The 71,024-nt window shown below is 43.5% G+C and overlaps 2 protein-coding genes, 1 long non-coding RNA gene and 1 other non-coding gene across 7 annotated transcripts; 2 read left to right on the top strand and 2 right to left on the bottom strand.

The window, feature by feature from the left end:
* The first annotated feature begins 1,046 nt into the window (after window positions 1-1,046).
* Window positions 1,047-1,133, top strand: trnastop-uca. The gene has a single exon. It is a non-coding gene; the product is annotated as a tRNA-Sec (tRNA).
* Window positions 1,134-15,016: 13,883 nt separating this feature from the next.
* On the bottom strand, window positions 15,017-27,998 carry cul5a (cullin 5a). 2 transcript variants are annotated; one of them, XM_017723965.2, is made up of 19 exons: window positions 27,717-27,929; window positions 25,913-26,022; window positions 25,685-25,784; window positions 25,336-25,512; window positions 25,088-25,229; window positions 24,719-24,864; window positions 24,085-24,165; window positions 23,799-23,892; window positions 23,569-23,699; window positions 22,952-23,059; window positions 22,650-22,714; window positions 21,008-21,140; window positions 20,793-20,924; window positions 20,552-20,675; window positions 20,295-20,470; window positions 20,024-20,185; window positions 19,332-19,450; window positions 19,080-19,203; window positions 15,017-18,981 (listed from the first exon to the last, which is right to left on the bottom strand). In XM_017723965.2, the coding sequence occupies exons 2-19, from the start codon at window positions 25,981-25,983 to the stop codon at window positions 18,787-18,789; spliced, it is 2,280 nt and encodes a 759-aa protein (XP_017579454.1). In that variant the 5' UTR covers window positions 25,984-26,022; window positions 27,717-27,929; the 3' UTR covers window positions 15,017-18,786. The 2 variants fall into 2 exon arrangements, with proteins under 2 accessions (XP_017579454.1, XP_017579453.1); XM_017723964.2 differs by lacking the exon at window positions 27,717-27,929 and adding an exon at window positions 27,975-27,998 and having other exon boundaries at window positions 18,787-18,981.
* A 1,272-nt stretch (window positions 27,999-29,270) lies between these two features.
* Window positions 29,271-60,377, bottom strand: itgae.2 (integrin, alpha E, tandem duplicate 2). 3 transcript variants are annotated; one of them, XM_017723961.1, is made up of 32 exons: window positions 60,297-60,377; window positions 60,029-60,131; window positions 59,577-59,668; window positions 59,286-59,371; window positions 58,492-58,603; window positions 58,352-58,396; window positions 58,190-58,258; window positions 57,480-57,601; window positions 56,346-56,497; window positions 56,091-56,244; window positions 50,954-51,101; window positions 50,683-50,753; window positions 50,468-50,594; window positions 50,254-50,381; window positions 42,871-43,008; window positions 42,557-42,778; window positions 40,201-40,340; window positions 39,884-40,026; window positions 39,661-39,806; window positions 38,214-38,333; window positions 34,352-34,422; window positions 31,826-31,949; window positions 31,649-31,738; window positions 31,453-31,532; window positions 31,271-31,351; window positions 31,113-31,188; window positions 30,858-30,953; window positions 30,760-30,783; window positions 30,577-30,654; window positions 30,119-30,208; window positions 29,909-30,019; window positions 29,271-29,807 (listed from the first exon to the last, which is right to left on the bottom strand). In XM_017723961.1, the coding sequence occupies exons 1-32, from the start codon at window positions 60,340-60,342 to the stop codon at window positions 29,754-29,756; spliced, it is 3,339 nt and encodes a 1,112-aa protein (XP_017579450.1). In that variant the 5' UTR covers window positions 60,343-60,377; the 3' UTR covers window positions 29,271-29,753. The 3 variants fall into 3 exon arrangements, with proteins under 3 accessions (XP_017579450.1, XP_017579451.1, XP_017579452.1); XM_017723962.1 differs by having other exon boundaries at window positions 30,119-30,205; XM_017723963.2 differs by having other exon boundaries at window positions 59,573-59,668; window positions 60,297-60,315.
* LOC119265737 lies at window positions 29,662-31,244 on the top strand. Its single transcript, XR_005131693.1, has 2 exons — window positions 29,662-29,813; window positions 30,951-31,244. It is a non-coding gene; the product is annotated as an uncharacterized LOC119265737 (long non-coding RNA).
* Window positions 60,378-71,024: the final 10,647 nt, after the last annotated feature.

Here is a 71,024-nt window from a genome sequence, read left to right as displayed (position 1 = left end):
CCTCACACCACCCATCATTCAAGTCTTACACAGGGCTTTTAAAGGGTGCCACAGTCAGGACTGAGTCATGGTTTCTAAAAACTTCACAAGACCGACTGACTTTAGTGATGCAGTGGGTGTAAAATACTGAATAAAATCTTGTTCTGCACGACCGGCTTCATTTTCACTCTTACATTTAACTTTATGACACGCAAAGTTTCAAGTGGATCACCGATATTTGGATCGCCGATAAGCGAAGCTTGTAAGCCCCGCTGTTGCGGGCATGTGTATGTTGTAAAACGATGTTATGATGAGCTTTATTAAATAATAAAGGGTATAAATGGCCCGGTCATTTGCCCCGGCCCCGGCCCGGCTCTGATTTGTTCCACTAGTGCTGCTGATCTGTCAGAAACGAAGCTACCAGATCATTATAGTATCACTCCATCCTCTGGAACTGCTGCTCAAACCAGTGTTTATTCTAGCATCTTTTCTCCTGCCGTATTACCCCACCTGTCTGACTGTCACCTCACTGACCCCTTTGTGTGTGTGTGTGTGTGTGTGTGTGTGTGTGTGTGTGTGTGTGTGTGTGTGTGTGTGTGTGTGAGAGTGAGTATGAATGCAGGTTGTTATTTTACTTTATTTGATCTTATTCCCTGTGTGTGAGTGTCTGTCTGGTGCTGTGCTCTGTGAGCTCCTGTAACCAAAACCAAATTCCTCGTATGCGCAGCAGACCTGGCCAATAAAGCTTGATTCTGGTTCTGGTTCTGGTTCTGATTCTGATCAAACCTTCCCCTCACTGCCCAAACTCACTGCGCCACAGCGAGCCGACCCAGAGCTCATTTGTATTCAATGCCCTATAATGCCTTGCGGCGCTGCTTTCTTATTCCTGTTTGTCACCACGCCTGTTGTTCTCTTTGTAAAAATAGCTAAATGTACCATAACGCGAGCTTTACATTGCGTCATATAATATATGGTGAAGAAAAACAAAGAGTTTATCTGCCAACCATGAACATAAACTCTATTAGAATGACCAGGTTTATATGTTTTCTGCTGGAGAAGCTTCAATTGCCCGGATGAACCTCGGTGGTCCGGGGTGCAGGCTTCAAACCTGTAGCTGCTTAGCGGCAGAGTGGTTCAATTCCACCTTTCGGGCGGACGGGAAAGGCCTGAAGCGCGTGATCCGCTCAGGTGACGCTCTCCACGCTTTAATAGGGCGCTTTTACCGCGACTCCTACCGTTAAGGACTCGAAGTACTTCAGCCTGTGAGATTAGCGCTGGGGTTGTTGGCTCTCTTTTAGCCTGTCCACTCGCTGACCAGCCTAGTTCTAGGTAAGACTGTAAAAGCCGCCAGACCCTCCAGTTTCAACAAGGAACGCGAACCTGAAACACTAAAGCAGTCAGTTTACATTTCAGCTGAATATGATTATTGTATTAAAGTGGAGCAGATTTGCTGTTTTTACCGAGATTTCAGGCACTTACATACATTCATATTCATTCATTCTCTTCTCCCTCTCTCTCTGTCTCTCTCTCTGTCTCTCTCTCTGTCTCTCTCCCTCTGTCTCTCTCTCTGTCTCTCTCTGTCTCTCTCTCTCAGTCTCTCTGTCTCTCTCTCTATATCTATCTCTCTCAGTCTCTCTCTCTGTCTATCTCTCTGTCTGTCTCTCTCTGTCTCTCTCTCTGTCTCTCTCTCACTCTCTCTGTCTCTCTCTGTCTCTGTCTCTCTCTATCTCTCTCTCTCTGTCTCTCTCTATCTCTCTCTCTGTCTCTCTCTCGGTCTCTCTCTGTCTCTCTCTATCTCTCTCTGACTCTCTCTATCTCTGTCTCTCTCTGTCTCTCTCTATCTCTCTCTCTGACTCTCTCTCTGTCTCTCTCTCTCTGACTCTCTCTATCTCTGTCTCTCTCTCGGTCTCTCTCTCTCTGACTCTCTCTATCTCTGTCTCTCTCTATCTCTCTCTATCTCTCTCAGTCTCTCTCTGTCTCTCTCTCTGTCTCTCTCTATCTCTCTCTCTATCTATCTCTCTCAGTCTCTCTGTCTCTCTCTCTCTATCTATCTCTCTCAGTCTCTCTCTCTGTCTCTCTCTCTCTCTGGCATTAGATTCTACGAATTTCAGAAGAAAAAAAATTGATTTTAAAAAATCGCTGAATTGTAGAGCTGACAATTTAAAAAGACACTATATAATCAAAATAAAAACAATGAATACATATGTGTGTATCTGTGTGTATATATATTTGTGTGTGTGTGTGTGTGTGTGTGTGTTTGTGTGAACTGTCCCTCCTTCGGTGGCAGGTCAGGGTGTATTGAGCAGCGAGAGCAATGTGGGATGTTTGTGTTGATTTTTATAGGAAGTGCAGCTCTTTCTCTGTTTTGTTCAGTTCACACTGCTGGCATGTTTTCTCCTGAGGCAGCCAGGATCTCCTGTGCCTGCCGGTCTCCACAGCCAGACTGTGCTGACTGAGTCTGTACTTCGTCAGGGTGGTCCTCAGTCTCAGATCAGTCACTGTACTCAGGTGCTCTGCCACAGTGTTCTCGTCAGGGTGGTCGTCAGTCTCAGATCAGTCACTGTACTCAGGTGCTGTGCCACAGTGTACTCGTCAGGGTGGTCCTCAGTCTCAGATCAGTCACTGTACTCAGGTGCTCTGCCACAGTGTACTTGTCAGGGTGGTCCTCAGTCTCAGATCAGTCACTGTACTCAGGTGCTCTGCCACAGTGTTCTCGTCAGGGTGGTCCTCAGTCTCAGATCAGTCACTGTGCTCAGGTGCTCTGCCACAGTGTTCTCGTCAGGGTGGTCCTCAGTCTCAGATCAGTCACTGTACTCAGGTGCTCTGCCACAGTGTACTCGTCAGGGTGGTCGTCAGTCTCAGATCAGTCACTGTGCTCAGGTGCTCTGCCACAGTGTTCTCGTCAGGGTGGTCCTCAGTCTCAGATCAGTCACTGTGCTCAGGTGCTCTGCCACAGTGTTCTCGTCAGGGTGGTCCTCAGTCTCAGATCAGTCACTGTACTCAGGTGCTCTGCCAGTGTTCTCGTCAGGGTGGTCGTCAGTCTCAGATCAGTCACTGTGCTCAGGTGCTCTGCCACAGTGTTCTCATCAGGGTGGTCCTCAGTCTCAGATCAGTCACTGTACTCAGGTGCTCTGCCAGTGTTCTCGTCAGGGTGGTCCTCAGTCTCAGATCAGTCACTGTGCTCAGGTGCTCTGCCACAGTGTTCTCGTCAGGGTGGTCCTCAGTCTCAGATCAGTCACTGTGCTCAGGTGCTCTGCCACAGTGTACTCGTCAGGGTGGTCCTCAGTCTCAGATCAGTCACTGTACTCAGGTGCTCTGCCACAGTGTACTCGTCAGGGTGGTCGTCAGTCTCAGATCAGTCACTGTACTCAGGTGCTCTGCCACAGTGTACTCGTCAGGGTGGTCGTCAGTCTCAGATCAGTCACTGTACTCAGGTGCTCTGCCACAGTGTACTCGTCAGAGTGGTCGTCAGTCTCAGATCAGTCACTGTACTCAGGTGCTCTGCCACAGTGTACTCGTCAGAGTGGTCGTCAGTCTCAGATCAGTCACTGTACTCAGGTGCTCTGCCACAGTGTTCTCGTCAGGGTGGTTGTCAGTCTCAGATCAGTCACTGTACTCAGGTGCTCTGCCACAGTGTACTCGTCAGGGTGGTCCTCAGTCTCAGATCAGTCACTGTGCTCAGGTGCTCTGCCACAGTGTACTCGTCAGGGTGGTCGTCAGTCTCAGATCAGTCACTGTGCTCAGGTGCTCTGCCACAGTGTACTCGTCAGGGTGGTCGTCAGTCTCAGATCAGTCACTGTGCTCAGGTGCTCTGCCACAGTGTACTCGTCAGGGTGGTCGTCAGTCTCAGATCAGTCACTGTGCTCAGGTGCTCTGCCACAGTGTACTCGTCAGGGTGGTCGTCAGTCTCAGATCAGTCACTGTGCTCAGGTGCTGTGCCACAGTGTTCTCGTCAGGGTGGTCGTCAGTCTCAGATCAGTCACTGTGCTCAGGTGCTGTGCCACAGTGTTCTCGTCAGGGTGGTCCTCAGTCTCAGATCAGTCACTGTGCTCAGGTGCTCTGCCACAGTGTACTCGTCAGGGTGGTCATCAGTCTCAGATCAGTCACTGTGCTCAGGTGCTGTGCCACAGTGTTCTCGTCAGGGTGGTCGTCAGTCTCAGATCAGTCACTGTGCTCAGGTGCTGTGCCACAGTGTTCTCGTCAGGGTGGTCCTCAGTCTCAGATCAGTCACTGTGCTCAGGTGCTCTGCCACAGTGTTCTCGTCAGGGTGGTCCTCAGTCTCAGATCAGTCACTGTGCTCAGGTGCTCTGCCACAGTGTTCTCGTCAGGGTGGTCGTCAGTCTCAGATCAGTCACTGTACTCAGGTGCTCTGCCACAGTGTACTCGTCAGGGTGGTCCTCAGTCTCAGATCAGTCACTGTGCTCAGGTGCTCTGCCACAGTGTTCTCGTCAGGGTGGTCCTCAGTCTCAGATCAGTCACTGTACTCAGGTGCTCTGCCACAGTGTTCTCGTCAGGGTGGTCGTCAGTCTCAGATCAGTCACTGTACTCAGGTGCTCTGCCACAGTGTACTCGTCAGGGTGGTCCTCAGTCTCAGATCAGTCACTGTGCTCAGGTGCTCTGCCACAGTGTTCTCGTCAGGGTGGTCCTCAGTCTCAGATCAGTCACTGTGCTCAGGTGCTCTGCCACAGTGTTCTCGTCAGGGTGGTCCTCAGTCTCAGATCGGTTACTGTACTCAGGTGCTCTGCCACAGTGTACTCGTCAGGGTGGTCGTCAGTCTCAGATCAGTCACTGTACTCAGGTGCTCTGCCACAGTGTACTCGTCAGAGTGGTCGTCAGTCTCAGATCAGTCACTGTACTCAGGTGCTCTGCCACAGTGTACTCGTCAGGGTGGTCGTCAGTCTCAGATCAGTCACTGTGCTCAGGTGCTCTGCCACAGTGTACTCGTCAGGGTGGTCGTCAGTCTCAGATCAGTCACTGTGCTCAGGTGCTCTGCCACAGTGTACTCGTCAGGGTGGTCGTCAGTCTCAGATCAGTCACTGTGCTCAGGTGCTCTGCCACAGTGTACTCGTCAGGGTGGTCGTCAGTCTCAGATCAGTCACTGTGCTCAGGTGCTCTGCCACAGTGTACTCGTCAGGGTGGTCGTCAGTCTCAGATCAGTCACTGTGCTCAGGTGCTCTGCCACAGTGTACTCGTCAGGGTGGTCGTCAGTCTCAGATCAGTCACTGTGCTCAGGTGCTCTGCCACAGTGTACTCGTCAGGGTGGTCGTCAGTCTCAGATCAGTCACTGTGCTCAGGTGCTCTGCCACAGTGTACTCGTCAGGGTGGTCGTCAGTCTCAGATCAGTCACTGTGCTCAGGTGCTCTGCCACAGTGTACTCGTCAGGGTGGTCGTCAGTCTCAGATCAGTCACTGTGCTCAGGTGCTCTGCCACAGTGTACTCGTCAGGGTGGTCGTCAGTCTCAGATCAGTCACTGTGCTCAGGTGCTCTGCCACAGTGTACTCGTCAGGGTGGTCGTCAGTCTCAGATCGGTCACTGTGCTCAGGTGCTCTGCCACAATGTACTCGTCAGGGTGGTCGTCAGTCTCAGATCAGTCACTGTGCTCAGGTGCTCTGCCACAGTGTACTCGTCAGGGTGGTCGTCAGTCTCAGATCAGTCACTGTGCTCAGGTGCTCTGCCACAGTGTACTCGTCAGGGTGGTCGTCAGTCTCAGATCAGTCACTGTGCTCAGGTGCTCTGCCACAGTGTTCTCGTCAGGGTGGTCCTCAGTCTCAGATCAGTCACTGTACTCAGGTGCTCTGCCAGTGTTCTCGTCAGGGTGGTCGTCAGTCTCAGATCAGTCACTGTGCTCAGGTGCTCTGCCACAGTGTTCTCGTCAGGGTGGTCCTCAGTCTCAGATCAGTCACTGTACTCAGGTGCTCTGCCAGTGTTCTCGTCAGGGTGGTCCTCAGTCTCAGATCAGTCACTGTGCTCAGGTGCTCTGCCACAGTGTTCTCGTCAGGGTGGTCCTCAGTCTCAGATCAGTCACTGTGCTCAGGTGCTCTGCCACAGTGTACTCGTCAGGGTGGTCCTCAGTCTCAGATCAGTCACTGTGCTCAGGTGCTCTGCCACAGTGTTCTCGTCAGGGTGGTCCTCAGTCTCAGATCAGTTACTGTACTCAGGTGCTCTGCCACAGTGTACTCGTCAGGGTGGTCGTCAGTCTCAGATCGGTCACTGTACTCAGGTGCTCTGCCACAGTGTACTCGTCAGGGTGGTCGTCAGTCTCAGATCAGTCACTGTGCTCAGGTGCTCTGCCACAGTGTACTCGTCAGAGTGGTCGTCAGTCTCAGATCAGTCACTGTACTCAGGTGCTCTGCCACAGTGTACTCGTCAGGGTGGTCGTCAGTCTCAGATCAGTCACTGTGCTCAGGTGCTCTGCCACAGTGTTCTCGTCAGGGTGGTCCTCAGTCTCAGATCAGTCACTGTACTCAGGTGCTCTGCCAGTGTTCTCGTCAGGGTGGTCGTCAGTCTCAGATCAGTCACTGTGCTCAGGTGCTCTGCCACAGTGTTCTCGTCAGGGTGGTCCTCAGTCTCAGATCAGTCACTGTACTCAGGTGCTCTGCCAGTGTTCTCGTCAGGGTGGTCCTCAGTCTCAGATCAGTCACTGTGCTCAGGTGCTCTGCCACAGTGTTCTCGTCAGGGTGGTCCTCAGTCTCAGATCAGTCACTGTGCTCAGGTGCTCTGCCACAGTGTACTCGTCAGGGTGGTCCTCAGTCTCAGATCAGTCACTGTACTCAGGTGCTCTGCCACAGTGTACTCGTCAGGGTGGTCGTCAGTCTCAGATCAGTCACTGTACTCAGGTGCTCTGCCACAGTGTACTCGTCAGGGTGGTCGTCAGTCTCAGATCAGTCACTGTACTCAGGTGCTCTGCCACAGTGTACTCGTCAGAGTGGTCGTCAGTCTCAGATCAGTCACTGTACTCAGGTGCTCTGCCACAGTGTTCTCGTCAGGGTGGTTGTCAGTCTCAGATCAGTCACTGTACTCAGGTGCTCTGCCACAGTGTACTCGTCAGGGTGGTCCTCAGTCTCAGATCAGTCACTGTGCTCAGGTGCTCTGCCACAGTGTACTCGTCAGGGTGGTCGTCAGTCTCAGATCAGTCACTGTGCTCAGGTGCTCTGCCACAGTGTACTCGTCAGGGTGGTCGTCAGTCTCAGATCAGTCACTGTGCTCAGGTGCTCTGCCACAGTGTACTCGTCAGGGTGGTCGTCAGTCTCAGATCAGTCACTGTGCTCAGGTGCTCTGCCACAGTGTACTCGTCAGGGTGGTCGTCAGTCTCAGATCAGTCACTGTGCTCAGGTGCTGTGCCACAGTGTTCTCGTCAGGGTGGTCGTCAGTCTCAGATCAGTCACTGTGCTCAGGTGCTGTGCCACAGTGTTCTCGTCAGGGTGGTCCTCAGTCTCAGATCAGTCACTGTGCTCAGGTGCTCTGCCACAGTGTACTCGTCAGGGTGGTCATCAGTCTCAGATCAGTCACTGTGCTCAGGTGCTGTGCCACAGTGTTCTCGTCAGGGTGGTCGTCAGTCTCAGATCAGTCACTGTGCTCAGGTGCTGTGCCACAGTGTTCTCGTCAGGGTGGTCCTCAGTCTCAGATCAGTCACTGTGCTCAGGTGCTCTGCCACAGTGTTCTCGTCAGGGTGGTCCTCAGTCTCAGATCAGTCACTGTGCTCAGGTGCTCTGCCACAGTGTTCTCGTCAGGGTGGTCCTCAGTCTCAGATCAGTCACTGTACTCAGGTGCTCTGCCACAGTGTACTCGTCAGGGTGGTCGTCAGTCTCAGATCAGTCACTGTACTCAGGTGCTCTGCCACAGTGTACTCGTCAGGGTGGTCCTCAGTCTCAGATCAGTCACTGTGCTCAGGTGCTCTGCCACAGTGTTCTCGTCAGGGTGGTCCTCAGTCTCAGATCAGTCACTGTGCTCAGGTGCTCTGCCACAGTGTTCTCGTCAGGGTGGTCCTCAGTCTCAGATCAGTTACTGTACTCAGGTGCTCTGCCACAGTGTACTCGTCAGGGTGGTCGTCAGTCTCAGATCAGTCACTGTACTCAGGTGCTCTGCCACAGTGTACTCGTCAGGGTGGTCGTCAGTCTCAGATCAGTCACTGTGCTCAGGTGCTCTGCCACAGTGTACTCGTCAGAGTGGTCGTCAGTCTCAGATCAGTCACTGTACTCAGGTGCTCTGCCACAGTGTACTCGTCAGGGTGGTCGTCAGTCTCAGATCAGTCACTGTGCTCAGGTGCTCTGCCACAGTGTACTCGTCAGGGTGGTCGTCAGTCTCAGATCAGTCACTGTGCTCAGGTGCTCTGCCACAGTGTACTCGTCAGGGTGGTCGTCAGTCTCAGATCAGTCACTGTGCTCAGGTGCTCTGCCACAGTGTACTCGTCAGGGTGGTCGTCAGTCTCAGATCAGTCACTGTGCTCAGGTGCTCTGCCACAGTGTACTCGTCAGGGTGGTCGTCAGTCTCAGATCAGTCACTGTGCTCAGGTGCTCTGCCACAGTGTACTCGTCAGGGTGGTCGTCAGTCTCAGATCAGTCACTGTGCTCAGGTGCTCTGCCACAGTGTACTCGTCAGGGTGGTCGTCAGTCTCAGATCAGTCACTGTGCTCAGGTGCTCTGCCACAGTGTACTCGTCAGGGTGGTCGTCAGTCTCAGATCAGTCACTGTGCTCAGGTGCTCTGCCACAGTGTACTCGTCAGGGTGGTCGTCAGTCTCAGATCAGTCACTGTGCTCAGGTGCTCTGCCACAATGTACTCGTCAGGGTGGTCGTCAGTCTCAGATCAGTCACTGTGCTCAGGTGCTCTGCCACAGTGTACTGTCTTTAGGGCCAGATAACTCTGCATTGTGATTTAGTTTGAGTTTCCCAGTAGTCTCTGTGTTTTTCTCTCAGATGTTCTGTAATTTGATTCTGATCAGATTGGTTTTGTTTTTCTGATCCTGAGTCTGTTGAGTGTTAGTGTGTGTTAGTGTGTGTTAGTGCAGGTTAGTGTGTAGTTCAGGACCAGCTGAGTGAGGGGACTGTGGTCTTTGCTCAACTCCTGGTACTGCAGAGCTTTATGATGATATGAGTGGGGGTCGCTATTTTTAGGTGGATCCAAAATTTGATTGCCCTTTTTTGTATTTTAATAATTAGTGGGTACTGACCTAATTCTGCTCTGCGTGCATTGTTGCTGGTGTTTCTGTGTACTTTTAAAATGTTTTTGCAAAACTCTGCATGCAGAGTCTCAATCGGATGTTTGTCCCATTTGTGAAATTCCTGGTTGGTTAGCGGACCCCACACTTCACTGCCATAAAGGCCAATTGGTTCAATTACTGACTCAAATATTTTTATCCCAATTCTGATTAAAATTTCTACAAAAATATCACGTTTTATGGTAAAGAAAGCCCTGCGAGCTTTTTCTCTCAGTTCACTCGCTGCCTGATGGAAATGACCTGAAGAACTGATTTTGATGCCTAAATAATTATAGCTTGAGGAGTGATTAATCTGGTCTAAGCTAAATGTGTGTTGTTTTCCCTGAGATCTGGATCCTTTCTGAAATATCATTATATCAGTCTTTTTCAGGTTTACTGCCAGGGCTCAATTCATTAATGTAGATATTAAATAGAGTTGGGCTTAAACAGCAGCCCTGTCTCACTCCACGCTCCTGGGAGATGGGATTTGTTTGTTTATTGCCAATTTTTATGCCGCATTTATTGCCTGTATACATTGATTTAATTAGATCATGTTTTTTTTTATTAGATCATATGTCACTGTCTCTCTCTCTGTCTCTCTCTCTCTCTCTCTCACGCATAAAACCAAAACCAGGCTGTATCCCAATCGGCTCCGTACTCCCTAAATAGTGTACTAGCTATGAACCTTCAGAAATTCTGGCCTCTCCAGCCAAACTGCGCATCATTTATCGAGTGTGGTTGTGGCTGAATCCCTGATGACTGTTTTTAGCCATATTATGCTGTTGTTTATTCTCAGTTGTGCAGGTGGGGAGACGAAAGCTCTGGATTTAAACATGAACAACTTTATTTCAAATAAATGAGATAGTGTTAAAGCCCTGTGAGAGTCCCGAAGGCCGAAACGGGAGCTCCAACTTTTTCAAACTGCCTCTGCTCTTATATGGTGAATGTACGCACATACATAACACACACACACACACACACACACACACATCCATACATTCCCATAAGGAAACATCTGGAGAAGCTTATTCTAACGCAATCAGGTACCCCCAGCAAACACTGTTCTCATAACATTGGCATGCTTACTCTATACATTAGCTCCCTCTCTTGAAGGAAGGGGCGAAAGAGGCCCTCAACAGAACACACACACACACACACACACACACACAGCCGGATATGACCCGCGGTGGTAATCTGGTGACCAGAACAGCGAATGTTTTTACATTAAATAGTGCTGGGTTATCATACATTCACTGTTACAGACAAAAAGTTAATGAAAGGACCGCAGTTTCCACTGATGGGTGACTAAACGCGATCGTCTCTTCCTTCAGCATGTCCATGGTTGCTTGGAAACGATACTAAAGGAACTACATTTCTCGGCGGAATACTCGCTCACGTAGATTCCGTTTAGCGTCGTGCCTAAGAACACCCTTCCCCATAATAATCTTTATCCAGAGCGACTTACAATTTGATCATTTTACACAGGGAGGCCAAGGTGGTGTTAGGAGTCTTGCCCAAGGACTCGTATTGGTGTAGAGTAGGGGGCTTGTACTGGTGGGGGATTGAACCCCAGAATACAGCAGAGAAGGCAGAGGTGTTAACCACTACAGTATCCAACCACCATCGTAAGGTACGGCTTCTCTTGGCTTATTGCATAATGGTTTCCATATGTGGATGATATGGCCCTGGTAGTGAACGGTATGTTCTGAAACTTTGACAATATATATTGTCATTTAACTTCATCCATCCATCAATCCATCCATCCATCCATCCTCCGTCGCTTATCCGAGTCCGGGTCGTGGGGGCAGCAGCCTAAGCAAAGAGGCCCAGACCTCCCTCTCCTCCGCCACCTCCTCCAGCTCTTCCGGAGGGATGCAGAGGGACGCCCAAGACAGTCGAGAGATATAATCTCTCCAACGTGTCCTGGGTCTTCCCCGGGTCTCCTCCCCGTCGGACATGTCTGGAACACCTGCCTAGGAAGGCGTCCAGAGACCATCCTTACCAGATGCCCCAACCACCTCAACTGGCTTCTCTCAACGTGGAGGAGCAGCGGCTCTACTCCGAGCCTCTCCAGAATCGCCGATCTTCTCACCCTATCTCTCAGGGAGAGCCCGGCGACCCTGCGGAGGAAGCTCATTTCGGCCGCTTGTATCCGCGATCTCGTTCTTTCGGTCACTACCCAAAACTCGTGACCGTGGGTGAGAGTCGGAACGTAGATTGACCGGTATATTGACAGCTTCGCCTTCTGGCTCAGCTCTCTCTTCACCATGACTGACCGGTGTAGGGTCCGCATTACTGCAGACGCCTAACCAATCCGCCTGTCAACCTCTCGCTCCATCCTTCCTTCACTCGTGAACAAAATCCTAAGATATTTAAACTCCTCCACTTGGGGCAAGTATTCACTCCCGACCTGGACGGAGCATTCCACCCTTTTCCGACTGAGGACTGTGCTCAGTCTCTGCAAATGTGGTCAGTACTAGTGAAAACACTATTTACTGCATATTTGCTATCTAGGAGGTAAAAAAGCTAGCTTGAATAAAGAATCTAAACTGCATTCTAGATAATTTGCTAGGTAAACATGTAGGCTTGATATAGGGTCTGATATATGTGTTGTGTCAGAAATAAAGCTCCACATTATAGTGTCTTCTTTCATGTCATTAATATTCATTTCAAACTGAAATAATACACCACAACCCCTGCATACTTTTCCCAGCTAATATACTGCGAGCTCATTTGGAGCAGCAAAAGAGCGAACACTGAAAGAGATGCAGACGCTGTATTGTGTAAGTAAATACACCGGCCTGATACTTCACTGGGATTGTCATTGTTTCTACACTCATTGTCCATTATATCAGCTCCAGTTACCATATGAGTGCACTCTGTTTCTCTGCATCCTGTTTTTCAAACATCCCAGGACTCCCACAGAGCAGGTACTATTCGGATGGCAGGTCATTCTCAGACCTGCAGCGTGGTGGTGGTGTGTTAGTGTGTGTTGCGCTGGTCTGAGTGGATCAGACACAGCGGTGCTGCTGGAGTTTTTAAACTCCTCAGTGTCGCTGCTGGACTGAGAATAGTCCACCAACCACAGATATCCAGCCAACAGCGTCCTGTGACCACTGATGAAGGACTAGAGGATGGCCAACACAAACTGCAGTGGCAGATGAGCTGTCGTCTGACTTTACATCTACAAGGTGTAAAAAAAAAACAAAAAAACAAGGTGGGAGTGTCTAATAGAGTGGATAGTGAGTGGACACAGTGTTTAAAAGCCCCAGCTTTGGTTGGTTAGTGTAGTGGTTAACACCTCTATCTTCTACGCTGTAGACTGGGGTTCAATCCCCACCAGGGTAAGCATCCTACACTATACCAATACGAGTCCTTGGGCAAGACTCCTAACACCACCATGGCCCCCCCTGTGTAAAATGATCAAGTTGTAAGTCGCTCTGGATAAGAGCGTAAGCAAAATGCCATAAAAATGTAAAAAATGTCAGCAAAATGCCCCAGCAGCACTGCTGTGTCTGATCCACTCGCACCAGCACATCACCACCACCACGTCAGCGTTACTGCAGTGCTGAAAACGTCCCGCCACCCAAACGATACTAACAGTGAAGAACCAATAAAGAGGGACTAATAAAGTATGCAGAGACACAGATGGACTACAGTCTGTAACTGCAGAACGACAGAAGTGCACCTATTCGGTAAATGGAGCAGATCAAGTGAACGATGAATGCAGATAGAAAAGTAGACGTATTGAATGACGTGGTCTGTTGGTGTATATGAGATTCCAGTCATGCGTTTCTGCACTCGTTCTGGATAGTTTACTAACTGTGACGCTTTAATGCTGCTCTGGTGCAGAACAGAGGGAAGTGAGACCGCTGATTACCATATTGGAGAGGAACAAGTCAGGAGGATGTCACGTCAGGGTCATTTGATGAGGTAAGCAGGACAGGAGCAAACACTGATAGTAAGGATGACACAGCACCATCACTCTTGTTTCGATTAAACCACTGAATGCTTTCCAAACAGGCGTCATTAAAGACAGCGAGAAAGACGTCAGTTCACCGAAGCCCCCCTGCTTTACATTATACAGTAAGGATCCCTGTACAATCATCCATTCCATCCATTTTCCAAGCCGCATCTCCGTCAGGGTCGCGGGGGGGTGCTGGAACCTATCCCAGCAGTCTTCGGGCGGAAGGCAGAATACACCCTGGACAGGTCGCCAGTCCATCGCAGGGCAGACAGACAGACACAGACACAGTCACTCACACACAGGGGCAGTGTAACATGTCCAATTGGCCTGACTGCATGTCTTTGGACTGTGGGAGGAAACCGGAGAACCCGGAGGAAACCCACACAGACACGAGGAGAACATGCAAACTCCACACAGAGAGGACCACGGTGACCCGGCCGGGGAATCGAACCCAGGCCCTCCTCGCTGTGAGGCGACAGTGCTACCCACCCCTGTACAATCACTGTGGGGGGGAAAGCTGCCTCCCCCACTAAAGTACCACTATGTTTCAGAGTCCTTGCTGTGAAATAAAATCAGTAACAGTTACACATTTCCAGGCTCAGTACTGCAAGCACGCTCTGCCTTTTCAGTGCTAAAGACTCTTTATTTGCTGATCTATCACCATCTACTGGACAAACAGTGTTTTGGACACAGAAGTTTGTCAGCGGGAAACTTAAATCTCTCCCAGTCTACACCACCTGTAGCTGATCAGCCAAGACATATCGACTGTATGTCTTGGCTGAATGCACCCAAATAACAATGGAAGCTTATAGCCAGCCAATTAACACTGCGTGAAAAATACACCATCAACCAGTCGTTTCAAACTGCACTGCTGTTAAACTACCTAAAAACTTGCTTATGTGGCTTCTCACACTGTATGACATACTGTTATCCATTAAGACCAACAAAAGTAGAGAAAAAAAAATTAGGTTTGGGATCAATTTAGACTGTCAAGGACAAAAAAACGGCAGAAAATATCGCCTAATTCGATCAAGATGATTTGGAAGTTAGACCAGCTAATCTACTGCAACAGATAATCCATAATAAAATAATGCGTGTTCTTTCGTATGCAGTCAGAAAATGAAGCCAGCATGAAAATATTTTACTTCTTTCAAATTCGAGCTTCTTCATTTTTTCCTAAACACTTTATTTATACTGTAACTGTTTATTTAATATGTTACCTGGACATTATGCTGCTACTCTCTACCTGCACTGTACACTTTATATACAGACCACTGTTTACACCACTAGTACTTCTGCACTTACTGGACTGCAGTTCACCAGCACATTTCTGTCTATATACCTGATACACTTGAATATCTGACTATGCACTGACTGTCCATACGTCCAGTACACCTATAACACCTGCCTATGCACATCTTGTCTACGGTCGACACCTGTACCTGCTGACCACGCCCACTTTGTCTGTCTTTTACTGTCTTTTGTCTTTGCACTGTTCACTATGCATCTTTTATTACTGCACTGGAAAAGTCGCCCCATAGTGTTTCTTTATACTGTACTAGACTGTATTGTATAATGACCAAGTTTAATTGAATTGAATTGACTTTATCTTTCCTCTGATGTTGATCCCTTTGAAATCTCGCTCACATATATCACATAATATACGGTTCTTTTACTGCCCGTTTGCTGTCTTGTGTGACTTAGTTGCATAATCTAAAGCTGAATTACTGCATTTGAACTTTAATAGAAACGACCGTTCACATCTCTTGCCCGCGCTGCATTACATTCAGATTATGCCAAAAATATTCGTCTCTCTACTCAAACGAGTGACGTCCAAAGACACAGTGCACTGAAAGAGCGACACCTGAAGTCAAAGCCGTATCAGTCTCCTTAAAAGACATCTTTATTTTGCAAGGAAATAAATTATACAACTTAAAAAATAAAAAAAAAAACCTCATTCAAAGAAAAATAAACGAATGGAGTACACCAAAACAGTTCGCCCAGACTGCAAGATAAACGTCCACTCGGGCACTCCGCGGCTCCAAACCCTCACTGCAGCTAGCGGCACACATTCGCTTGATATATTCAGTACGGGATTCGAAAACCCAACTCTTCAAGTTTACAGATCTGCACATCCTAAAAAGTATATTTAGACAATCCTAGGCAGAGTAAATGCACGTTTAATAATTAAATTAATTTTTTTTTTTTTTATTGTCACAGAGGTGGCATCCCACACTAAGCATACTCAATATCTTGCTTTCATTTTCCTAGAGGAAAAAAAAAAATGCTGAGTGCAGAAACTTAGTCACTTAGAAATTAACACTGAAAATCATTCCGACAGCTCTACTCAACCTTTCGCGATGCCTGTCGATACAAAAACAATTAAGATGACGAATACTGATTATATGCCTCACTGCAGCATATAGGCTATGTCAGGATAAAGTAACAGTGGAAAGCAGGTGAAAAGTGGGCAGAAGAATGAACGCACACAAACAGACTCCCTCACTTCTTTACCGATTTTGAAAACCAGCGTCAAGTTCGGATAATGATCTGCATCGCGAGTTAACACGGAGCACTGCGAGGACAGCGGAAGCAGATGAAGGAAAAGAGATGCATGCGCTTTGTAACTCCGTGGGAGATAAAAGTGGGGCAGCCAACGCTGGAAATCTGAGTGCAACTTCACATGCGACACTCCTATTCCACTTCAGCCTAAGCCTCAATGTCACAAACACAACACGACTACTACACATCATGGCAGAACTCCCCATGTCCTACCGCCTTCCACTTAAAGCGATATTAAAAGCACTGAGAGAGGGAAACTCTAGGCAGTCATGATCAGGGCTCAAACGTATCCACAACTAATTCTGCCAGCTTTCTTCAAAGTGTTTAATGCTTGCCTGATTATTGCTCATTCTGGGTCGGTGTGAACGCATTCCTAGTAGGACGGGCAGCGGTTAGGACGCCTGAAATGATTCAATATGCTTAATATACTATTCCTGCATTCAGAAGTTAATACAAATTTCAAACCACCTGTGCCAGAAATAAACCAAAAAAAAAATCCCTACCAAAGTATTTATCTTCACAAGCCATAGAGGCCCAGTCAGTAGAAAGGGAAGAGTAAACCCTCTCCACAAACAGTAAATTAAGCAATGAATCTTGGATAAACAGAACTTCACTGTGTCTCACTGACCAATGGCTCTCAATTACCCAAAGCACACACACACACACCCACCCACTCCCACAACCCAACTCACATTATGATTCTGGATAAATAAAGCGAACATCATCATCATCATCATATTATGGTTTTACTGGCTTTCTGCTGCTCTGAAGGAACTGTATTGTAGGATTAGACGGGCTATAGGGCTTTTGCTTTCATAAAAGCTCAGAATTAAACACTCAAGCTCTCGTCTGGTCTGTAAACCCATTCTTATGAACATGGCATGGCTTTCCAGCTGACTGCAACACATTACAGTGACCACTGTGCTGTGCCGATTAATGAAATTCATCATTCACGTCTGAAGCTAAATTCATAAGGATTTTTCAGAATCTTAATGACCATTAAATAAAATTAGAAAAAAATAAAAGTGTATGTAGCCCACTTAAACCTCAATAAGCTCAGGCTATTTCGCCATCATCAATATGAAGATCTTAAATTTCATCAAGACTTATAACGTGCTAGGGACGGGGAAACCAGAACACTGAATTGCTACTGCATTAGGGAAGAAAAACTACCGTGTAAAACGTAAATATTAGAGACGGGTTGTTGTAGGAAACAAATCCCAAAAAAAATGACCTGCTCCACATCTTTTGTCTCAATTAATGACTGATGTGAAACGTTTTAGATGGGGTGAAGACACACTAGCATTACACTTCTGAACCAATTTAATCAAATAATGCAAGATCATTAAGTTCACAGGTCTGGCAAGTGATTACAGGGGGGGGGGGGGGGGGTTGGGGTGTCAAATGACATAATGAAGCTCAAAGAGTGGTTATTGTCTTTTCTGTTCAAGGGTGTGGCATCAAAAGCAAGCACTAAATAACCTGATATAACAGCAGAGCTGAAAAGGCCCAACTACATGATATGGCTGTTTTGCTGGAAATTCAAAAAGTGACAAGATAATTGAGACACATAGTGAAGTCGGTCAGACAGAACAAATCCAAGACGAGGGGGGTAAATAGGACATACTTCAAAGTATTTTCTATATCATTGGTGTAATATCAACCCCTCCGTGTTTTACGTTGGCAATGTATAATTAGTAAGGGAGTAAGCAAACCGGTACGGTGAGCTGCTTCAAGCACAGAAAACATTCCAACATCATCATCATCTTGAAATAACTTGGCTGCCCCACTGTGCCTGAGGTTTACCGAGCAAAGATAAGACGGACTTAACCTGGACCAAACCTTTTGTTAAACTCAAGCATCCACTCGTGTGCTTCAGAAGCTTGAAGGTCAAAGTTGGAGTGAACAGACTCTCCTGGACAAACCTAAACAGAGAGACACTATTTCCTGTGAGGTTTTTCATCTGCCTCCACTCAAGAATGAAGAAAAAAAAAAAAAAAAAAAAAAAAAAACCACAAATATAAAAGTTCAGTGACCTTACAGGCTTGTAATACCCCAATAACAACAATAACAGGAGGTTGCTGTTGCTAGTTAACACCTACTAAACATCCATATCATCCTCCTCCTAAACGAGGAGTAGAGGCAGATGATGCTCGATGCAGTGTAGGCCAGGGAAAGGATATGAAGGATATGAGGAAAGGAACGTGAAGGTTTTTTTTGTGACATATGGATGGACATCCTGCAGCATAAACACACTGTGTCAATCAGCTATCTTGAGTTCAGAAGCGATTTCGCAGAAAGAAAGAAAGAAAACAAAGAAAAATACACCCACGCGCGCGCACACACACACACACACACACACACACACACACACACACACACACACACACACACACACACACACACACACACACACACACACAATAGATGAAAGAAAGAAAGCCATGCTGACAGTGTGGCAGAGTGTGTAAAGTGCTAACGCTCAAGTCCTCCATCCTGTTGAGGGCTCCTGTGTGGCTGCAGTGGGAGCTGTAGGAACCTGTAAGAATGGCCAATGTCCACTGGAGGATGGTGACAGCAGCAGGTGCATTGAGAGCTGTGGGCCAGGGAAGGAGGAGGAGAGTGGACACAGTCTGGCCCAGACGGATGGCTGGGAGAGAGGGAAGGGGGAAGGGCACACAAACACAGCACACACAAACAGGTCCTTGGATGACTAAGACATTCCCACTGACGGCATGCTGTTGGAGATGTAGACACTCACAAAAAAAGGCAAACCACCCACCATGCATACTGACTACCAGTTGGCAAAAATAGAGTCCGTTTTGTCTTTTTTTTTCCTCTGAAAACTCCCATCCTCAACTCATGTTTCTTTACTGTAAGGTAAGGCAGGGATTTTCTTTAAATGAGCTATTCTGGTGTGTGACTGTCGGTCATTGAAAACAAGCCCGTCGCTCCACAAGAAGATCAGCAGCCAGTGTGGTTTCTCCACGGCTTTAGTACCCCTCTCCCACTGCTGTCCTCCTGCAGGTTTCACCATCTTCACCGTGATCAGAACAATAAGCATCTCCAGCGTAAACCTCAGTGCTACGCCATGTAAATGAAGGTGTTTATGTCCGACTCATCACGCTTTATGTACTTGTGCTCGATAAGCCACTCGATCTGCTCCTTGATCATCTTCTTTTGGGGAAGAAACATGTTCTTCAGGATCTCCACCAGCTCTGTCTGCAGCTGGGCGTTGGTGATCTTCTTCCGCATCTTCATGATCTGAATGATAGCCTCCTACAAGATCAAAAGGAAAGCAGAAAAAAAAAAAGAAAATTGATTTTGCGTCTTATCTTAAAAAAATGGCAATCCCTCTCCCTCCGATAAACACATACCTGTGTTCTTAATATCCTAAGCTGAACAATGCCTTCATTTTCCTCTTCCCTCATTCGTTCTGTAGTCAACTGTAGGCGGCCAATCAAGTTAATCTTTCCCCTCTTCTGCACCTTTGAGTTTTTTCTGGAGAGCAAAAGAAAAAAGTGAAGCACTAAGAGTCTATTGACCCCACTTACTCATATAAATCCAACCAAAAAAAACTCAGAACGAGCTGCAAAATAAGTTTAAACGACCCAAGAATAGATACGTACATCAAGGAGAACTCCTGGTTAACAAAGAACAAAGTACTGTCTGTGAAATCTTTGGGAGAGCTCACTTGAGGTTCATACGACAAGACCTGCCGTTTGAGTTTTGGAAAGGCAACAAGCGACTAAAAGGAGAGAGAAACAGAAAGGCAGAGTGACATACGTAATCAGGTCTGGCATTTTTCAACCGTCAAAGTCAAGTAAACATGCAAGAAAACTTGGATCTCTGAGAACCGGATGAGGGAAACTAAGCCACTCATTTCACCTTTAAGAAATGAGATCTCAGTAGAACTAATGGACATTATAATAAAGGCTAATACTAAGCCAGACTATCATCAACATTTTGTCAACAGGCCTGACCATCAAGACTATATTTTTCATGCTGAGTAACTGGTCACTCAATGAAAAGGTCAGACCCAAATACAACCAACCATTATCAGAGCCTCTGCAAAAAGGACCAAAACAAGACGTGAGAAATTGAGATTAAAACAATCACGACATTCACTGCAAATGAAACCTTTAGTTTTCAGATAGTGGAGAAAGTTTTTGTTTTATTTATTTTTTTCCTTTTTTCAGACAGTGGGAAGTCTACAAAAATATTAATTGCTTTTGTGCACAAAATTCAGATGATTAAACTGATTGTTATGAAAAATTTTAAATGAATCGCTCAGCCCTAACCTACGCTTCAACACTCTTACCCAAAGCGTGCGTCTCAGCTCGGCGTCGGGTAGCTCAGTGGCAAGCTTGAGGTTTTCAAAGCTAATCTTTTCCCTGGGTCTTTGGTTCCAGGCAAAGAGAACGGCCAGCTGAAAAGTAGTGACCTCCAAGTCATACTGGCCCACTTCGTTCTTAAATGTGATCTATGGGAAAGACAGAAAGATTAATCTACAGGTGCTGCTTATTATTGATCACTAGCAGAATTTACCATCAGGTGGCAGGAAAAACAACTGAATCAGAATTCCAACTCACAATGCCGTTGGACATAAGGTGGTGCCAATGGAGTTTTCTGCCGCTGTGATTCTTCTTGTAGAAGTCTTCTACTTCAGGAATAAGGTCCTCCAGCTCAGTGGGTAGCGACACAAAGACCTTCTCCGAGCTGCGAGACCACGCTCCAGCGTTCAAGATCTTTATGTTGACCGAGTCGGCTGCATCAGAGAACAAAAGACGTCATTAGAACCAGTATGCCTTGAATGGGTGCAACCATGAGCATTGTGCAGTGATGTCACCTGGTAAAGCAAGCTTGTTGTGCTTGTGCATCTCCTTGAAGACCTGGTTTAGATCCTCTGAGACTTTAATGTCCTGGAACATTCTAGCCAACTTGTTGACATAATCGGCGGGCATGCCAACTTCCTGCAAAACGTTTTTGGTAAAAAAAAAGCAGTAATAATGAAATTGATGACAAGAGGTTCTCACCCATTCTCCTGCACCTAAATAAAGTTAATCACAACATCCTAGTACAACACTTACCCTCAACCATTCAACCATGTTCTCCTCTATCTCGCTATCTGCTGAAATGTCCAGGATCAGCCTCCTCGTCAGGTGAGCTTTATGGTACCTCATGAACACATCCTTATTCTGGACGTATTTCAGCACCAGTAACTACAACACAATGTAAGTTAGTAAATCAGACATGACCAGGAAAGCAATGTTTTGGTTGCGCTGACTAATTTAGAACTGCATACCACTTCTTTTAATTTCAGCTCAATCTCCTCAGACGTAAGCTTCTTGCTAAGTGGGGTCTTTCTCAGCAGCATGTCACAGTAGTTGGCTAGCAGCTCTGGACACTTGGACTCAGGTTGCGTTTTGAGGCCCACTCTGCAAGCATAAGTCCACAGTTAACTTAGCCAAAAGACATGCACACTAATCAGATCATTATTGGTAAATTCATGATTTAAAAAATGAGCATTTGACAAAAGTGTACATTTGACCAGTAATTGATGGCATATTTATTGTACTGTGGAAGAGAAGAAACCTTTGGCAATGCTTTACTAATAAAATGTCTGCCTTATATTAATTTTACTGTATTTGTAACCAAAGATAGACACTAATATCGAGTGATCCTGGCCACCTTATGTATTTTGAGCAGTTCAAATGAGCAGCCTGGTGGCCCGAGTTACCACTTACTTTGGAGATTTTTTTTGCATATGTTTTTCCAGACAAACCAGTTTTTTCATTAACGTAACTACATCATCAGTCAAAGTGGCAGTGTGGTGACTGTGGTGGTCCCCTTGGCTGGACCAGTTCATCTGGCACCATAGACACTGTTCTACTGTCAAAGGTTCGCTAATGCCACACTATGAAATTAGTTTTAAATGAGATTTTAAAGGCTGTTACTGCAGTAGCTAAACAGTACCTAATGGTATATCCTAAAGTAGATGGCATCAGCATGGACCACCTTGACAGGGGGGCGACCATAGTCATGACAACGGCAATATTCTTATTAATGTAAAGCTTTTAAATAAATATTTCTTCTTTCAAAGCAAAACCCAACAGGCTTTTGCTACTGAAGTAGACTTGTTAACTGTAAATGCAATGTACATAAAATTTTTTATACTATTCTGGCTAATTCATCACTTTGCCCATGAGATAAATGGCCCACACACACACACACACACACACACACACACACACACACACACACACACACACAAAGCCGCTTCTCCCTCAGGATCGTGGGGAATGGGGGTTTGGGGGGGGGGGGGTGCTGGAATCAATCCCAGCGGTCATCAGGCGGAAGGCAGGATACACCCTGGACAGTTCGCCAGTCCATCGTAGGGCAGACAGACAGACATACACAATCACACCTAGGGGGCAATATAGCATGACCAGTTGGCCTGACTGCATGTCTTTGGACTGTGGGAGGAAACCGGAGAACCCGGAGGAAACCCACGCAGACACGGGGAGAACATGCAGACTCCACACAGAGAGGACCACGGTCACCCAGCTGGAGAATGGCCCAAATAGCCAGGGCAAAATATTTTTATTTTATTTACATTTTTTTTTTTTACATCTGACTGTTTGCAACTATACAAAATTAAATGTTATATTTTTCTGTGATTCTATTCAGGGTAGATGTTGACCCAATTTATACATTTTATAAATATAAATATAAACGTCTTTGGCCTACAGCTCCCTTATCTGTGCACTGCTACTAGCAAACAAACATTAACAAACAGGGAATGTCTAACAAGGGCAAAAAGAGAAGCGGATAAAAGTGTGCAGGCTCTAAAAATGGAGAGAATAAGGAACCAACACTAACAATGCATGACGTTCCTGAGTAAAATGGCCTACGAAAACCTGAGCAACACAGCTGCATGTACTCACCCTTTCTGCTTCATTGGCAGCTCCAGCTTAAATATTGTGGCATCATTTACGACTGCTTTGTATGCCTAAGAAACGCAAGCACATTGTAAGCTCATCTGTTCCAAAATATGCTTTAAAAACGCATGTATTCATGTGTCCTTTAGATCTGGATTAAGAGAGATTTTGGTAAGCATTTTGATAAATGATCACCATGATGCTTACTGTAAAGGACTGCAGTCATGAATCTAGCAATGCCCAGTAAATCACAGTGAGCACTAAAGAGCCTTTCCATCAACACAAAACAGATGCTGCAATGTACTCACTTTATCTCTGGCTGTGAGGAATCGAGGATCATCCTGGAATGCTTCCTTCACAAGTTTACTAAAGCGGTTGAACAGGGTAAGAAGCTGCTCCACATACTTCTCCGAGTCCTGAACAGAGGCATATCAGTTGGTAGTTTAAGTCAAGTGATACTTTTTTAATTCCACCTCCGCATTTAACCCATCCGGGAATTGAAACACCACATACACACTAGGGGGCAGTGAGCACTCTTGCCCGGAGCGGTGGGCAGCCCAATCCACGGCGCCCGGGGAGCAATTGGGGGTTAGGTGTCTTGCTCAAGGACACCTCAGTCTTGGACTGTCGGCACTGGGGATCGAACCGGCGACCTTCTGGTTACAGGGCCAGTTTTTGTTTGTATGTTCGATATCCAATTTCAACAGACCTACTCTGGGGGGTATTCAGCCAGATAACCTAAGCCAAAAGCCAAGTCTGTCCAATAGGAGAGGACACTGGGGACGGTCCTCACTGTGGGCTTAAATTATCCTACTTTGCAACAAAAATGTACTTTAAAACATCCCCCCAGAGTGCCATTAAGAACATACAAGTTCCCCGAACATCAAATATACTAACTGTCTTTATAGTTTTGTTCTCCACTCACAGTTGTGATGGTCTCAGCAGCAGCAACCATGTCGGCCAGCCCAGCACTGATTATGTGTTCCTCCAGGTCTTTTAGCATGGGCTCAATTCCACTGGGAACTTTATCCATCAGGGAGAACATCAGGTGCAGCTCTGTACGGACGTGTAGAACAATTTACATAATAGCAAATTACTACCCAATTTAAAAAACATACATAAATGTGTCATAAGCTCAGTTGAACCAGTGCTTACTGTCAGTCTCATTGCGTTTGATCATCCCAGGACATTCTGCCAAGATGGTTTCTTTGAATGACGTCACCAGTGCATTTACACAACATTCCATAAGCTATAACAAAAGTCAACGGTCAGTCAATAATTCTAAATAGAAAAATATGGCACAATATTTTATGTGATACAGGGGGAGAACAATAAGCTTAAGCCAAGGGATAGGAACAGAAAAACATTTTCCAAGACTAAGATTTTTGACATGGGGAGGGGGGATATGAAAAGTGGTAACGGACGCAAGCTAAATACTCACTGCTTGAACAGAATTACATTCACGTCGCGTCTCTAAATACCGTAGTGCACGTTTTTCCTCCTCCCTTAACTTAGCGTCTGCCTGCAGGCAACAAACACGAAACCAAACAAAGAGACAAAATGGTTAAGTCCAGGTATTACGGCACTTGTCCACTTGCAACCTCACCTTGCCGCATCCTATTCGTTTCAACGGAGAGCTCTGCCACATCGTGTGGCGTACGATGTTTGCGAAATCTTACCACAGCAAAGTTTACATGGTTCGAGCGATAAGGCAAAGTTGAAATCATACAGGACTCGCAGGTTACTTGCTAAGGTAGCCATCTACCATGGTAGGGAGACTGAGCAAGCGAACATTATAGTTTGTGTTTTTGATCTATTTCTTCATTATAGTGACATAGAAACTCCCACCAATAGCAAGAAGAGATCTGGTGTTGCAAAATGCAGTGAGAAAAATGCAAGTGGACACATACCGTTACAGTGAGAAGAAAACTGGAGACCAGTTGAAGACCAGTATGTCTGTTTAGCACCACAGGTTTTCTTTACACAAACCAACTTGTTGTGAACTAGATTTGTCATTAACAGTGAAATTCCCCATAACATAGAACTTGACATACTGAGCCAAATGTAAAACATACATATTTCATGTAGTTTTGTACTCCATTCTGCTGCAGGTAGGAGGGTGCCTGTGTCCTGTAGAACCTCTCAGTGGAGTCCAGGTAGGCTTTCTCAAAGTTATCCCTGTAGATTTGCAACTTATCATCAGGGTTGGAACACAGGTTCACTGTGTTTATAAAATAAAAAAAAAAAGGATATTAGGAATCTTCTATTGGACTATACATGTACAGCCACACCCCATACCATGTCTCTGCAGTCAAAGTATACCAACAGTAAGCTGCAAAGAAAGGGTTATATTCTTGTAAAATGCATATTTGCCTATAAACACCCCCACATGTATCTAACAGATAGCATAACAATAATATAACTTTCTAATATTTCTCTCTCACCATAGGACTCGCGCACCCCAATGACCAATTGAGAGTCAAAAGCTTCTCCGAGCCTTTCGGCATGTACCAACTTCATCGCACTGTCCTGCAACCTATTCTTAATGTTGGAAAAGATGGATTCGTTCCAAGTGTCCAACATCAGCTGTGAATAGACAAAAACAGAGAGGAGAGAGGACGGAGGTCAAACAATGTCTTCCTTGCTCAGGCCACACATTCTGCTAAACAAAGAGCCACCAACACCTGCTCACCTTCCGCACTATGCTGTCCTCCACATTGGACTTCTTGTTGCTACCTTGCTTGCCCATCAAGGTGATCTCAAGCTGGCAAAATGGCTTAGGCAGAATGTCACACTGTGTGAAGAACTTCCTCCACTCCACGATGTAAGCCTTGAGGAGAGCAGTGTCATCTTGGTGACTGAGCACCCTCTGAAAACCAGACAGTTGGACAAACAGAAAAACAGGTGCAGGCTGGCGTCAGCGAGAACCAATCAAACTGAAAACTATTTCAAATCACCACCTAAGGGTTTCTTAGCCAACAATTCAGCTTTTAAAAGGAATCCTTGTGCGGAACCTCAGCATAACCCTTAGCATTGCTTACCGCCTGGGCTTGCTTAATAAAATCTAGGATGTCCTCCTTAAGAGCCTGGTGGATCTTTGCAGGGCCTTTGTCATCCCATAAACAGACGGCATGAACATCTCTGCGGCACAGAAGAAAACGACAAACAAAGCAATGACACTGATGACAAGGTAAGGCCATAAGAAAGTACTGAAAAATTAAATGAAGAAGAAGAAAAAAAAAAAAAAAAATCAGAATTCATCATCTTACGAGAACAGATCGAACCACTGCTGCTTAGTTACGGACTCCTGGCGAAGCAACTTAAGGACAATCGGGCGCATCTGATCCCATTTGTCCTCAAACTGGAGGGACCCTTTGTTCTGAGGGAGGGATTGAGAAAGAACAGAGAAGGCTTGATAAGCTACTTAGCCTATATTCCACAGTACAGGAGAAAATCAGGATTGAGAGAGAAAACAGAAAAGCAGACTGTGATTTGTGCAAATATCTGTTCTTATAGGACCCCCCACTTAGAACAGGCAGAACGTTTTGGTTAAAGGAACTGTCTCAAAAAGTAATGGTCGTGCACTGCCGTTACACGGACCTTCTTTAATGTAAATCCCAAAGCGATTAGCGCACAAGATGTACATTTCAAGAAAACTGCAAATGTTTCCTACCCCATTGTAAAACCCATGCAAAACTAGGCACCCTTGGGCAACAAGCTGACAAGCAATAGGGTTAACATCCCTGCTGAGAAAAAAAAAAAAAAAAAAAAAAAAAATCAGAGACCATTAAAAGTTTCTCCTGGTCCCTGCTGGTGTCCAGTAGCCACGAACAACATTTAGGGTTTTTCTGATGGGTTAATTTCACAGTTCATATGATTCTAATGGTTTAACAGGTGTCCTGTGACTGATTCCACATCCATTTGATTGTTTCCTACCTGTTTCTGCAGAGTTTACAGAGCCTTAGAGAGTTAAACCGTGACGGTGATCATTTCTGGTTCTATCATGAGCTCCCCTGCCTCCTCTCTCCTCTCACCTGCTCGGTGAAGAACGTGTTGGGCGACCGCTTAAACGAGCTAGGTTAAGGCACAGTTACCTGTAGGCAGCGGTCACTGAACCCTGCTTTACACGCTCATCAATGGGCAACCGATGCTGAAAAAAGACCATAACATTAGGATTGAAGCCTGATGGTTTTGCCTTTTAATTGGAGTTGGCTTAGTGCTTACTGTTAGAGACCACTAGTTTCCTACAGGACGCCTTTAAATCCCAGTAAGAAACCATCAAATGGATCTGGAAGCTCATATGATTCTAATGGTCCAACAGGTATCCTGTGGCTGATTCCAGATCCATTTGGATTTGGATAGGTCTACTGGGATTTGGGATTGGGATCCTATAGGCGTCCTATAGGAAACTAGTGGTCTCTAACAGTAAGCACTAAGCCAACTCCAATTAAAAGGCAAAACCATCAGGCTTCAATCCTAATGTTATGGTCTTTTTTCAGCATCGGTTGCCCATTGATGAGCGTGTAAAGCAGGGTTCAGTGACCGCTGCCTACAGGTAACTGTGCCTTAACCTAGCTCGTTTAAGCGGTCGCCCAACCTGTTCTTCACCGAGCAGGTGAGAGGAAAGAGGAGGCAGGGGAGCTCATGATAGAACCAGAAATGATCACCGTCATGGTTCAACTCTCTAAGGCTCTGTAAACTCTGCAGAAACGAGCAACGACGTTAGCAGCTGCCTGTTTACTGCCGTCAGCTTACGTTAGCGAACAAGCTAACCGAGCTACCTTAAAATTCACACCGCAAACGCCAATAACTCGACCTTAAAACGTCGACACGGATGGCGAGACCCAGCCTTTCCCGTCTGAGGCAGGAAAATATGATCTAACGTGAGATGTCAGGTAGATGGCTGCTAGCCGGTGACCATCATCAGGTATCTGCTTACTGAGCAGCCTAGCCAGCTCGCTAACTGCCCATCTCAGGTTCACTCAGACTGTTTTCCAAACCGTGCGGCCGCAGAACCGCAGCAGGTTAGAGAACGGACGGGAAAACACGCCCGGACATAAATCGCAATCTTACCGTGTTTGCTACTGAGCTAACTGGCCCCCTACCGTGCTGCCATTAGCCCAGGCTAAGCTAATTAGCTTAGCATTAAGAGCTAGCGAAAACAGCCTGCTAGCAAGTCCCGTAAACTGGCTTTGCGGCAAGGCGCCCGAGCGAGCCGTCACGTATAACGTCCGAGAGACGGTCGTCCGCTGCGTTCAAAGCCTTATTTGCGCGCAGAGTCCCGGTTAAGTGAGCGTAATCTGAATGCAGCGAGCCGCAGGTTTCTCTTACCTTTAACAAATTAGACATCGCCATGTTCCCTTAACTTACTCTCCCGCGTTTGATCTCGCGAGTCTTGGTTTGGCGTGAGAATGGAGTCTGGACAGGGGGGCTAAGGTAGGCCAGTGAAGCTCAGCTAGCCCACCCTTTGGCTGTGCCACTTCCAGAAATGGAAATACTAAACTGTCTGGACAGCCACGGACCACAGCCGCGAGACTTTAAACACGTTACTCGGTCTGTGGTATCTGCAGTGTAACAGCAGCCGAGCAAAGTCAAGTCCAAACTTTGAGTCAGAATGGCCATTTAACTTATTCATTTTCCAAAATCACCACAAAACACAACAGCTAAACACTCAGTTTACATTTACGACTTTTTGGCTGACGCTCTTGCCTGGAGCGACTTACAATGTGATCATTTTACACAGGCGGGCCAAGAGGTCGTGTTAGGAGTCTTGCCCAAGGACCACTAGCGGAACAAATCAGAGCCGGGCCAGGGCAAATGACCGGGCCCTTTATATCCTTTATTATTTAATAAAGCTTATCAGAGAAAGGCGCTTTTAAATTAAATTTATTATAATTATTATTATCATAACATCAATTTACAACATACACATGCCCGCAACAGCGGGGCTTACAAGCTTCGCTTATCGGTGATCCAAATATCGGTGATCCACTTGAAACTTTGCGTGTCATAAAGTTAAATGTAAGAGTGAAAATGAAGCCGGTCGTGCAGAACAAGATTTTATTCAGTATTTTACACCCACTGCATCACTACAGTCAGTCGGTCTTGTGAAGTTTTTAGAAACCATGACTCAGTCCTGACTGTGGCACCCTTTAAAAGCCCCGTGTAAGACTTGAATGATGGGTGGTGTGAGGTGGGCTGTGCCTTTGTACGTATACCGTGCTCATCTGGGTACAATCAGGAGAGGGTCCGCCTTCTCCAGCTCTCTTCGGACGTGATAGAGGCCCGGCTACTTCAAATCTCCCATCCGGGCCCCCTCTAGCCCCTTCTAGGCCCGGGCCAGGGGCGTGCCGTCCTCCCAGCACCCCCGGAAGCCCTACCCCTGCCAAGGACTCTTATTGGTATAGTGTAGGGGCTTGAACCCCAGTCTACAGCATAGAAGGCAGAGGTGTTGCCCGCTACACTATCCAACCACTTTTTTAGCTCCTTTCACTTCCATTTTTTGTGAGACTTGCTTTCCATTTTTTGAGAAATCTGTAAGGGTATTTTTTCACACCTCTGATGATCAGACGTATAAATTGGCGTATTTTCTGCTTCTCGCGATACAAGTAATTCCAAACACATGAATGATGAGGTGGTCTGGGGTGGTCAGGCCTTCGTTCTGAGAACACCACCAGCTTCTTTGTTTAATTAGTAAATGTTTTATAATTTTCTCAGTAAAAGCTTCTTGACAGCTAACAGCTTGCATGTTTGTTAGGAGTCTTTAAAAAAAAAATTGAACTTTGCTCCTGTTTTTTTATTTTATTTTACTTATTTTCTTTTAAATTCCCATGTTCTTATCTTATAGAGATTAAAGTTTTTTACATTTCAGTCTATAAATATGAAATACTGCAAAAAAAAGATAATCATACATGAAACGTTTCCATGAAATAACATAACCTAGGTCACTTTAATAAAATCCCTTAATATTTCTTAATGTAAAGATATGGGCCTGAAAATGCATAATGGCTCAATATCTACAATTTTCATAATAATCCAACGTCTGTGTAGATGTGTTCGTCAAGGCATGTCGGGAAGGGAAGAACAGTGAGGTTGAGATTCTGCAGATCTTCACTGTGTACTTGCCGTACGTTCCATAAGACGCCGTCGCCGGAAAAAGCCACACTGCCGGTAAGAGGACACACAAGGAATATTAACACAGTTCATTTTTCCAGGTTTCATTTGAATGAAAGGTTCAGTGGTCACAGGAGAACCCTTCATTATACCTTGAACAGGACAATGATGATGATGATCAGAAGGATAAAACCTCCAATGGAGCCACCTATGATAGGCGCAATTGATTTCACAACCCTCAGCTTTTTAATTGCCACCTCGACCTGCATTCAGATAAAAACGTATCAGAGGGTGAACCAGTTATTATTAGACGAGAAAACAAGAGGGCATGTTTGGGTGTATGGCAGATAACTTTCACCCACTTTCTCTGTCTTTCTTATGTCTTTTCCGTAAAAGACGTTCTCATCAAAGCTGAGCTCTGCTGTAGCAGTAATCTTCTCACGTGCATCCTGCTTAAGTTAAAAAGATATTCTCTCAGACCAAACATGAAAATTGCACAAACCTCATTAGCCAATAAACAGAGTATGAAGCAAACTTTTAAAGTTCTTAATTCAGGCCTAAAACCCGCTTACCAGCTTTCACAACTAGATTCTTTATTAGTCAGGAGAACACTATATCACGTGACTTTAGTGACTTTATTCTTGCCAGTCAAATACTCGCAAAGATCTGGTGAGGTGGGATTTAGTGTTTCCTCGCCACCTTTCAGGCTCATAAGGCTTCACAATGAAATTACACCAGAAATCTGATATTTTGGACAAATGGGCCTTAGATATGTGAAGTCAAGGCTTAACAATAGTAATAGCCAGTTTTTCTACTGTACCTCAATGTGGATCAAAGCAGTAGCCTTAATGTTTATGTCTCGCAGGTCTGTCAGAGTGCACTCAATATGGTAGTTGTCCTAGTAGCCACGGCAAACAAAAAAATTAATATATACTGTGCATAATTAAACCAAACATTCCTAAAGAACTAGAAAACACTGATTTTGTAAGCTGAAGTCCCTTACCTCGCCATCAAACTTTGTACAGTTCTAAGAAAAAGGAAAGTCACACATTAATATTAAACGTTTTGTAGGCTATTGTAATTCATCATTCATGTGCGTACCTTTGGTTCGAAACTCGTTATTGTCAGTTGTCTTTTCTGCTTTGGGATTGTTACAGTCACATTTATTTTGGCCTTGTACTTGTTTTCACCCAGCAGCTGGAAGACAGAGCACAAAGGGGCATCAGATCTACGTTTAAAAGACAACCAGCATATGGGAAAAGCCGCGTCTCTGCAGCAAAAACAATATTCTCTGCTTTGTTATTCCTAACTGTGACTGAACTTAATCTTTCATATCATTGCCTTCCCATACTGTACCTTAAAACTGAACTGCAGCTCTTTGGGTAAGGTTTTTCCCCCTTCTTCCATAGTTATTATGTTTGGGGAGACTGTGCTGTTGAAATGTAAAAAATGCCTGTAAGCAATATGAATAAACACAACGTTGAATAATCCACTGAAAAATGTAAAATTTTTACCCAGTAAGCTGAAGTTCAAGTGCATTCTTTACTCTAAAATCATAAGACTTGGAGTCAAGTTCCTCAGTGCCATTATTTCCACTGGAAATAAAAAGAGAAAGTGAAACTAATTGAATAGAACATGCAGCAAGTAGTTTCCTCCAATCAGTAAATTACAGAGAGAGTAATTCGAGGTGACAGACCCTGTTAAAACAGCAGTGATTGTACCGTCGCTCAGGTCTGACTTTTTGTCAATAGGCTGCCAGGCGATGGTGACCTTGTTCTATTATCGTAAAGAACAGACAAAGAATAGCAAAATGCAGAAGGCATATTTAAAGCTGAGAAGTTCTAATGTCACAAAGATTCAGGATTTATTGCCACGACATGCTTGATTCATACCTGTGCACCCCTTCTGAAAACAGGGTGCAAGAGTTTGCACACTATTTGAAGTTCATCTTTTTTCACCTCACATTGTCCGCCCCCATTTTTCTGTGCACACAGACAGATATGTTGAAATCAGCTACCAACGTTTTTTATTAGTCCAGAAGCAGAAGCATGTGTGCAAGTGTGATTTACCTTTGACTGAAGTATTTCAGGATAACTCAGAGTCAAAGTGGTCATATACGAATTGTCCCCAGAGTTTAGAAGATCGAAAGTCATAGTCAGGGTTTCAGAGGAGCCAATTATGATCAAGTCGGTACTGTAATGAAATGTATATATTAAAATGTATGCATAATTAAAAGTCAGTAGTCAATAAAGCAAGTACACTCACAAACAGTCCAAAATTGCTCCCTACTGGACTGAGTGAGAACTGAGGCCATTAAGTAAGTGATACTTTTTTAATCCCACAAACGGGGAAATTCCACCTCTGCATTTAACCCATCCATGAAGTGAAACACCACATACACACTAGTGAGCACACACACACTAGGGGGCAGTGAGCACACTTGCCCGGAGCAGTGGGCAGCCCTATCCACAGCACCCAGGGAGCAGTTGGGGGTTAGGTGTCTTGCTCGAGGACCCCTCAGTCATGGACTGTCGGCTCTGGGGATTGAACCGGCGACCTTCACAGGGCCAGTTCCCTAACCTCCAGCCCACGACTGGCCCAGTTATTTCATAAAATGTTGCCCCTAGTGCAAATTAAAGAAGGGATGGAGGCAGGGGGACATTTTTCCTTCCAGTTTTTTAAATCATGCAAGATCATTTTGGGGGTCATTAGATAATTCGCAAAAAAAAAAACCCAAAAAATTGTATAAATTATATAGGATAGCTAACAACAGCAGTTTAAAACTAATTAAACCCAAATTAGATTGTTGTTCTGTTTATTTATAGTCAGTTCTGATAAACAGAAAGAAGCACTGGCCTGTCCTGGAATTGTTTTCAAAACTTATTTATTGTACTCTGACCATTTGTTGACTTATAACAGTTGAATGATCAATAACAGTTATTAATATTATTTCCATTCTTCTAAACAAATTCTAAAGATCTAATTACCACAAAATGGATCACAATTGGGTTATGTTCTAAAGATTTTGTAACAACATAGAGATCAGACAAAGACTTTAAAGCTGGCTTTACACAGTGAAACTTTCAAGCAACTTTAGTTACCAATGCGAAACTGAACTGCTCTTGCAATTCAACTACAGCGGTTACAAGTGTCCCAATTTCATGGAACAAGTTTCATGAATCAGCCAATCAAAATGAAAATAGCACATTATGTGATCACATCAAGCCACTGATCAAGCAAGCTATAATCATAATGGTTAATGTGAATTTTCTTAACATAAACACAACAGATAAAAAAAAAAAAAAAAAAAAAAATATATATATATATATATATATATATATATATATATATATATATATATATATATATATAATAAAGAACCCCTAGAGAGATAAAAGACACATTCTTCACAATGACAGAGCTGGAAAAGCTGATAAAAATGCTGCAAATATGAGCATAGAAGTAGTGAAGTAACTGAATGTATTTTACAACATTGATTGTTTTCGAATTGTTTTTGCTTGAATTGCAGCTGAAAAATGTGTTGCACGCAGCAAACAACATGCAACTAGCTGCATGTAAGTTTTATCATGTGAAGTCAGCCTTACACAAAGGAATAAAATGAAATACACAAGGTGACACAATGGGAAATAAAAAATGCCACTGTAATGCAACAAGATTGAGTCTTTATACGGAATATGTACAATATTACTATTCATTTTAATAATAGTTATTACTTATATTACTTATGTATTACTTATATAATAGTAATATTTAATGTTGTATAATAATATTACACACACATATCACTGTTGTCGGAAGAGAACCTCGTATCTCCAAAATTGGAACTTTATAGGAGAATGAAAAAACCTACTGTAGTTTTAATGCAAGTCAATGGAACCAGACGTCTTTCCAAGTCAGTCTGGGCCGTTTCTCTTGCTCCATTCATCATGAAATTTACACACAATGTAAAGGGCAACAGGTGCGTTGAAATTATGTCAAAAACTGAAAAATAGAGATACAAGGTTTTCTTCCGACAGTAGCGATATATATATATATATATATATATATATATATATATATATATATATATATATATATATATATATGTGTGTGTGTGTGTGTGTGTGTGTGTGTGTGTGTGTATATATAAATATATATATATATATATATATATATATATATATATATATATATATATATATATATATATATATTATATTGACATATGGAGCATGAGATGTCAGTGTGATAAGTGTATGGATTTATGTTTGAATTGCTGAATATTATCTGTCGCCTCCTAACATTGGTCTCCTCGCTTGGTCAGACCAAAGGTTCACCTCTGCGTGTGGTGCAGTGTGGTGCCATCTGAGCTTTATCCCAGTGTTTCCTAGTGTTGTTCCTGCTATAGTCCTGCAGTGAGCGGTTTTGTGTTCTCCCTGCTCTAATACAGCCACTATAAAAACACAAAGGTCTTGTAACTGAGCTTTTGAGTGGGTCAGGTGTGTTGAGACAAGGAAAAACAATGCAGTGCAGTGATACTCCAGGATAATGGCTTGCAATCTAATCTGACTAGGACTCCCAAATAACGGACTCACCTGAGCGTTGAATTGGCCAATGAAATATTTGACGTGCAGTTTAGCTCTTTGCACTCTTTTTCAAATGGAATCTGAATCATTGAAAAGATGAAGACATGATGTTAAAGGTAAGCAGACAAAAGCAAGCACTTCTGTTGAGATTACATACACCCGCAAAACTGACCTAAGTAAGCGCTGGACATTCTCAAGGAGAGGTATGCAAACTGTAAAGCTGACACAATCAAACATATTGTACTGTTTGTTTGTTTGTTTGTTTGTGTTTATTCTAATGTTAGTGTTTATACATGCTTACTGCCCAGATAAATAGCTCAACATATATTTTTAAGACTAACCTAAGATGAGTAAACTGCTATAAATGTAATGTATGCACAAAGTTTTAGTCACCAATAAAATCAGTACAATAAGCAGTTATTTATGTCTGTCAGTGTGCTGCTTACTCATTTCCAACCCTTTCCTCAGATCAGTAATCATTGTGATTATAGTCTAATGCGTGACTTGGCCAATCCGTCTTTTAATATATTAAATCAGATGGGCAGGCTTTGGATTGGAGCCAAGCTGGTCAAGTCCAGATCTCTCCTTGTGACTAATTGTAGTTATCATCCAATCTCTTGGGTCTGTCTCATAAAGCAATATTTACGGCTTAGCCACCTAACGTCAAGCTTAGTTTGATCTAGCCTTGGATTTTCTGTATCACAGATGAATGTGGATCACTTTTTAACAGGATACAACAAAGGCCTGGATCATCCAGTGGGTCACTAGAGAGTCCCCTGAGAACAACTATGAGAAAAACCAAACAGCTGTTTTGACTCACGGTGGAAACTTTACTAACGACACAGCGGTAAAAATGAACCAACACCATGTTCTAACAGCAAGCCATGTGAGCAAGAACAACAACACCAAAACACTTGCACTACAATCAAAGGGGATCTCTACACCAGCTGCGGGAGAAAAAGTGCGATGTGGTGAGATGTGATGCCAGAGGACTTGTAGAGAGGAGAATCACCTCCCTGTAATGTCCTCCGGATTTTTCAAACACTAGAGGGCACTCGTGAGCAGAGGTGGATGAAGTACACAAACCATGTACTTGAGTTAAAGTCGAGACCCCCAAGGTAAAATATTCCTCCAGTGAAAGTAGAAGTTCCTCCTTTAGACCTCCACTTGAGTAAAAGTACTAAAGTATTTCCCTTCAAATGTACTTAAGTATAAAGTAAAAGTACTAAAAGAGTAATTCTGGCTCTGATGTCCTGTTATCATTTTTATAACCAGACTGGCTTCATGAACTCATTTCAGGTGAAAGTCCTCCAGCGTCTCTCTTGGTAAACCAGTCTTTTAATAGAACGTCATTAATTAGTGACGCTGACGTCTATTAAAATGATCAGAAGCACAAAACACTGAAGGTAAACAGTTTCCATCAGGGAGAACCGAGTGGCTCTGAAATCACTTTTTACACACAAGCAAAGTTTCAGTTTCAGATTTATTTACAACTTAGTTCCAAGTTTAAGTTGAATAAAAACTGGCTTTAAACTCAGGATCACAGATGAGCTCCTTTACTATGTTGATCTGTAGGCGTCTGTTCATAAACATAAACCAGCCCAAACTCATTTACTATAAAATGAAATGGTGTTTGTAGAAATTCAGAAAAAAGCCGCGTCAGTCTCGACTGCATATGTGGACATATTTCTATATTGAGCTCTATTTACACAAAGTTAGGTTAGTTCATCATTTATGTTGAACAGACTCTCCCAAAGTTTTACGCTGCTGCGCTGACGTTGAACCGTGTGCTGCACTGGGTCGGTATGACCAACAGGTCAAAACCAGCTCTAAACAAAGTGACCGCTGGGCCCTGATTGGTGCTCTGGCTTTGCGCTTCTTTCGTTTTGACACGTTACGTTTTTATACACACAGAAACCAAAAGGAACGACAGATTTCTCAAAATGTAGGAGGAGAAAGTCGGATATTAGACTCTGAAATGTAGTGGAGTGAAAGGAAAAAGTCGCCCAGGATGGAAAAACTTAAGTAAAGTACAGATACTGAAAAAAAGTACTTAAGTACAGGAACTAATTACATTTACTTAGTTACTGTCCACCACTGCTCATGAGCAAGTCCAAAATGAATGGGTTGGCCAATGAAGAGCGCAGTGAATGCCCACTTCTAAGACACACCCCCTTTTAAAAAAAGTGCCAAAAGTTAGAAGCAAACCAAAAATTTCAGTAGCAAAAAAGCAAATTCCAGAGGACATCAGCAAAACAAGCATGTAGAAAAAAAAATGAAAGCAACAACTGGCAAAATGAGTAAGACATTTATATGTAAATGAGTGAAAATGAGTAGAAACCTTTTTAAAAATATATGTTTGATTTAACTCTCATTATATATATTTGCAATGTATTTTGAACATTTTGATACTTAATAATTTGCTTGTGGATTTTATTATTTTGTTTGAAACTTTTGGCACAAAATTAACTCCATTGGGGCAGTCGTGGGCTGGAGGTTAGGGATCTGGCCCTGTAACCAGAAGGTTGCTGGTTCGATCCCCAGAGCCGACAGCACATGACTGAGGTGTCCTTGAGCAAGACACCTAACCCCCAACTGCTCCCCGGGCGCTGCGGATTGGGCTGCCCACCGCTCCGGGCAAGTGTGCTCACTGCCCCCTAGTGTGTGTGTTCACTAGTGTGTGTGTGGTGTTTCACTTCACGGATGGGTTAAATGCGGAGGTGGAATTTCCCCGTTGTGGGACTAATAAGGATCTGTTAATTAATAAATAATTAATAAGGAAATATTCCATGAAGTAGGACATGGTATAATTTTGTGTTATGGCTGATCTCAGTCCTGGTGCTCTCCAAGTCTTTCCTAAACATTGTTTTTTCTCCTCCAATCACTTCTCAGTTACATTTCATCATCTCACTCTGTAAGGATCTGTAAAAGCCATAACTTTGTATAAATCAAACAAAAAGTCAAACAAGAATTTTCAACCATTTGAGTTAAAAAGTTGATTTGGCCTTGTTGGCAGTGATCTGTGCTGTTTTGAATTAAGAATTTACAGCCGTTTGTCACTGTGAAATTAGACCTCTGCGTTTAACCCATCCGTGCCGTGAAACACCCACATACATGCACACTAGTGGGCAGTGAGCACACTTGCCCAGAGCAGTGGGCAGCCCTATCCATGGCGCCCGGGGAGCATTGGGGGTTAGGTGTCTTGCTCAAGGGCACTTCAGTCACAGACTGTCAACCAAGGGGATCAAACCAGCAATCTTCCGGTCACAAGGCCGGTTCCCTAACCTCCAGCCCACGACTGCCCTAGACGCCTTGTTTATTTATTTATTTCTATAGTATATCTTATATTAGTATTTTGTATGATGCACATCTTTGTCTACTTACTGCTCTTTATCTGCTCACTCTGTATTCTGCTGTAACAATGCAAATTTCCACCAGTGAGATAATAAAAGTCTATCTTATCTTATTAGAGGAAAGATATAAATGGAAAACAAACAAACAAACATGCCCACCACCGTGGCATACATTAGCTAGACTGCTTGGCTGTTTGGGTTTTTAAGTTTGCTGATTTTCTCCATCAAATTATGTACATTTCCGCTGTACGATAGTAATTTTTCTCATCTTCACTGGGGTTAACGTTTTAATGGTCAAGAATGGATGCATGCTTTTAAATTGAAACATTCTGAGATGTCTGCTGGTGTTGAGACACCGTAGAGCAAACTTTGTTATTCAAACTAACTCAAAAGATATCATTTATTTGTTTATATGTATGTAGTCTAACAGAAACACACTCATTGAGAAGATAAATGGCTTGTGCTGCGGTGTCTAAGACTTTTACTCTGTACTGTATGTGCCTGTAGAAGTCATGTACCTCTTTTATGGACTCTGTTGGAGTAAAAGCATCAAGAACTCGCACAGGGATTCCGTCCAAGACTGGGACCAAAGTAAAATGTACTTTGATTTTGATAGGTGTAAAACAATCGTAGCAGCCCTGCAAACAGAAAGTGTCGCATTCCAACATGATAAACATTTTACTTTAAAAACAAAGAAAACCAGATTCAGGGGCCGTATTACAGAAACTTCCTATCTCTTTGTCTTAAGTTAAAACTTGACAGCTCAAGATATGATTTTTCACAAATTCGTATTACAGAGGCAAATCTTAATTTAAGAATCTTATCCTACAGCATCTTATCTCGAGTTAGGAAATCTTAACTTACTCGATCGAAGTGTCTGCTAAAAAAAGGTCAAATAAAACTAAAGTGTGATGAATTTGAGAGTTAAGAATATCGTGTCGGCACTTTGTGCTGTTTTTTTCTCCACTTTCAGTTTCAGTTTCCCAAACACTTTAGATGAGCACTCTAACGTTGCTCCTCCTAATAAACAGACATATGCTCATATTTGTCTTCTCCTCATTATTCACCACCATCACTGTAATATTTTAACTAACATGTTTTTATCAAACATTAACACCTGAAGGCGACGAGAGGGAACAGTGGAGATTGTGTGTAGAGCGTCTGTTTTTTTTTTAAAATGCTGTTAAAAAAAGCTTCACATGTTGAAGCACCATTATTAATGTAACGTTAGATGAATGTATCATCATTATTTTTAGTGTTAGTTATAAGGAACTATGCTGCCTGCTAATGCATGTCATGATTGGCCCCTCCCAGCCATCCATGCTGCTTTTGTTTTGGTCTGGTCCATGTGCTTGTGCTTTTATACCTCCCGGTCCTCCCCCCTTGTTTCCAGACTCGGCCCTGATAGTAACCACCTGGGTCTTGTGAATCCTCGTTACCCCTGTTGTATTTAAGCCCTGTGTGCTCCACTGTGAGTTTGCCGGTCTTTGAATTGTATTCTCGTGCTGTTTGGTTCTTGTTTGAGGTGTATGTATTGTTTGAAGTGTTTTGTATGCTAGTGTGTTGTTTTGGTGTTTTCCGGCTTCTGTTGTGTTTTTCCTGTGTTCCTCTTGTTACGTCTACCCATCATTCTCTGTTGGCTCATTGAGCTTGGACTGTCTTGACCATGACCCTAGATTTGACCCGAATAAATCTCGCTTATCTCCGCACATGCGTCCGCCTCCTCATCACTCCGCAACGTTACACTGCACATGTACATTACGCTGACGCATTAAACTTAAAACAGAAGTTAAGACAGCTCTGGGGTTCTCATAAGAACTTCAGAACTATTGTTCTGTAATCGCTTCTGTCCAAAATTCAGTCCTAACTAAAGTTGTCATGTTGACTGAGCAGGTAAGGTAAGAGTTAAGAAGTTTCTGTAATGGTCCCAGGTCAATCTCTAAATAGATTCCCGTCTAAACTTACCACATATTCAGGATATCTTGTTTTAAGGCAGGTTTGTTCGTTTGTCAGAATGAATATGAATCTCTTTTCTTGGTTATCAATTAGTCGCTTGTCTTCTTTATCAGAGTCCATATCAATTTGAACCTGAATCTTTAGTGTTTCGCCAGCTAAAAAGACAGTAAAAAAAATCTTTAAAAAAAGTTTTCAAGCTTTAATTCATTCAGTTTTAGGTTTGAGAACTTACAAATAATTTTGTTCCTCTGTTCATTAAAGCAGATATTCAAGGTTGTCTTAAACTCGTTGGATTTGCCTTTGCCTTGCTGAGCGAGGGAAATCTCTGTATGACCAACTGATATTTGTGGTTCAAGAATGATGACAGGAACTGTCCTGTTCAGAAAAGTACATAAAACAAGTCCATTTATCAGGAGTTCTAAGGCAACAAATCTCCCAACGCAAATAATAAATGTGAAATAGATAAACATCTAATCATTTTAATGTTAGTCTCTCGGTGCAATAATGCTGAACAATACTTTTTCCCTACAGTTCCTTTTTTACACTCACTTTAAGACGGTTACGCGCCCTTCACTCCCAACACTGATGAAGATCTCCTTGTTGTGCTTTCTGGCGTCGGACATGGCGCTCACTGCCTGGCCGAAATGCACAAGCTTAAACCTGAAGCCTAAGTCTGAAGCTGCAATTCTCTGCAAAGAAAAAAAAAATAACATGGAATACTTTGAAATGGAAGTGACGTGAATGAGCTGAAACAGATCATTTGGATGATCAATGCCATAAACGTGGTAAGTGATAAGTGAGTTGCACGTATGATCCGCCTCAGGAGCCGCCTTCCCCTCACTACAGGACATTTATCACGCCAGGGTCATCAAAAGGGCCCAAAACATCATCCGGGACAGTGCACATCCCCCCAGCACAGACTCTTCACACTCCTACCTTCAGGCAGACGTTACAGGAGTGTGAAGTCCAGGACAACAAGACTGACCAACAGGTTCTATTCACAGGTCATCAGGCTGGTGAACACCTCACTCACTACCTCTCCCCCCTCCCAGTCTGAACTGGTTTAACCTCGCACTCAATAACTGCACCTTACCTGCACTGCACTGCTGCTGTTAGAACAACACTGTTTACATCTGTTTACATCTGTTTACGTCTGTTTACATCTGTTACTTGATGCACTTCATGAACAGCTGCTCTACATATTTGCACATACGCACGTGTAACTTTAATTTTATTTCAACTTTGCACATACTGTACATTTTTACTTGTACTTTTACTTTTTACTACTGCTTTTAGAGTTATTCTCATTTTCTTTTTTTATTCTCTTAAGATTATATTAAGATTGTATTTGGTGAATGGAGGAACAGCAAAGTAAGAATTTCATTGTACAGTGCAACTGCCTGCTCTGCTGTGCACACGACAATAAAACTGGAGTCTTGATGTGTAAAGTGCAGTACGGAGTAAAAACAGTCAGTCCATAAACAGTCCACTTTTCCATTTGGAGCTATATGATGCTGTAGGATTGTGATGGTTCTGAGTGCTTCACTTGGCTACGCAGCGTTACCACACAAAGAAATCAAATCTTATATTTACTTGAAAATGGCATGTCAAGTGGTTCCATGCAAGTAGGTTCTAAGATACTTGGCTGAATGTGTATTCGGTGCATACCGACTGAGTGCACATGCTACAGTGTATACTACGCTGATGGTTTTATGGACTGTTCCTGCAGTCAGCTTATTAAGATTGTGTTTAACTAATGGAAGTAGAAGCAGCACAAATTGTGTTTCTAATTGCAACCAAGCTAGGCGGTTAAACCAGGCAAATAAAGGCTAATTTATGCTCACCGTTAAATACAGATAAATAAGGGAAGGAATTTTCCGCCCACATGTCACAAAGTATTCAATGACTTCACAGACTACTGCTGTCTGCAGAGCCTCCTGTTTCATCTCATTCATAGTTGCTGCATTATTACCAGAGCTGGTTTATAAGGAGCTTTGCCTCTTCCTGCTTCCCCCCTTATATCAAAAGCATGACTGCACAATGCCAGAGGGCAAATGCGAGTGAGTCATCAAAGAATTGGGGTAAATGAAACTAAACAGCCAAAAAAGAAGAGATAAAATAGTTTCGAATCACTTGCCCTTAACTTTCCTTTCATTTTAGGAGGATGTTTTTCACTAAGAAAGCTTTTTTTACAGCATAGTATTTATAACTTATTTATAATGAGGTTCAGATACTCAGGCTGTGATTAATCCAGGTTCAGATATTCAGAGTATAATTGATCCAGGTTTAGGTATCCAAGCTGTGAGTAACGCAGGTTAAGATACTCAGGCATTGATTATATAGAGAGTAAAGAATTTATAATGGTGACAAAGCAACACAGCCATCATTTTCACCAGGATTAGATCAAACTAATCACAGTTAGCTGGGAATACTGCCTCGTCATGAGACAGACCCCCGGATTGAGAATGGCAATAAGGTTATGTGTAATTTAAAGTGCATCGTTTTAGAACCCCAAAAGAGCATCTAATCATCAGCAATGCATTATAGATTGTAGACAACTTGTGGTAGTCATTGTTTCCAGCTATGTTTTGCTCCAGAAGTCCTGGATTGGCTGGATTATATGCATTAAATGTTAAGTAAAGAGGAAGGTACATGTTAGATGCAGGTTGGAGCTAAACTCAAAGAAAATATATCTCCAGGAGTTGGGGGTCACTGCTGTATAGCAATAAGTTGTGCTTTAGACGAGCAGAAATATTCTAGAACAGCAAGAATAAATGCAAATGCTGCAAAACTGACAATCATTTTTGCACTAATGAAAAACGCAATGATGGTAGGCCACTCTTTAATAAAGGCCTGCAACTATCCAATAGATAAGGAGAAGGTAAAATGCAGAGGTTTAGCCCACCTGTGAAAACTGTTGCTTTAAGCCATCTTTAAATCCATTAAATATGTAAATGCTCCCTGAGATATCAGTCAGGTCATCTGCAGCTTCAAGAGGAGCCCCTACTGCCACATCACTGTACTTGTTCCCGTCAATGTCTCCGATATCAGCTATGGCAGAGCCAAACCTTGCATGGATGTATTTTCCCATTCCACGTAACACATAGCCTTCTTTCTCGAGCTTCCCCTGGGGTGGCATCCCAAAGAATTGTTGTTAAGTTGAGTTACACTTTCAAAATACAAGATATTCAGAAGGCATGACAGAATTAATGGGCATACTTGATGCAGCTTGTACACCAGCACTTTGCCTTCTTCCCATTTTTCGTGATAATGTGGTGCTCCAACTAACAGGTAATCTGTATCCTGGTTGTTATCAATGTCCAAGGCACATAGAACCGATCCGAAGTAAGACCCTACCTGTAAAAACAAGACTTACATCAGTTGACAAACAGAGATTTGCAGTGACAGCTTCTTTGAACCATGTGAGACTGAGAACGGATTCAACATAATTATAGTTATGTTAGTTTCAGCCAGCAAGCTGATTGGTTGAGAAGCATTCTAAGTGTTTGTGAAAAAACCCAATACCAATCGCCAAACAAAATGGGCTCTAAAATGCTTTTCAGACTTGCTGGAACAGAACAACATTAATACTGACCTAGGAAAAATGTACAAAACTGAGCTAAACTTGATATTGCGCCAGTTTTATGGCTCATTCTGATTAGGTCAGACTCCGAAGACGAAACTATGGGTATTTGGTTCATTTCTAGCTGATTCCAGGATGTTGAGTTGTTCTTCTGTCACAGCTGCCGACTGAAAAGCTTGGTCAGTGGAGACGACAGTTTGGGAATTTAGTGTAAGGAGCTGGAGAACAAACTGCCGGCTGTGCAGCGAGTGGGCGGAGCTCATTGATCTGACATAGTAACAAGCTGCTCGTTAAGGAGCTATAATTTGGCAACATTAAAACAAAATTCCACGTTAATGGCCCGATTAATTTTTTTTTCTTACTTTATTTATTTAACTGCTGCATAAAAGCAATAGAACACTTAAGTTTGTGTTATTGCGACTAAAGCTGTGATGTTATTTCGTGATAAACACACTCCTTCTTGTGTTCTTTTGCTTAAATATAAATCAGCATCCTCTCCATGGATCACCACCTTATCGTGGTGGAGAGGTTTGTGTGCTTGAATGATCCTAGGAGCTATGTTGTCTGGAGCAAAAGCTCCTGGTAGGGTCTCCCATGGCAAACTGGTCCTAAGTCCTAAGTGTCCGAAGGCGTGGGCCTTGGCGTTCTGATCCTCGGTTACTGAAACTGGCTTTTGGAACTTGGAACGTTACTTCACTGGTGGGGAAGGAGCCTGAGTTGGTGCGCGAGGTTGAGAGATACCGGCTAGATATAGTCGGGCTCACCTCAACACAGCTTGGGCTCTGGGTCCAATCTCCTTGAGAGGGGCTGGACTTTTTTCTTTTCTGGAGTTGCCCATGGTGAGAGGCGGCGGGCAGGTGTGGGCTTCTCATAGCCCCTCGACTCGGCGCCTGTATGTTGGGGTTTTCCCCGGTGGACGAGAGGGTAGCTTCCCTATGCCTTCGGGTTGGGGAACGGGTCCTGACTGTTGTCTGTGCATATGCACCGAACAGCAGTTCAGAGTACCCAGCCTTCCTAGAGTCCTTGGGAAGGGTGCTTGAAAGTGCTCCTCCTGGAGACTTGATTGTCCTACTGGGGGACTTCAACGCTCACGTGGGCAACGACAGTAAGACCTGGAGGGGTGTGATTGGGAGGAATGTCCTCTTTGATCTGAACCCGAGTGGTGTTCAGTTTTTGGACTTCTGTGCAAACCACAGTTTGTCCATAACGAACACCATGTTTGAACACAAGGATGTCCATAAGTGCACATGGCACCAGGACACCCTAGGCCACAGTTCAATGATTGACTTTGTAGTCGTGTCATCGGACTTGCGGCCATGTGTATTGGACACTCGGGTAAAGAGAGGAGCTGAGCTGTCAACTGATCACCACCTGGTGGTGAGTTGGATCAGGTGGTGGGGGAAGATGCAGACCAGGCAAACCCAAACGTATAGTGAGGGTTTGCTGGGAACGTCTGGCAGAAGAACCTGTCAGATTGATCTTCAACTCACACCTCCGTCAGAACTTTGACCAGATATCGGGGGAGGTGAGGGACATTGACTCAGAATGGGCCATGTTCCGTTCCTCCATTGTTGAAGCGGCTGACTGTAGCTGTGGTTGCAAGGTAGTTGGTGCCTGTTGGGGCGGTAATCCTCGAACCCGGTGGTGGACACCCCAGGTGAGAGATGCCGTCAAGCTGAAGAAGAAGTCCCACCAGGCATGGTTGGCCTGTAGGACACCAGAGGCAGTTGGCAGGTATCGACAGGCCAAGCGATCTGCGGCTTCAGTCGTTGCCAAGGCAAAAACCCGGGTGTGGGAAGAGTTCGGTGAGGCCTTGGAAAGTGACTTTAAGTCGGCTCCGAAAAGATTCTGGCAAACTGTCAGGCGACTCAGAAGGGGAAAGCAGTGTGCCACTAGCACTGTATATAGTGGAGATGGTGTGCTGCTGACTTCGACTGAAGACGTCATTGGGCGGTGGAAGGAATACTTTGAGGACCTTCTCAATCCCACCAACACATTCTCCAGTGAGGAGGCAGAGCCTGGGGACACAGGAATAGGCTTGTCCATTACTGAGGCTGAAGTCGCTAAGGTAGTTAAAAAGCTGTGATGGGGCAGATGCGTTGCCCATCACCAGAGATTGTGTGTGTGTGCAATACTTACCTGAACACCTACCTGTGATACTCACCTGTTGACAGTTACCTTGCAGAGGCAGAGCAGAAAGAGCTCACTCATGAATGTGCCGAAGGGCCCACGGCTAGCTCATGAGAGGGGTGATGTCTGTTACCTATGTCACAGAAAGTGGAGTAAGACACGGTAGCAAATGTGTATATTGCAGCTAGACACTTTTATCGGTAATGGGATCTTGAGGCCTTGTAATATCGGTTGTGCTTTTATTTATCCTTGTTTTTAATCCACTCTTGTGGGACAGCAACACCCCTGCTGAGGAGAATGGAAGAGCTCAGGTAATGCAGAGGCGGGAACTCTATAAGAAGTGGGGGAAAGGTTCTGGGAGGAGGCTAGCTCAGATACTCACCTCAGATTGTGAGGAGATTGAGGAGTAGAGCAAAGCTAGACAATTTAGTCTTATGGCCTTGCGGCCTAAGACTACTTATACTTACCTGTGCTGCTCTTGAGTCAGGTCAACATTTTAACCATCGTTTATTTTGTGTTTGTACAGTTTTCTTTTGTGTTTTGACTTTTGTAAATAAATCACGCCAGTGTTTGCAAAGAATCCTTCCGAGTCGGTCCATCTTCAGCCTGCATCTGCATTCCTCATACCAATTCAGCTACAACCTACCCGGTGACTTTGTGTCTCCTCACGGAGTTCGGCGAAGCATCGTCACATTATGGTGGCAGCGGTGTCTGTTTCCCTTGAGGGTCGTCATATAAGGACAACAGCATAATAAGATTTCCACAAATGGCCGCAGCGATTCACACTGTGGTGGCTGTAATGAGCACAGCTACGGCCAAAAGACGACACTGAAGAACGGAGTCGGAAAAAAAACAAACATGGCGGCGTGCATGTAGACCGTGAACGGCGTGACAAAGGATTGAGGAAACTGTACATAAAGGACTTTTGGTGTAGTTCTGAGGCATATCTGGAAAAAAAATGCCTCCAAAGAAAGTGGCAGCGAGCTCTCATGCGGAGGAGCAGAATGAGAGTGCGAGAGAGCAATGGCGCCAGCCAACGACATCAGTGGAGTCTATCGCTGGCAGTACAACAGCGAGCCTAGAGCAAGTCTGTGAGTTACTCCAGGGCTTCATCGCCAAACAGAGGAGTAAAGATGAGCTCGTACACCGTGAAATAGTAAGACAGGAGCAAAGATGGCGATCACTTCAGCATCAGTTTGGACTCTTACAAGGAGAAGTCCAGAAAAGCCAGCTTGCAGCGAGTCTGGACGGCGCAAGGAGCGAGGAGCAGAGTATGCACCCTCAACCAAGGATTTTAAGGACTTCACAAATGGCAGCAGCAAGTCAAAGACAATAGCAGCAGGAGCGATTTACAGCGCTTTTGCTGGGAACGTCTGGCAGAAGAACCTGTCAGATTGATCTTCAACTCACACCTCCGTCAGAACTTTGACCAGATATCGGGGGAGGTGAGGGACATTGACTCAGAATGGGCCATGTTCCGCTCCTCCATTGTTGAAGCGGCTGACTGTAGCTGTGGTCGCAAGGTAGTTGGTGCCTGTCGGGGCGGTAATCCTCGAACCCGGTGGTGGACACCCCAGGTGAGAGATGCCGTCAAGCTGAAGAAGAAGTCCCACCAGGCATGGTTGGCCTGTAGGACACCAGAGGCAGTTGGCAGGTATCGACAGGCCAAGCGATCTGCGGCTTCAGTCGTTGCCAAGGCAAAAACCCGGGTGTGGGAAGAGTTCGGTGAGGCCTTGGAAAGTGACTTTAAGTCGGCTCCGAAAAGATTCTGGCAAACCGTCAGGCGACTCAGAAGGGGAAAGCAGTGTGCCACTAGCACTGTATATAGTGGAGATGGTGTGCTGCTGACTTCGACTGAAGACGTCATTGGGCGGTGGAAGGAATACTTTGAGGACCTTCTCAATCCCACCAACACATTCTCCAGTGAGGAGGCAGAGCCTGGAGACACAGGAATAGGCTTGTCCATTACTGAGGCTGAAGTCGCTAAGGTAGTTAAAAAGCTGTGATGGGGCAGATGCGTTGCCCATCACCAGAGATTGTGTGTGTGTGCAATACTTACCTGAACACCTACCTGTGATACTCACCTGTTGACAGTTACCTTGCAGAGGCAGAGCAGAAAGAGCTCACTCATGAATGTGCCGAAGGGCCCACGGCTAGCTCATGAGAGGGGTGATGTCTGTTACCTATGTCACAGAAAGTGGAGTAAGACAGGGTAGCAAATGTGTATATTGCAGCTAGACACTTTTATCGGTAATGGGATCTTGAGGCCTTGTAATATCGGTTGTGCTTTTATTTATCCTTGTTTTTAATCCACTCTTGTGGGACAGCAACACCCCTGCTGAGGAGAATGGAAGAGCTCAGGTAATGCAGAGGCGGGGCTAACTCTATAAGAAGTGGGGGAAAGGTTCTGGGAGGAGGCTAGCTCAGATACTCACCTCAGATTGTGAGGAGATTGAGGAGTAGAGCAAAGCTAGACAATTTAGTCTTATGGCCTTGCGGCCTAAGACTACTTATACTTACCTGTGCTGCTCTTGAGTCAGGTCAACATTTTAACCATCGTTTATTTTGTGTTTGTACAGTTTTCTTTTGTGTTTTGACTTTTGTAAATAAATCACGCCAGTGTTTGCAAAGAATCCTTCCGAGTCGGTCCATCTTCAGCCTGCATCTGCATTCCTCATACCAATTCAGCTACAACCTACCCGGTGACTTTGTGTCTCCTCACGGAGTTCGGCGAAGCATCGTCACAAAAGCTCCTTGGCGGCAGGGCTCCAGGGGTGGATGAGATCCGTCCCGAGTTCCTCAAGGCTCTGGATGTTGTGGGGCTGTCACGGCTGACACGCCTTTTCAACATTGCGTGGACATCGGGGGCGGTGCCACTGGATTGGCATACTGGGGTGGTGGTGCCTCTTTTTAAAAAGGGGGACCAGAGGGTGTGTTCCAACTACAGGGGAATCACACTCCTCAGCCTCCCTGGTAAGATCTATGCAGGGGTACTGGAGAAGAGAGTCCGGCTTATAGTCGAATCTCAGATTCAGGAGGAGCAGTGCAGGTTCCGCCCTGGTCGTGGAACACTTGACCAACTCTTCAACCTCTCCAGGATTCTGGAGGGTTCATGGGAGTTTGCCCAACCAGTCCACATGTGCTTTGTGGATCTGGAGAAGGCATTCGACTGTGTTCCCTGGGGTATTCTGTGGGAGGTGCTTCAGGAGTACGGGGTACATGGCTCTTTGCTATGAGCCATTCAGGCCCTGTACAAACAAAGCAGGAGTTTGTTTCGCATGGCCGGCAGTAAGTCAGACTTGTTCCCAGTGAGAGTTGGACTCCATCAGGGCTGCCCTTTGTCACCAATTCTATTAATAATTTTTATCGATAGAATTTCTAGGCGCAGTCAGGGGATGTAGGGTGTCCGGTTTGGTGACCTCAGGGTCACATCGCTGCTGTTTGCAGATGATGTGGTCCTATTGGGGACATCAGGCCGTGAACTTCAGCTTTCACTGGATCGGTTTGCAGCCGAGTGTGAAGCAGCCGGGATGAGGATCACTACCTCCAAATCCGAGGCCATGGTTCTCACACGGGAAAGGGTGGAGAGCCCTCTCTGGGTCGGGGATGAGCTCTTGCCTCAAGTGGAGGAGTTTAAGTATCTTGGAGTTTGTTCACGAGTGATGGTACAAGGGAGTGTGAGATTGACAGCCGGATTGGTGCTGGGTCAGCAGTGATGCGGGCTCTTTACCGGTCTGTTGTGGTAAAGAAGCTGAGCCATAAGGCAAGGCTCTCGATTTACCGGTCGATCTACGTTCCCACCCTCACCTATGGTCATGAGCTTTGGGTAATGACTGAAAGAACGAGATCGCGAATACAAGCAGCCGAAATGAGTTTCCTCCGCAGGGTGGCTGGACTCTCCCTTAGAGATAGGGTGAGAAGTTCGGTCATCCGGGAGGGACTCAAAGTAGAGCCGCTGCTTCTCCACGTCGAGAGGAGCCAGTTGAGGTGGTTTGGGCATCTTGTTAGGATGCCTCCTGGACGCCTCAGGCAAGGCCACCGGGGAGGAGACCCCGGGGACGACCCAGGACACGCTGGCGTGGCTATATCGCCCAGCTGGCCTGGGAGCGCCTCGGAATCCCTCCCAGGGAGCTAGTGGAAGGGGCTGGGGAAAGGGAGGTCTGGGCCTCATTGCTCAGGATGCTGCCCCCGCGACCCAAACCCCGGAGAAGCGGAAGATGATGGATGGATGGATGGATGGATGGATGGATGGATGGATGGATGGATGGATAAAACAGCATGCTAGCCGTGTTTTCCCCAGTAATTTTCCCTTACCTCGGCCAAGACATGTTTGGTACCTTAAGTTTGTCTTTTTAGTTTTGCACTTCAGATATGACTGTAATGTAGCTAACAGTGATTGGAAGTCTGTGTCACCCAATTCTGTTGTATTAGCCTTGTAACACCACTGGAAAACTAAACAAGAATACTACAGACACGAAACTTTCCTTTGCTTATCAACTATTAGGGTTGCCACCTCAGCTCTGTAAATTCTGACTTTTGAAGTGAATTCAGTGGATGGGTTCCCCTGTTCATTATGCAAACCGAGATAGATAAATGTCAGTTGAGCTACAGAACCTGGTCTTCTCCACTCCTCCTCCTACTCCTTTCTGTCCCAATATTTAGGGTAATCTGAACCAATCAAATGTATTCTTTGTAGACAAATGGTTTGAATGGGTATAATAAGCAGTTTAAATTGCAAAGAAAATAATTAAATGTGAAAAATTTGTCTCTAACAATGGAATAATTTTTTTCTCCTGGACAGACAACTAAAATCCAAGATGAGCCATGAAAAACTCTGGACAGGTGGCAACCCTAGCATCATAAAGTATGTGCACTGCATTTTTTCAAACCTGATCTCCTTCTATTAAATCCTGATCGGTTCCATCAAAAATGAAGACTGCACCAGTCAAGTTATACCTTGGAGCTCCAGATATGTACAGTGTTTTAGTGCCTATGTGTACAGATGCCACACTGTAACCTGTAATAAGCAAAGAGATTTCAGATTTCAGATTCAAAATGACTATTGCCTTAATAAATTCAACAGTCATACTAAGAAGATCTTACCCAGATAAGAAAATCTTGGTTCCTCCTTTGTCGCATTTAAAAACGTCACAGTCTTCTCTTCCTTCCTTTTCAGAATGATCCCTCCACTCCAGTCATAGGCCCCCACTGCCCCAAAAAGCATAGAGCCCTACAGTTGAGGGAGAAATCCGTATACAGTTCAGATATCTCTGAGAGGTAATGTGAGAACTATGTGCATTGTAAAAAGCTGGCATTACTTTGTGAGTTAAATGAGAGCTGAATCCGGCCTCTGCGAGTTCAAATTCAAATCCTACGCCTTTGTTAATGCCTGAGAAAAGAAGGTCCTGGTTTATGAGGTAGTGGAAGTGGTATGTGCAGTTTTCAAGTATCATTTTAATTAAGACAAAACTATATTAGGTAAAAATACCTACTTTCTGGTGAATGTAGTTTCATCTGCATAACATGAATTCCTGGTTAGGTATTACTTTCTGCAACCCCAGGAGCCCAAAATTTGAAACTGTGACTTACCTTCAAGGTTAAATATGCTTTTTTCTATTTTAGAAAGAATGGTTTCCAAGGCAGCATAATTAGACACATAGAAGAATCTCTCTGCATCACCAGCGATCTGTGTCATCTCTTTTATTGCTTTAGAACTGCCCAGAATTCCATCTCCAACCTGTGAACACAACAGCACTGTTTTAGTAATTTGCCTATATATGTAATACTGAAACCTTTCCTGTGTTATTTATAACATTCAAGATATAAATATCAATATGAATCAAAATCTCTGAGGAACGTTTCCAGCACCTCGTTGAAATTATGCCACGAAGAATTAAGGCCCGAACTTTTACTAGCAAGTACCTAATAAAGTGGCCGGTGAGTGTATGTGTCTGCAGCCCAGTGAACCAGTGGGCGTAACAAATGGGCGGAGACACTGTCAATCATTTCTTGCATCGACCAATCATGTAACAGATGGACTCTCAATCAAAACATGAATTACTTGTCTCTCATTTTATGCATCAGCCAATGGTTTGAAGGAAAGTGCCAAGCATCACAAACTGTTCAGACACGTGGAAGTGGGAAGATAGTTTGAAGTTGCGTTAAATATCACCTAATTTCTTATTTCAGACCAATACATTATTATAGCTGTTGTTTCACATGTGTACATGCTTGTGTGTACATGTTTAGGTCTCTTTGGCAGGTAAGGCAGGACAGAGTTTATGCAAACACTGACTGACCATCACACATAAAAGCATTAGGGAACTGATAGAACATGTTCTTCCTGACCTTGTGGGTAAAAACATGAACACAATATAGAAACATGTGCACATATGCAGTTCTGAGTGGCATGTGTCTTTTTCTGAGTTTATACAAACGCTGTTTCCACCTAAACTTCATATTCATAGCCACTTGGCTCCTGATGGAAACTGTTTGCCTTCAGTGTTTTGTGCTTATGATCATTTCAGGTCTCCAGTCTGCAGAATTTCCCCTTCTCACAACATCTAACTAGATTACACATTAATGTTTGGCTGCTTCTGCTGAGCGATTTCTTGACTTAATCCATTGTTCGTCCATAACTCAGCTAGAGGAGGCCATTCAATGTACCTACTTGTTGAAAAAAGTCATAGATCCCATTAAAAGTGTCTGTCGGTTCCTGGTGGTTTTCAGTAGTCACTAATGGTGTTCGGTGTTGATTTATATTTACAGCATTTAGCTGACGCCCTTATCCAGAGCGACTTACAATTTGATCATTTTACACAAGTAGGCGAAGGGAGTGTTAGGAATCTTGCCCAAGGACTCTTATTGGTATAGTGTAGGGTTCTTACCCAGGTGGGGGATTGAACCCTAGTCTACAGCATAGAAGGCAGAGGTGTTAACCACTACACTACACCAACCACCATGTTGATATCACCATGTAAGAGATTCAGATAATTTAATTGGGTGTTCTGGGACTGAATCCGTATACAGTTAAAGGAAAACCATCAGGTTTGATTCCTAACGGTTCTAATCGTCTTCAGCATGGCTTTCATGAGTTTCAGCAGTAGTGTGTTTGTTTTTTCTGCGAATGAACCCGACATTGTTTTATCGTCATGGATTTATTTGGAAAGTTTCCATATTAAACTACCTTATAATTAGTCTGACAGCGTTGATATACATTCAGTGTAACTCTTGATGTCCAGCAATACGTGTTTCGCTGTTTTTCCCTCATAAAGATTGTTTAATTGATTGATGCAAAAATGATTTCCGCCCAGAGTTCCCTCCCCTTTAGGACTCCAGTCTGCAGCATTCCCATTCTCCGTTTATGCGGAGCCTGGCCACTCCCTATTTCTCCCGTAATATATCAAAAACAGGACTACTAATCAGCAGAGGGCGCCCGTGAGTGAGTCCTCAGTGAATGGGAGTGAATGGAGCTCAACGGCTAAAAATGAAAAGTTAAAATAGTTTCAAATTACTCGCCCAGAACTTTCATTTACGTTTTCCTAACGTTCTTTCCTAACGTTTTGCAGTTCGTACGCACGTTTTATCTTATTCATGGTCACGATTTCTTAAATCGTTCCCTTGTTTTCTTTTAATCGTGCCCACGTTTTCTTTACTTCGTGGGTACTTTTTTTAATTTATTTTATTTTCTAACTGGTTTTCTCGTTTTCTTTTAACCGTAGTCATGTTTTATTTTTTGCTGAACACACGTTGTTTGTATTTTGATAACAGCTCCCTGGCGCTGCCTGACGGGTTTTGATGTGTTCATGAACAGAGACGCCCATCAGGTCAGTAATATTGTCAAAAGATTCAGGAAATTTGGAGAAATCTCTGTGCATGAGGAATTGGTTGAAAGTCATGACTGAATGTCTGTGACCGTCAATCCTTTAGATCTTTTGATGGGCATCACCACATGAGCTCAGGAATGCTTTTACTAACAGTTGTCAGAGGTCGTGCATATGCTTTTTCAGGGACGTCCCTTGTTTCAGCATGGCCACACCAAGCCACCAAGCGGAGTCAGGTCTGGACAACATTTCCCAGCAACACATGGGAGATCACATGACGGCTCAGGCACAATCAGAGTCCGACACGGACTCCATTTCCCAGGAGTCACTGGGGACTCACATGACTGATAACCAAACACGGCGCTACTATCAGCATTCACAATCCCCAGATTACTAACGTGGATCACCTGTGGACTAGGTCATATGACCTTCAGTAGTTAGTATTTAAGCCCGTACAATAGGTATATTGTGAAGTATTCTGTCCCTGAGATCTACTGAGCAGTTTTTTGGATGCTTGCCTCTTTGTGTTTTTCGACCTTTGCATTGCCATCACGTTTCTCGAGTTTTTGCCTTGTCCTTTTGGTACTATTGCCTGTATTGCTTGATCAGTGTTTTGACTTCTTGGACTGCGTGGATTCTGGTTTTCCCTCTGGTTAAGATTAAATCTGACCTTTTTCAAGATCTGCATGACTTCTGAATTCTGTTCCCACGTAACACACTTTCTGTATGGGCTACAACAACATGGTTGTGTAATCAGAGATTGTAGGTGCTCGACTGGCTTGTCCCAGGCCTGGATCATCCAGCGGGTTTTAAGAGCTACTAGAGGGTCCCTCGTGAGCAGTAATGAGAAAATCGAAACAGCTGTTTCGGCTCATGGTGGGAACAATGGTAAAATTGAACTTCCATTATAGTCAGTGAGGATGTCTGGGCAGCAGAGCACCTTTTCTGTTTTTTTTCCTGCAGTTCCACCTTACACTAGACAAGAAGAAAATCTTCCATGAAGTGGAGAAGAGAGGGATCTCTATGACGCTCTTATTTTCAGAGAAACAGTGAGAGCACTAGAAGTTAGAAGTGAATACTGAGCTTGTTAGTTATTGAGCTTAGCTAAGTAGATGCAAGTTGGCGTAACCACGCTGCCCACCACAGCAGTAAAATGCTGTATAAAATGTAGACTACTAGGTTAAATGTGGGGAAAATGTAGCGTACAAACACTTTTAAATATGTTCCCCAATCCACAGCTCTGTCGGTAAAGCAGCTCTTATAAGAGAAGTCTGTGGTTTGCTTATGTCTGTGGTTTTGCTTACGGTGTAGACATCCTGCAGATGTTGTACTTCATTTGAATGCTCAGTTGCAATTAGGGCACAGTATAATTTGCATTATGTGCTGCATCTGATGCTCTCCTGATGCTCTCTGAGTCTTTCCTAAATGCCTGTTTATTTTTCTCCTCCAATCATTGTTTAGTAACTGTTACACTATCATTCTTTATCTCGCTCAAGTTTTTAGCATTGAGATAATGTCCCTGTGAATGTAACTTGAATATAAAGCTCCAAGTATTCAAAGGTATGCCTGAGGAATCTCACCAGGCCTGAAACTATAACATAATAAGATAATTATATTAAGAGTATAAGATGCCCGTTTCCAAAGCCACATATAAAATGTCAACCACCTGAGTTTAAAAGTTGATTCGTCCTTGCTGGCAGCGATCTGTGTCATCAAAGGTAAGATATAAATGGAAAAAAACTCATCCGCCACGGCAGCATACTTTATCTAGACTGCTTGACTGTTTGGGTTTTTAAGTTTGCTGATTCTTTCTGTCTGATTGTAATTCATCTCATCTTCACTGGGTTTAATGTTTTCATGGTCGAGAATGTTTGCATGCTTCATAGGGAAGTGTTGCATTGGTTGTTGGGTTCATTTTAATCCGCGTTCGCATTAATGTGTAAGTAGTCTTTCTGCAGATTTGTCTCAATTGGAAAAACAAATGCGCTCATTATGGTGATGTGCCAACACTGTGATTAGTATGCATCATGGTGCTGCATAGGCACATTTAACTTGGTGTGATATCCTAATGATCTGGCCCTTAATGATCTGGGCTTGCCTTGCTCTCATTCCAGATCTGTTCCCCACTAAAAAGTGCAAAATACAAAAAAGGAACGGCTGAAGTCTGCTAAACATTCTGTTGTCCCAACTTGCTTGCGATGTACAACGTGTATGAAGAGCATTGGTTCATAAGGTAAAGCAAAATCTAGTGCTTTGTAATTGTTTGTCTGTCTGTCTGCCCTGTGATGAACTGGCGACCTGTCCAGGGTGTATCCTGCCTTCCACCCGGTGACAGCTGGGATAGGCTGGGATATCTAGGCTGGATATCCAGCAACCCCCCACCACCCCCCCACCCCGCCCCGCCCCGCCCCGCCCCGCAACCCTGAGGGAGAAGCAGCTTAGAAAATGTGTGTGATTGTAAATTTCCAAATCATTCAAACATACTTTTTAGTAGTCTAGCGTGAGCAGTACCCTGCCTATATCCATCCATTTTCTAAGCCGCTTCTCCCTCAGGGTCACAGGGGGTACTGGAGCCTATCCCATTGGGCAGAAGGCAGGATAAACCCTGGACAGGTCGCCAGTCCATTGCAGGGCAGACAGACACAAACAGTCACTCACACCCAGGGGCAGTTTAGCATGTCCAATTGGCCTGACTACATGTCTTTGGACTGTGGGAGGAAACCGGAGAACCCCCACACAGACACAGGGAGAACATGCAGACTCCACACAGAGAGCACCCCGGTCACCCAGCCGGGGAATCAAACCCAGGCCCTCCTTGCTGTGAGGCGACAGCGCTACCCACTGTGCCGCCCACGCTGCCTATACATGTAATGAAATTCAATAAAACAAAATTCAGTACTTACTCCTATAGCAAAGCGAAGAACTCCTTCCATCTCTTTCATATTCAAAACCTCTGTTAGGCTTATCGGTGTTCTGCTCATTTCCCCATCAGATAATACGATAATCATTTTGCTGGCATCCTTTTTTGATCCATTTTCAGGAACAAAAACTTCTGTGCTGTAAAGCAGTGGCACAGTGGCTGATAAGGACTTTGTGGTAAGATGATGTAGTAAACACTGGTATATGCTGACAGGCACTGTTTGGTTCAGTGTACTTACAGAACGTGGTAGAGGGCTGAGGCTGTCTTGGTTCGTTTCCCGATTTGTGTTATGCTGTTCACCTTATCCAAGGCTTTGGCGACATTGTCATTTTCTTGCAGTGAGAGTTCGGTTCTGATATCACTCCCAAACTGCACTATGGCAAAGTTACACTGAGAAAAAAATACAAGCACACATTTAAGAAAACCCAGCAGTGAAAATGACGCCAGGCGTGTAATTGGTTACTGTACTTAGGCATGTTTTTCAAAAGCTTTTAAAGTATGTGCACTTTATTTTTAGGTTCCCTCAACAATGTTTCACAGTATAGTATTTCACTTTTCATTGCGCCACATTTGGCAGCAGGTGCTGACACTCGTCACTCTGAAGTGAGAGAAAACTCAGTTGTCTAAATATCTGAAAGAGTAAGACCTCCTTTCTAACTGAAGCAAACCCATCATAGCACAGTGCCCCTTTTAACTGGCTGAGTCGGTTGAGCATATATAAGAAGCAGTTACAGCTGTTCAGCTACAACTTTGAATGTCAGAAAGATGAAATATGTCAGAGGAGTCTTATACAGTGCTGTTGGCTGTGGGGGCAGGGTAGTGTACCACCGCTGTGTTTGTTCTTTTTCCGTTGTGCTGTATATGACTTGATATGATATGAACAGGACTTCTGGCCTTGAAAGAGTAACAGAGGCTCTACTGAGTTCAGAGTTACTCTGAACAATGGAAAATGTATCCTGTTCCTAATTTTGCCATTTTCAATAAACCAAATTTTTCCATGTCATTTTTCCATGCCATGCAGGTCTTAATAGAAATTATTAATCGTAATCAAATAAGATGATATTGATGTGTGCGAAGGTTCAAGCACCCCTGGTGAATTTACATGCTTTGTTGATTTTTTGATGTTAAGTGTATTTAAAACAAGGGCGTTTGTGCTTCACTCCTCACAGACAGTAGAAACATAAAAAGCGGAATTTTACTTTTACTCTACCGTGACTTTATTTGAGTTATTACTGGCTTTTATAATAAAAAGGCTATTCCCATTTTCACTCACGTACAGGATTTGATCACACTGTCCACCACTTTAAGCAACATATTGTTCAAACTAAGACTAAGCTAATTTCCCGAGACTAAAAGTGAAAAATCTGCTTACTGTAAAACATGATGCCCAGACTTTTTTCATCACGTTAGACATGAAGTCTTTGGCCCGTGTAAAATCCTCAGGCTCAATGCTGCCAGAGCCGTCCAGCACGAAAGCAATCTCTGTCCCAGAATCTTCAGACAGACAAAACAGTCTTAATGCTTTTGTTTTCCTGAAAAGTGTTTTCTCTACTGAAATCTTGTCCTCTTTGTTGAAATAAAGACGTTTGGAGGAAAACATGAACACTGTAAAAGTTTCAGAAGGTTCAGAGTCTATACAGTCCATATATGGAAACTATGCTGAATTCATTGTTGCTGTAATGCCAGGACAACCAGCTCATTTACATATGTCCACCTGTTCAGCCTACAGCAGTTTAGCACCTGCCCATTTACACCAAAGTTATAAGAAGTTATAAGTCTTTCGAATGAGGCGCTGTACAGGGCAGACAGTCAGAACAGAGCTTTATATCAGTCTCGAACGCCGGGGAACCAAAACAGCCTGTTTAATTTAAAATGATAACGAGGAGCTGGAAAACTGCTGCGTTCATTTTTTTGGTACATAAAACCACACAGGTGTTGTAAGTGCATCTCAAGGAGAAAAACTAAGATATAAAAAAACTGAGGTATGGTCCTTTTAAGGCAGAGGTCTTCTAAGGCAGTGACATTCATCAGATACGTTAGTCATGACCGGTTTTCTCAGAACAATGAGAAAAATGAAAATACCTTCATCGTCTTCGCCCTCATCCGCGTCTCCAACGTATTGCTCAGCCTGTCTTCTCTTTCTCGAGGGAGCTAATTAAAAAAGCCATTTGTTTTGAGAGTTAGGCAAAAGGTGGGATAAAGAAAAGAGAAAATAGGAAATACAGTGGATGCTTTTCGGTTTACCTTCGCTGGTGTCATTTGCAGCAGCTCGCTTGAGTTGCTCTGAAACTGAAGAGGTAAAAGCACAATGAGTGGGAATGACTCGAGAGCAGATTCTAGACATCACAGCTTCTTAATCGCGACTTGGCGCAGAATACCAGTACCTAAGTCGGCAGGATTGATTTTGTCCTTCTCCTTTTTATTTAACACATGTGCACAAAGTCCATTGAAGTTCTCCGACGAGGCCTTCTTTTTGGTCCGGATTTGATTACAGACCTTGAAAGTTGAGATGACAGTAATTATTTTATTTAAGGTAAAATATGTTCATGCAGTTGATGCCAAATCGTCTTTGGTACAGCTTGAAATAAACGGCTCGGTTGTGTTCAAGGCCTGACCTACTTCAGTAATGCTGTGCAGCTCAACTGCAGATTGCTTTGTCCCATTTCTGTCTGCCGGCCAAAATTGCAAAAGAGTTCCCAGAGGACATTTTCAGTGAGGGAGTGAGATCAAAAACACTTTACATAACTACTGAGGTTCTGGTGACCAGCAAACCTCACCATAAGCGTTAAGTGGCTGTGATGGATGCTCCCTTTTTTTTCGTTACGGCTAATTTTGTAATAAACAGGTCAGTTCCTGCACATGAGAGAACCCACATATTCTGTCTTTTCACTTCACATTCAACGTTTGTCTGAGAAAAACGACTCATTATCTAAACGAGAAGTCAGCCAGTCTGACGCCTTTTGGCAGAGGAAACTGTGGTTTTCCTGAGAACACTAACTGTCATGAGAATCAGGCTGAATACTGTCCCCATGATATACATTCAATAGGTTTGATTTACTGCTGGAGCACAAAAAAAAAAAAGATAATAGAGTAGTCAACCAGTCATCAAGGCCTTAAACACAAACTCCACCGGACATTTTTTAAACAAATGTGTGACATATTAAAGGTGAAATGGTACCAGGAGTTGCTCTTCCTCTTCACTCAGGCTGGATGATATGGACGTTATTGGTCTCGGGGTAACTTTCGCCCCCTTAACTGAAAATTCTTAATTGACAGAATTTTTTAATTACAATGTAGAAATATTTCAGTGGTCCAGTATTAATATTAGATTGTAAGTGCTTCTAATATTGAATGTGGAATTCTTGTAACAGTGCTGCAATTTTACTAGTCTATGCATAAATAAATACACATAAATCTCGCTGGTCTATTTTTTACACGGATACGAATCAATAAATGTAATCATACCTACCAGTGTGGTAGGTAGCATCCACTGTGGAACATTCTTTATCTTCCGGTGTACATTCAAAAACCTTTCCATATGTAGGAGAAGGAACAAAAACTCTGTAAAAAAAACATTTCTCAGTTACAGTTTTCGGGCTTTGAGTTTTCATTGCTTGCAAAACATTGAATGCTTCACTTATAATTTACATTGTCATGAACGGTTAATACGTCAGTGTCCAAAGAAAAGTGTGTACCTCCAAAATAGTAGCAACAGATGGAGACCTACATTTTTTGGTTCATTGTGAAACTGTAAATTTCAGCCGCCTCGTTGACGGTTTACAAAAGTGATGTAGAAAAACAGCCCAAAAAAAAAATGGAGATCCCTTTTGTTCTGGACAGTGACGAACATATGTGTGAAGAATTTAAACTTTTAACCATTATTATTTGTTAAATAAACTTAAAAAAAACCACACAACTGACCCATTTTTTGACTTAATGATGGTTTGTCCAAACAGTTTGTCAATGTTTGTAAAATTACGCACTGGCTCCGTCAATATGTTGAAACCTGCAGTGGTGTATATCCCTATAATTCAGAGAATACAGAAGGATGTAAGCACAGCAAAGAATTAAGCCTGCTATTGAATAAATAAAATTACCTGTTTATTATTATTTCATTACATTTCTGCCTTTCTACACTTCTGTCTTTCTATTCTTTGTATGTAAAAATGTCAAATTCCTTCAGACGCACCTGTCATCAGTAACACTGCTGCAAGCATCTTGATGTGATAATCCATCTGAGGTGGCAGTTGTGAGAACAGAAGACTGAAAAATCAACTTCTCATTGTGGTCTTAAGCAACGACTGACACGTGGGCCACGAGTGCTTGTCAAGCATTTGACGACACTTAAATGCTTGCTTCCGTCTGCCTGCTCTGTGAAGATTGCTATGGAAACCGTCAAAACTTTTGGGTTAGGTTGTGCACTTTTTCTCCAAACAGATGTAGATGTTGTGGAGATTTGCCACAAAGCGATGAGGCAGAAGACACTGACACAAATCCAGTATCCAGTAATATGTTCCATTACAACACATAACAAAGCAAATTATTCAGTAATTAGAACATTAGTATTAGAACACCTTAAGAACACGTATTGATAAGACTCTAGGGTTCACATTCCATCCATTTATTGTTTGGAGGGGTCACTGATTGGTGACATGGGAGCCCACCGGTAGGTGGTGCTGTTAGAAAGAGAGGAAAAAGCTCACAACATCAGAGAGCCACCATATCAAAGTATTCCGGCTCGAGACTTGGGCAGACAGAAACTGCCCCCCTTTTCACGCCACTTGAAAAGGCATGCATCGTCTCGGTGAGATGCATCCCGACTGCCTTATAAGTTCACAGGGCATTCCAAACTATAGGGAGCGAGAACTTTTCTTTGGATAGGGACCCTAGACTGCACAGGGAGTAGTGAACAGTGCTTAATGACTGAACAATGACTGCATCTCTAAAAGATTTGTGTTTGATTACGACACCAAATGAAGGTCTTTATAAACAGCACCGTCCTGCATCCTGTGCTCAAGTGTGCCGGGAATAACATGGACAATAAGCATTTTGGTGTTATGGCTGATGAGTATATATGAATATTCATGTATGAGTGTATATGAATACTGACTTTATCTAATGTAACTTTGTATCGTTACATTATTTATGTATTGTGAATAATTTAATAACTGATTTTAGAGTTAATATTACTTTCATAACCTGGGAATGAGGAAGCATACAGTGAATAACAAGCATCTGGAATGTACTATTATTTGTAATCAGCAGTTCATATAGTGCTAGTACAGTGACAGTCCTGTGGTTATACTGCTGTACACGTGTGTCATTTTTAATCTTTTTTTTTAGTCTTGAGCACCTCAATTCATGCCATTTATTAAAAAAAAGTCATCTGCATTGAGCACAGTGTTGTTTAAGGTGAAGACACTGGGAAGTCGTGCCAGTTTTCTAATTTTCTATTTATAGCTTTTTCCTAATATATGGTATACTATATGGTAAGATACTGTCCACCATACTAACAAGGACAAGGGTGAAGCAGCTAAACAAGGACCTTTCCCTGAATTTGTATTTGAGGGTTATTTTTTCCCTAACAGAGAGCATTACATCATAATTTTATTTAAGATTAAGTGACCCTTATTAGTCCCACAGCAGGGAAATTTCACCTCGGCATTTAACCCATCCATGAAGTGAAACACCACATACACACGAGTGAACACACACACACACACACTAGGGGGCAGTGAGCACACTTGCCCCGGAGCAGTGGGCAGCCCAATCTGCAGCACCCACGGGTTAGATGTCTTGCTCAAGGACCCCTCAGTCATGTGCTGTCAGCTATGGGGATCAAACCGGTGTCCTTCTGGTCATGAGGCTGTTATTACATTATTATTAAATAACATGACCGATAACGGAACTCACCCTGGATTTGAATGATGTTGTGCAACTATGCATGACTCAATGTGCTAAATCAACAACTGCCTCTAAATTTCAATACAGCGCATTGTTGGATTCATGTTATTTAAAAAGGCGACTGATTTTATAGTTTGCAAATTTATAATGCCGGTTTGGCCCATTAAACAACAATAGTGTTTATTTATTGGGACCTTGGCTAATAGAAAGTACTAGGAATGTTCTATTGTGTTTCATGTGTTCATTTAACCCATTTACAGTGTGAGCTTCAAATTAAAAAAGGCTAATAACAATCAACAAATCAGAACTGGTTATTAAAATTCATGGTCCTAACATATAGTATATCTTACCATAGTATACTTACCAGCCCTGCAGCACTGATCTGCCTCAGGGTGGCGCTTTAGCAAATTGGTTCACCTAGTTTGTCCTTCATAGCCTAGGAACTGTAACTATGCCCGTGATACGTGTTTGAAAATCTTAAACTTGCACAATTTCCCAAGAGAGTGGTGGAAAGAATGAATGTTACTCATTTTTTAAACCAAAAAAAAAAACAAAATAGGAGATGTGTAAGATCTCAATGAATGTGTGGCAGATTACTACCATGCATTTCAAAAAAGAATTATGAAAATCTTTTTCACACTACGCTAACGGGTGCTTTAGCTGCAGTGCAAGGGTACTTCAGGCTTATAATAGATATTTAAAGCTTATTTAAAACTGCTTGCAACACACATTCAGGTAAGACATATTTGATAATATTAATTTTACTGTTGGACAGAGTCCTTCAGTAAAGATTTCCTCTGAAATGCTCGTGTTCTGCTCATGTATTAGTTGATAAAAAGTACAGTGTTGCGGTGATATACGCTGTGATTGGTCTGGAGGCTCTTGGCTGGAAAGTTTTTGGGGGTGTAATATTTTCACCCCCGCAGTGACGCCGACGTGTGAAAAACCCTGCAACACCTCCATGTCGACACACTCATACCAACACCAGACACACTACCGTGATTCACCTATCAGGTCAGTGTCACTGCTGTGCTGGAAATAGTCCTAACAATAGCTCAACAATAATTGGCACAATATATAGCACCCTCCACAATTATTGGCGCCCCTCGTTAAGATGTGTTCTCAGGCTTCTAATATATATATTTTTTTATAATATAGGACAACAATACAAAAAAGAGAAAAATCCAACCTTTAGTTCAAGTGCATTTATTCAGTGGGGAAAAAATCCCACATTAAGAAATAATTCCTTTAAATGAAGTCATCTGTGCCACAATTATTGGCACCCCTGATGTTAATACTTTGTACAACCCCCTTTTGCCAACAAGACAGCACTTAATCTTCTCCTATAACATTTCACAAGACGGGAGAACACAGAAAGAGGGATCTTCCACCATTCCTCTTTGCACAAGCTCTCTAAATCGTCCAGAGTCCTGGGTCCTCTCCTTTGCACTCTCCTCTTCAGCTCACTCCACAGTTTTTCAATTGGGCTGAGGTCTGAGGCCTGAGATGGCCAGGGGAGGAGCTTGATTTTGTGTCTGGTGAACCATTTTTGTCTAGATTTGACCACATGTTTAGCGTCATTATCTTGCTGAAAGACCCAGCGATGACCCGTCTTTAGCTTTTGGGCAGAGGCCACCAGATTTTGATTTAAAATGTCCTGGTATTTCAAAGAGTTCATGATGCCATGCACCCTAACAAGGTTCCCAGGGCCTTTGGAAGAGAAACAGGTCCAGAGCATCACCGATCCTCCCCCGTACTTCACGGTGGGCATGAGGTGCTTTTCTGCATACTCGTCTTTTGTGTTACGCGAGACCCACTTAGAGTGTTTGCTGCCAAAAAGCTCTATCTTGGTCTCACCTGACCAAAGCACATGGTCCCAGTTGAAGTCTCAGTACCTCTTAGCAAACTCCAGACATTTAGCCTCCTAAACAGCTTGTTGGCATGTAGATAGCGCCTGATGGTTGTTATGGAGACTTTGTGACCACAAGATGCTACTCTAACAGTGAGCTTTGGAGAACTTCTTACTCCTCTTCCCGTCCTCCTCACTGTGCGTGGGGGAGAGATGAACCTGCGTCCTCGTCCAGGCTTGTTTGCCACTGCTCCAGTTGTTTTAAACTTCTTGATGATTCCTCTGACTGTAGATATGGGCAGGTGTAGGCGAATGCCTGACATATGAAGGTGGACACACATCTGCCTTGCTGGAATGATGTGTTCTCTTGTCTTTCCCATGTTGAAGAGTGGATAAGAGAAATCGGCCTGAAGAAGTGATGAATTACTAATTTAAGGTTCCTAGATACTCTGATCAACTTTATACAGTAGAAATGACACAAATGCTTCAATTACATCTATTTTCTAGGGACTGTGAGGGGTGCTAATAATTGTGGAACAGGTGATTTTATGAAATTTTTTAAATTCATTTTTTTAAATTAACTTGAGTTAAAGGTTACTTTTTTTTAATAATTTATCCATTCATCAATCCATTTTCTAAGCCGCTTCTCCGTCAGGGTCATTGGGGGTACTGGAGCCTATCCCAGCGGTCATCAGGTGGAAGGCAGGATACACCCTGGACAGGTCACCAGTCCATCGCAGGGCAGACAGTCACTCACACATTCACACCCAGGGGCATTTTAGCATGTCCAATCGGCCTGACTGCATGTCTTTGGACTGTGGGAGGAAACCGGAGAACCTGGAGAAAACCCACGCAGACACGGGGAGAACATGCAAACTCCACGCAGAGAGGACCCCGGTCACCCGGCCGGGGAATCGAACCCAGGCCCTTCTCACTGTGAGGCGACAGCGCCACCCATCACGCCACCGTGAGATTATGCTTCTGATTTAACAAACTTATGAGATCTCCATAGCAATTGTAGAGGTAGTAGGAAGAAAACAGATATCACTAAGAGGAAACTCTGTGGTTTGCAGTGTTCAGAAAAGATCACATGGTTCCTGTGGGCTGCATGCAAGTCTGTGTTGCAAAGGTGAACTGAAAATAGGCTTTGTGTTTCATCGAGCCTGACTTTGACGTTTAGGTGAATATGTCGTTGTTTGACCGAGGCAGTTGAGACTCTTTTGAGCCAGTGCCAATCAAATTGTTGTAAGCTTTTAAATAAATAAATAAATAAATAAATAAATACCACATTTATTTGTTTTCTAGATTGTAGTGTTTATTAGTATGTACTATTTACACATCAGAAAGAACTGTACCCTGCACTATAGTATTACGTAGTGATGACTAAATACAGGAATGTATTCAGTAACATTTTACCCAACATCCAATGTTACATATTCAAAGTACAACTGAAAACATTTTGAAAAGACACATGAGAAAGAACTTTTAACGGTTCTTCACTGTTACTGGTGGGCTACTGTTTTTTTTTGTTTGTTTTTGCTCTTATCACCCGCTTTAGTTCACTGCAACTCCAACAATCCCCATGAGTAGGACCACCGTGTGTCTCATGAACTCAGCAAAAGTGAGACTCTCCAAGGGGCCCTCTGAGAGGACTGTTCACTTTGGCCGTTCCTCAAAAGAGCTTAAAGATTAATAATTGATCATCTATTGATTTATCAGTCTACTCAGGCTTTAGCAGAGCTCAGTAATGCTGAGATTAATAACTGATCTCATTGATTTATCAGTCTACTCAGGCTTTAGCAGAGCTCAGTATCACTGAGATTAATAACTGATCACATTGATTTATCAGTCTACTCAGGCTTTAGCAGAGCTCAGTATCACTGAGATTAATAACTGATCACATTGATTTATCAGTCTACTCAGGCTTTAGCAGAGCTCAGTAACACTGAGATTAATAACCGATCACATTGATTTATCAGTCTACTCAGGCTTTAGCAGAGCTCAGTAACGCTGAGATTAATAACCGATCACATTGATTTATCAGTCTACTCAGGCTTTAGCAGAGCTCAGTAACACTGAGATTAATAACTGATCACATTGATTTATTAGTCTACTCAGGCTTTAGCAGAGCTCAGTAACGCTGAGATTAATAACCGATCACATTGATTTATCAGTCTACTCAGGCTTTAGCAGAGCTCAGTAACGCTGAGATTAATAACCGATCACATTGATTTATCAGTCTACTCAGGCTTTAGCAGAGCTCAGTAACACTGAGATTAATAACCGATCACATTGATTTATCAGTCTACTCAGGCTTTAGCAGAGCTCAGTAACGCTGAGATTAATAACCGATCACATTGATTTATCAGTCTACTCAGGCTTTAGCAGAGTGCAGTAACGCTGAGATTAATAACCGATCACATTGATTTATCAGTCTACTCAGGCTTTAGCAGAGCTCAGTAACACTGAGATTAATAACCGATCACATTGATTTATCAGTCTACTCAGGCTTTAGCAGAGCTCAGTAGCGCTGAGATTAATAACCGATCACATTGATTTATCAGTCTACTCAGGCTTTAGCAGAGCTCAGTAACGCTGAGATTAATAACCGATCACATTGATTTATCAGTCTACTCAGGCTTTAGCAGAGCTCAGTAACGCTGAGATTAATAACTGATCACATTGATTTATCAGTCTACTCAGGCTTTAGCAGAGCTCAGTAACACTGAGATTAATAACTGATCACATTGATTTATCAGTGTACTCAGGCTTTAGCAGAGCTCAGTAACACTGAGATTAATAACCGATCACATTGATTTATCAGTCTACTCAGGCTTTAGCAGAGCTCAGTAACACTGAGATTAATAACTGATCACATTGATTTATCAGTCTACTCAGGCTTTAGCAGAGCTCAGTATCACTGAGATTAATAACTGATCACATTGATTTATCAGTCTACTCAGGCTTTAGCAGAGCTCAGTAACGCTGAGATTAATAACTGATCACATTGATTTATCAGTCTACTCAGGCTTTAGCAGAGCTCAGTATCACTGAGATTAATAACTGATCACATTGATTTATCAGTCTACTCAGGCTTTAGCAGAGCTCAGTAACACTGAGATTAATAACTGATCACATTGATTTATCAGTCTACTCAGGCTGTAGCAGAGCTCAGTAACGCTGAGATTAATAACTGATCACATTGATTTATCAGTCTACTCAGGCTTTAGCAGAGCTCAGTAACACTGAGATTAATAACTGATCACATTGATTTATCAGTCTACTCAGGCTTTAGTAGAGCTCAGTAACACTGAGATTAATAACCGATCACATTGATTTATCAGTCTACTCAGGCTTTAGCAGAGCTCAGTAACACTGAGATTAATAACTGATCACATTGATTTATCAGTCTACTCAGGCTTTAGCAGAGCTCAGTAACACTGAGATTAATAACTGATCACATTGATTTATCAGTCTACTCAGGCTTTAGTAGAGCTCAGTAACACTGAGATTAATAACCGATCACATTGATTTATCAGTCTACTCAGGCTTTAGCAGAGCTCAGTAACACTGAGATTAATAACTGATCACATTGATTTATCAGTCTACTCAGGCTTTAGAAGAGCTCAGTAACACTGAGATTAATAACCGATCACATTGATTTATCAGTCTACTCAGGCTTTAGCAGAGCTCAGTAACACTGAGATTAATAACTGATCACATTGATTTATCAGTCTACTCAGGCTTTAGCAGAGCTCAGTAACGCTGAGATTAATAACCGATCACATTGATTTATCAGTCTACTCAGGCTTTAGCAGAGCTCAGTAACACTGAGATTAATAACTGATCACATTGATTTATCAGTCTACTCAGGCTGTAGCAGAGCTCAGTAACGCTGAGATTAATAACCGATCACATTGATTTATCAGTCTACTCAGGCTTTAGCAGAGCTCGCAGAATTGGTCAGATCATCAGTGTTTGTAATGGGCTGGAGGTTAGGGAACCAGCCATGTGGCCAGACGTTTGTAGGTTCTTTCCCCTGAGCTGACAGTACATGACTGAAGTGCCCTTGAGCAAGGCACTGAACCCTCAACTGCTCCCCTGGGTGCTGTGGATAGGGCTTCCCTCTGCTCTGGGCAAGTGTGCTCACTGCCTCGTTGTGTGTGTGTGTGTGTGTGTGTGTGTGTGTGTGTGTGTGTGTGTGTGTGTGTGTAATTACTAGTGAGCATGTGATGTTTCACTGCCCGGATGGGTCAAATGCGGAAGTGAAGTTTGCCCATTGTGGGACTAATAAGGGTCACTTAATTAAAATTAATTCAATTATTTCAGAGTGCGTCATACCCCGATTTTAAAATAGTGAATAATCGAGCATTGATTGAGGTTCTTTAAAGACGGTATGCATTCTTTTTATTTTCTTTGTGAATATTCTAACAGTAATTCTTACAAATGTGAAAAGAAATATTCTGAATACTGCCTTTACAAATTGTAGCTTCATTTCTGAATTCTGAATATGTATTCCCAATACTTACATTCTGATGGGCAAAAAAGGCATAAATTACATTCATTATTATAATAATCCAAATAAGAAAGTGAGTTTTTATTAAAAATGTTCTTTTTATTTATAAGCTGTTCTGGTGATTCTGGTAATACACGCGATGGGGCCTTTTGCACCTAGCTTTCAGCTTCTGACAGGATGTGGTGAAAAGGTTTGGAGAACACAAATACAGCCTCAGTGCAAGCAAAATATAACTTCATGCAGCCTGTCATCCGAAGCTAACCTACTAAATGTGTCTACTGCGTCTGTTTTTATTTTCAGCAGTGGGCGATGCGGACGATGCTGAATTAACAGCACAGCATTGTCAGTAGCAGGTGATTCAGTCAAATTACTCTGGTGAAAGTGAATGTTATGCTAATGCAATAGGTGTCCACACATGGGCTGTGGAAGTAGGTGTCTGCAGGAAATGACTAAGGACATCCACCTACAACGTGTCTATATCTGTGCTGCCTTCAAATGTTGGTGTGAGTTAATGGTATGACATGCATGAGAAGTGCTTTTTTCGGCTTTTGACATTTTTTGGTGTGCTTGCATCATCAAATGGTAAGTTCTGAGCACTCTTCTTTAACAAATTATGTTCATGCCTTCATGACTCCTACTGTAAATTGGTTTTGATGAGTTTTCCATCACATGTGGGTGTAAAGAGACATCATGTAATTGGTTGCGGTACTAAGAGGGAAGGTTTGAGTGACTGCCTTCAGTATAAATCCCGAGCCGTACCAACATCCTGATGGTTCTTGTCTTTGTTGAGGCCTGAAATGTGGAGAAACATGTAACAGCACCACCGTCAGCATTACTCTGGGCTCCAGCGTGTGGCTCCCATGCCTCCTTCAGAAGACGAACCAAACAGACGAAGCGATATGGAGCCAGAATTCCAGCCTCCTGAGCATCAGGCCTGAAGGAAACATCACCTTTGAGGATCCCAGAGGTGGCAGAGTGGTAGTGTTCCCCTACCTGTTTAACACAGGAAACTTCTCCATCCTCATTCACGAGCTGAAGGCCTCCGACGTGGGCATGTACTGCTGCCGGCTGAGCCAGGAGTGCCACAAAGTGGAGCTTTTGCACAGTAGAGATGCACAGGGGCACGGTAAGGCCACCGGTGGGCAGCATAGCTGTCGTTACTAGCGTAACTAGTCGTTACTAATTCGCTCTTTGTTTAAGAGAATTAGTGAACATTATAGACGATTACAATTATGTGATAAACATCAAGGACGCCACATAACTGAAGAGTAGGTTTTGAAAAGTAGTGTCCTTTCATCATGAATAATTAAGAGTATGATGCGTTGCAAATTATTAGAAAATGACAAATTTGTCTAAATTTTAATTCATGGATCATTTGAGGATCAAGTCAGAGTTCAAAACACATCTGAAACTAAGGTGGACTTTACACTAACATCTTCCTGCTCCGAGTGACTCAATACCTTTTATTAGGTTTGTTTTATTAAATCAAATGACTGACCTTTCCATTTTGGCATTACCAAAACAATCATAACTCTACGGAAGCTTTACCAAATGTTTCAGTAGTGAAAACTTTAGCTGAGTTTGAGCAGAACTTAAAAACAGTAGCCAGTCCGTGACTCGAAAATATAGCTTTGAACAGCTGTACACACAAAAATCATAATATTTTACATGATTAATTACAGAAAGTATGTGTTTTGATAATGATGCTTAGGCTATGTTTACACAGCGAGTAAAAGTGGCCCAAATCTGATTTTCTCACCAAATCCGATTTTTTTGTTTGCTTGTTCACACTGTCTTTTAAATGTGGTCTGGATGCCACGTCAGTCTGAACAGATCAGCTCCCAAACCGGCCCGCATGAGCAAAAGAACAGAGCTTCACCTGGCTCATCCAGAGGTACACAATCATGACGACTAGAGAAAAACTAGTCGCTCCCGGTTTCGTCTTCGCCAGCGCGTTATTTGGTTCGTGTCCTCGGATCGTTTAAACTCGGATTGTTTAAACTCGGCCGGCTCGTTTGAAACCTCTTCAAACTCGGAGAGGCTGTAATGAGTCTCCTCTAATTTTTTGGCTACAGAAACATCAGCCTGAATATTTATGAGTCTCATAAAAACTCGCATGAATTCCGATCTGGCTGTTCAGACTGAGTCGCATTACTGCATCGGATACGGATCGGATTTCAGTACCACATATGAAAGCGCAGATTCAGTGTGTTTACCTGTTCACACTGACGCACAGACACATGAGGAAAAAGATTGGATTTGCCTAACACATTGAATTTAAGACTTTTGGACAAATTTACTCAAGTAAAAAAGTACAGTGGGATATATTTGCTCACCATGTGGCCAGGAGGGACAGGGATGCAGTCTCACTTCCTGCTCTAAAATGCAGGGGTATGTCTAAGATTAGGCTCTGGCTATGGACTAAAACTGTTAGTGACATGAAAATGTGAGGCAGCATTTTTGAGTAAAGGTTTTTTTTATTTAATTAAAAATTAAACTCTGAATCTAAATCTTTCAACTTCACTAAAAAGGAGATCAAAAGGTCTTAAAAACATTGAAAAAAATCTGTGATTCTTTCATTATGTTTATTATATTCATTTTAAATACTTTCATTAGAAAAAAAAAACATGTTCTCTGTTTGTCTTTAT

The sequence above is a fragment of the Pygocentrus nattereri genome, chromosome 17 (assembly GCF_015220715.1).
Source record: "Pygocentrus nattereri isolate fPygNat1 chromosome 17, fPygNat1.pri, whole genome shotgun sequence".
Lineage (NCBI taxonomy): Eukaryota > Metazoa > Chordata > Actinopteri > Characiformes > Serrasalmidae > Pygocentrus > Pygocentrus nattereri.
Note: the sequence above shows the minus strand (reverse complement) of the source record. Positions and strands in the feature narration are given on the sequence as shown.

Coding starts and splice junctions, on each gene's coding strand:
- cul5a (XM_017723964.2), bottom strand. CDS start 27,998: ATGGCGATGTCTAATTTGTTAAAG. Junction 25,230..25,335: donor AGGACAGCATAGTGCGGAAG/GTGAGCAGGTGT, acceptor GTCTATTCACAG/CTGATGTTGGACACTTGGAA. Junction 23,700..23,798: donor CAAACGCAATGAGACTGACA/GTAAGCACTGGT, acceptor ACGTCCGTACAG/AGCTGCACCTGATGTTCTCC.
- itgae.2 (XM_017723961.1), bottom strand. CDS start 60,342: ATGGATTATCACATCAAGATGCTTGCAGCAGTGTTACTGATGACAG. Junction 50,595..50,682: donor GCTCTCATTTAACTCACAAA/GTAATGCCAGCT, acceptor CCTCAACTGTAG/GGCTCTATGCTTTTTGGGGC. Junction 43,009..50,253: donor ATTTAATAGAAGGAGATCAG/GTTTGAAAAAAT, acceptor TTGTTTTTACAG/GTAGGGTCTTACTTCGGATC.